Source organism: Gossypium hirsutum, chromosome A09 (assembly GCF_007990345.1).
Source record: "Gossypium hirsutum isolate 1008001.06 chromosome A09, Gossypium_hirsutum_v2.1, whole genome shotgun sequence".
Classification (NCBI taxonomy): Eukaryota; Viridiplantae; Streptophyta; class Magnoliopsida; order Malvales; family Malvaceae; genus Gossypium; species Gossypium hirsutum.
The window spans coordinates 81,661,750-81,733,538 of NC_053432.1; the positions used below are offsets into that span (position 1 = coordinate 81,661,750).

General features: G+C 31.8%; 8 protein-coding genes and 1 long non-coding RNA gene across 10 annotated transcripts; 1 reads left to right on the forward strand and 8 right to left on the reverse strand.

Annotated features, from left to right (window-relative positions):
- The first annotated feature begins 1,465 nt into the window (after positions 1-1,465).
- On the forward strand, positions 1,466-2,417 carry LOC107957189 (uncharacterized). The gene is made up of 3 exons (XM_016892638.2): positions 1,466-1,856; positions 1,948-2,019; positions 2,128-2,417. The coding sequence occupies exons 1-3, from the start codon at positions 1,689-1,691 to the stop codon at positions 2,182-2,184; spliced, it is 297 nt and encodes a 98-aa protein (XP_016748127.1). The 5' UTR covers positions 1,466-1,688; the 3' UTR covers positions 2,185-2,417.
- Positions 2,418-4,813: 2,396 nt separating this feature from the next.
- Positions 4,814-6,666, reverse strand: LOC107957190 (endochitinase EP3). The gene is made up of 2 exons (XM_016892639.2): positions 6,182-6,666; positions 4,814-5,326 (listed from the first exon to the last, which is right to left on the reverse strand). The coding sequence occupies exons 1-2, from the start codon at positions 6,579-6,581 to the stop codon at positions 4,920-4,922; spliced, it is 807 nt and encodes a 268-aa protein (XP_016748128.2). The 5' UTR covers positions 6,582-6,666; the 3' UTR covers positions 4,814-4,919.
- Positions 6,667-8,762: 2,096 nt separating this feature from the next.
- On the reverse strand, positions 8,763-10,185 carry LOC121206305 (endochitinase EP3). The gene is made up of 2 exons (XM_041077184.1): positions 9,786-10,185; positions 8,763-9,198 (listed from the first exon to the last, which is right to left on the reverse strand). The coding sequence occupies exons 1-2, from the start codon at positions 10,183-10,185 to the stop codon at positions 8,792-8,794; spliced, it is 807 nt and encodes a 268-aa protein (XP_040933118.1). The 3' UTR covers positions 8,763-8,791.
- Positions 10,186-18,810: 8,625 nt separating this feature from the next.
- Positions 18,811-19,484, reverse strand: LOC107957191 (probable protein arginine N-methyltransferase 1). The gene is made up of 2 exons (XM_016892641.2): positions 19,322-19,484; positions 18,811-19,204 (listed from the first exon to the last, which is right to left on the reverse strand). The coding sequence occupies exons 1-2, from the start codon at positions 19,467-19,469 to the stop codon at positions 18,999-19,001; spliced, it is 354 nt and encodes a 117-aa protein (XP_016748130.2). The 5' UTR covers positions 19,470-19,484; the 3' UTR covers positions 18,811-18,998.
- A 175-nt stretch (positions 19,485-19,659) lies between these two features.
- On the reverse strand, positions 19,660-20,185 carry LOC121206307 (uncharacterized). Its single transcript, XR_005901388.1, has 2 exons — positions 19,892-20,185; positions 19,660-19,730 (listed from the first exon to the last, which is right to left on the reverse strand). It is a non-coding gene; the product is annotated as an uncharacterized lncRNA (long non-coding RNA).
- A 1,928-nt stretch (positions 20,186-22,113) lies between these two features.
- LOC107957192 (dirigent protein 22) lies at positions 22,114-22,958 on the reverse strand. The gene has a single exon (XM_016892642.2). The coding sequence runs from the start codon at positions 22,869-22,871 to the stop codon at positions 22,293-22,295; it is 579 nt and encodes a 192-aa protein (XP_016748131.1). The 5' UTR covers positions 22,872-22,958; the 3' UTR covers positions 22,114-22,292.
- Positions 22,959-24,297: 1,339 nt separating this feature from the next.
- LOC107957193 (endochitinase EP3) lies at positions 24,298-25,336 on the reverse strand. The gene is made up of 2 exons (XM_016892644.2): positions 25,001-25,336; positions 24,298-24,821 (listed from the first exon to the last, which is right to left on the reverse strand). Exons 1-2 carry the CDS (start codon positions 25,212-25,214, stop codon positions 24,415-24,417), a joined length of 621 nt encoding a protein of 206 aa, XP_016748133.2. The 5' UTR covers positions 25,215-25,336; the 3' UTR covers positions 24,298-24,414.
- Positions 25,337-27,436: 2,100 nt separating this feature from the next.
- LOC107957194 (endochitinase EP3) lies at positions 27,437-28,943 on the reverse strand. The gene is made up of 2 exons (XM_016892645.2): positions 28,403-28,943; positions 27,437-28,026 (listed from the first exon to the last, which is right to left on the reverse strand). The coding sequence occupies exons 1-2, from the start codon at positions 28,797-28,799 to the stop codon at positions 27,620-27,622; spliced, it is 804 nt and encodes a 267-aa protein (XP_016748134.2). The 5' UTR covers positions 28,800-28,943; the 3' UTR covers positions 27,437-27,619.
- A 7,506-nt stretch (positions 28,944-36,449) lies between these two features.
- Positions 36,450-39,001, reverse strand: LOC107960508 (sugar transporter ERD6-like 5). 2 transcript variants are annotated; one of them, XM_041077185.1, is made up of 7 exons: positions 38,876-39,001; positions 38,075-38,203; positions 37,925-37,989; positions 37,569-37,684; positions 37,427-37,484; positions 37,212-37,341; positions 36,450-36,721 (listed from the first exon to the last, which is right to left on the reverse strand). In XM_041077185.1, exons 1-5 carry the CDS (start codon positions 38,971-38,973, stop codon positions 37,473-37,475), a joined length of 420 nt encoding a protein of 139 aa, XP_040933119.1. In that variant the 5' UTR covers positions 38,974-39,001; the 3' UTR covers positions 36,450-36,721; positions 37,212-37,341; positions 37,427-37,472. The 2 variants fall into 2 exon arrangements, with proteins under 2 accessions (XP_040933119.1, XP_040933120.1); XM_041077186.1 differs by lacking the exon at positions 36,450-36,721 and adding exons at positions 36,754-36,989; positions 37,075-37,118 and having other exon boundaries at positions 37,569-38,203; positions 38,876-38,999.
- Between the last annotated feature and the right edge of the window lie 32,788 nt (positions 39,002-71,789).

Here is a 71,789-nt window from a genome sequence, read left to right on the forward strand (position 1 = left end):
CAGAGGTGGAACTCCGATCTCAAAATCAGAAACTTGAAAAACTCAAAGCAAATACAACAGACTCGAATCGAACGCCTTTGAACTCTCTAGTATGGTAGTTTTTTTAAGATAAAATTTCACCATTAGTCACTAAAAGATGGGTAAGTTTTAGTTTTGGCCACTTAACTAAAATTAAATTACTATTTGATCACCAAACTATTCAAAAGTTTTCATTTTAGCCATTGAGTTGTTAAGTTTTTTTTTTAAGTTCTGATAGCGAGCTTCAAGCGATGATTCACGATCAATATAGTGGATCAATACCTATCAACAAGTAAAAGAACATACTTTAGATCCAAGTCGATCTGACAGTCAGTGTTCAAGATTAGAGAAAAAATAGTGTGAATTTTGGTTCGTAGATTCATAACGTCTAAAGCTATTTCATGAAAAAAATTGAACTGTAGAAGAGAAGGAGAAAAAAAAGCTTTCGAGTGAAACAAACTGTGTGAATAGAGAAAGTCATACAATATTGATTTTAAAAAATTTAATGACTTAAATGAATACTTTTGAATAGTTCAATTACCAAATTGTAACTTTTTTAGTTAAGTGACCAAAATGAAAACTTATCCATAATTTAATGACTAAGGGTGTAGTTTACCTTTTTTTAATTATAATTTTTTGGATAAATTATTAAATTATTAATAAATTTACATTTTAATCACTTACTTATTTTTAATAATAACTTTGATTTAAATAGTTAGAAATTTTAATCGATTTTCATTTTTAATTACTATTGAATCTATCTAACATCACCAGAGTTGAAATTTGTTTGGAGGGACTAAAATTAAATTAGAGACAAAATATAAACTTTTCAATCATCAACTTATAAATTTATAATCTCTAAAATAAATTTTTCATTTTAAATAGTTTAAATTAAATTTTAGTCTAACTTTTCAAAATTTAAAGTAGTTAAAATATAAAATTTTCATTTTAGGGGCAGGGGTTCTTAATTACCCTTGAACTTGAACTTAATTACTCCAATACATAAAACTTTAGTCTTTATTAGAGATGATAGTAGCTTGGGTTAGGCCTCAACAAATTTTAAGTTTACCTTTAACTTAAAAAATAAGTTTAAAATTTTATCTAAGTCTGAACTGAATAAAAATACTAAAACACGAGTCCAACCGTATTAAATTTTTTATAATATTATTTTTATATAAAAATAAATTTAAAAAATATAATAAATTAAATATATTAAAAATATATTATGTTTAAATAACATTAAAATAAATATAATTTAACAAATAAATACCTCTAAACTAATAATAAAATTAACAATAAAACAATAATTATACAATATAACAAAATAATAACAAAATCATAACCATAAAACACAGTAGTATTTTTCTTTTTTACAAATTTGAGCCCAACTTGAATCAGGTCGGATAATCCCATGATAAGTTATAACCTTTACCAACTCTACCGAGAGCTGGTTTTAAAATATCTATCACATGTGATTTTTATCCTAAACCTTAGGGTTTATACATATACATATGTATCTTATTTTAAGGAAGGCCACATCCTATACTTTTCAACTCATGACTCTTTATTACAGTATATATAAACTTTAAACCCATTCAACATATTTAAGAAAAAAAACCCAATTGAACAGAAAGAAGGAAACCAGAAACAATCTTCAAATTTGGACAAGCATGGGGAGGAGCAGTTGGAGCAGAGGAGTGGGAAATTTGAGATCATTCATAGGTAATTCAATGGGAGGTCTTAGAGGAGGTGCCAATTTAGCTTCTTGGGTTGTTGCTGGAACTCTCGCTTATTTCCTTTGGGTGAAACCTTCTCAAGATCTCAAAAAACAGCAACAGGTTTCTTCCCCCTATCTATTCACCCAAATCCAACTTAATTTTCCTTTTTTTTCCTCGTTTTAAACAAAGGATTTATTGTTGATTTTATTAGGAAAGGGCAGCTCTTGCAGCTTCGGATCCTTATCGCTATATAGAGAAACGAAAACCAATCCCTGATCCCCAGGTGTTTGATTAAATGCCTTTCTTTCTTTCTTTTTTTTTTTTGCTTTTATTTCAAATATTCATTAAAATTAAAGCTTATTTTTCGAATTTTTTCCTGAATGGATGGCAGGAAAATGGATTGATATACGGCAACAAGAAGAAAACTGATAGTAAAACAGAGGAATAATGTCTGATATTACTATTTTGTAAGTTTGGGTTTTCTCTTATAAGTTTCCTGAAGCTATGTGAATCGGGATGGAATGTTGATCGTGTAGTATTAATTATGATAATCTCATGATAGCTAATTCATTATCCACTGTACTTAGAGGCACTTTTAACATCCATTACCGTTCCTTGCTACAAATTGGAACAAGTACTGTGATTATCTGCAAAATAAGTCAATAAGAATTTCTTAATACATCCCATGGCTTCTTTCCAATAGCCCTTTCTTTAGGGTGTGGGAGATTTGTGTGGTGAAAGGGTGATTGCGGGTTGGGCCATTTTGAGCTCAGATCATATTGAATTCTGAGTGTTTTCTGTCCTGATTGAGTCGAATTCAGCTGTTTTCCGATCATGTTATTTTGAGTTTGCATCTGGTTTGGGTTATTATGTGTTTTGATGGGTAGATTTAGGGTTCGGGTTTTTTCAACTTCAGATGTTCGATTTGGTGAATTCGGATTTGGATAGTTCGAATGCTTTTTGTCACTTACAATTTATGGGAAGGGTTTTAACTTTTCAACCATCAATTGCATGTTTCCTGAGATTCTCAATCTTTCTCATTTAACACAATCAATTACTAAACTCTAATAATATGCATTACTGCATGCTTAATGATTCAATTATTAAGTACAACTTTATATAGAAATGTATGCATATATTTAGACAGTGATTTTACATTGGTGGTTTGTGGTTGTGCCACTAAGAATTGATGTCATCTGCAATCATTTGGGCACTATGCATATAGGTAAAAACAAAGATGTGATAGCTAAAATTGTTGTGGATATACATGCTGTTGTTCGGATTTTTTCATTTTTTCTTAAGTACTTGTGTTCAGTCTTCGTATCTGATACATATCTGGGGATGAGTTTAAGGGTATGATTATCGATATATATGAGAAAACTTTAAAAAAAAGTTGAGTATATTTGTGGGGGGCATATATTCATGTGACACTCAGTGGATAGAGGAATTTATTTGTTTTATTTTAGATGTATTAATAGATGCTAAGATTTGAATTAGCATCTCAGTTTTGCTGAGTAACCATGTAAATTTTGCCTAAAAATGGTTAAACTGAAAGTGAATGGTTTATGTAGTTGAACTCAAAACTCAAGTAAATCCATATATAGACGAACTGTGAAACATACAACTGTGTTTTTAATCTTTGGACAAAAAAGTCAGAATTTACTTTTACGTTTCAAATTGGTCAATTTTAGACTTTGTACATTTTGAATTTTGTAATTTAGTCCTGACGCTTGTTTCATTAACAGAATTTAATGAAATTATTAACTATCATATTAAAATTTTAAAAATATAGGGATTAAATTAAAGTTGAGGGGCTAACAGCAAAATTCAACCATTAAAAAACTAAATTGGATGTTTTTGAAACACTTACTCGTTTGATAGTGGGTGAAACTATGAAAGCTAAGCGTTGTAGGATTTTTCTATAATACTAATTTGGTTGATTTTATGATGTTCTTGGGACATGTACCTGTTGGGAATAGGAAACGATGAAAAGGCTAAATTCATAAAATGATTCTTCAACTTCATTATATTTACAACTCTTTAACTTTTAGTTTATACTTTATTAAATCTTTAATATTGTTGCACTGGGATCTGGCTATTTAAAGGTTAAGGAGATATATAATAAGAATTTATAATGTAATTGATATTTAAAATTTTTTAATTTATGTCAAAAACAAAGTTTTTACATAAAAAATTTCACTTGAAAATTAACGGTTTTTTAAGTGTGAAAATTCATAATAATGAACAAAAAAAATTCAAAGATATTTAAAACATTTTAATAACTATAATGGGTTCTAGCCCATCCACTATGTCCTTAAAAAACCATGGAAATGTTTTGAAGGATTATATAATTCCCTTTTTAACATCGTGTTATATGCATTATATGTATTAGGGTAAATTGCAATAGTAGTCACTTAATTTTTATTTTCTATTTATCTAATTATGAAAAGTTATAAAATAGTCATCTAATTATTTAATTTTATCTTTTTTGGCAACCATCTAGCTAAATGTGACAGTTTTTAAAATTGGCATATTAGTAACTTTAACCCTCAACATTTAATATTGTATAATTTGGTCTTTTTTGTAGTTTTTTTTGTAACCCTTTCACCTAAAAACTTAAAAAAATAAATTTATCCACTAAATTTGATTGAAAATATATCAAAAAAAATAGAAACACCAAAAAAATTCAAGACAATAATTTTATCTTTTGCTCTTTCTCTTTTTTTCTTTTAAAAAAAAAGAGATCAAATTACACAATGTGTAAACGTTGAGGGTTATTTTTTTAGAATAAGACTAAATTGACATAATTCATAAATGTTGAGGGTTAAAATTACTATTATGTCAATTTTAAAAGCTGTCACCTTCAATGCGGTGACCAAAAAAAGATTAAATTAAATAGTTTATAATTTTTAAGGTATTAAATTAAATTTTTATCATTTTTAAGGTATTAATTGTACCATTATTAATTTAAAGTTTTATGAATTACAAAATGGGGGAGCGGCCGGCCCAAAACTAAAAATTCACTCCACGATAAGTAACATCCACATCTTGACCTTGTATAAAACCTAGACCATGTATGATAAACCAAATTATTCTGTTTAATAAGATTACATTTTTTGTCATCCAACAGTAACCAAAGTTAAAACTAGTTTTTAAGTACTCAACACAGATTCAAAGTGAAATCTAGCATCTTAGATTAGGCCCTGGATCCACACCAAGCTGGTTACAATAATCGATATAGTACTCGACCCGTCGCTCAACGGTGGCTGGGTTTCCACCATCGCACTCCAGAGCTCCATTAATGGCACGAATGGTTGCCCCGAACCCTTGGCTTATCACTGGTTGAACAGAGTTCACCCAATACCAGACTGCGGTCTTGAAGGAGATAACTGGGTCGGTGGCGACGGTTTCAGGCGAGTTTAGTCCATCGAAACCGATGCTCTCGCCAGCTGGTCCGTAGTTGAAATTCCAGGATAGCTGGATTGGTCCTCGGCCATAGTAGCCTTTGTTAGGGTTGCATGGATATTGTGTGTTGGTTTCATCACAGTAGTCTCTTGAGGCCCCGTTTATCTCTTCTATGTAGCAGAAATCTGTATCCACAAAATGATTTTGCTGCTTAATTACTATGAAACAACCATGAAACAAGCTTATGCTCGTCAATTTTTAAACGTGAATGTATATAGGAAGTCCCTCATCAAATTAATTAATTTATTATTAAATAGATTAATTTAATTAATATATTGTTAAAAAAATTAAATACGGCTAAATTAAAACAAAATTAACATTTATTATTTAAAAATAAGATTAAAATTATTTTTCATTTACTATTCAACTTCAAACAAAATATTTGTTTGCAAAATCATAAGAAGCTTTCATAAATAACTTTGTTAAATAGTAAATGATGTTTTTTAAATCGTAATTATTAACTCTGTTTCAATTTGGTCTTATTTAATTCTTTATAATTGAGTAACTAATTTAATCCAACTTCAACATTTTAAAATTTTAAAATATTTTAATTAAAATCTACAAAAGTTTTAAAAATTTTAATTAAACTCTTTAAAATGTATGAAAATTCTCATTAATTTCCTCAATTTAAAAAATTAATTAGACCCTATATTTAAATGAAAATCCTAATTAAACTTTTAAATTTATAATAAAAAAATTAATTAAGCACAAACCTTCATACATGTTCCGCCACTAAAAAGCTTAAACAACTTAGTTTTCATCTTGAATCAGGATTAAATTTGAAAAATGAAATTCAATCCAACTCAAGTAGAGTTTAGAGCCTTGAATTTCCAGTGAAGCTGGAGCTTCTTACAAGTTAGCTTAACTAGTCTGGACTCTACGGCAACACAGCACTTCATACATACATGCATGCAAAGCATTAAATCCTCCAAAGTAAACTCAAACATAAGAAGAAAAAAACAAAGAGAGAAGGAGCTTACGTCCAGTTTCGTGCGTCACATGCGCAAAGAAAGCTGCAATTTCACGATTAGAATCATCAACGGTTCCAATCCTTCCGAACTGAGGATAAGGACCCAATGCTTCAAGAAACGCCGATCTCGTGTAAAAATTCTTCCCTTCACAACTGTCTTCCGCAACATCCAATATCCCATTAAAGAACTCCGGTGTAACAATATCCGCCACAGAAACATTGTTCAGAGCTGGCGGCGGATTACAAGGACCCTGTTGACACCCTGTGCCGCAATAATCATCGCCGGTTCCGCAATAACCCCAACGGCTACAACATAAACCTTCTGCACAACCACAGTTTTGAGCCCTTACCGCCGTTGCGCCGGCGGAAATAATCGCTGCCAGAAGAATGATAAGTAAACCTTTCCTCATATTGGGTTCTTTGGCGAAGTGAAGAATGGAAGGGGTGATACTGTGTGGATGGAGAATAATGGCGTGGGATGGACTGATATTTATAGCGTTTTAAAATGGGCAGCGTTTGAAAACTGAAAAGTCAAACATTTGAGATGCAGTGTTTCCAGAAAGGGCCGTGGCGTGGGCAAGTGGTCTGACTTTGACTTTGTGCGCGTATCAATGCTTTTCGCTAATATGAATGATACGACGAGGAATTGAGGATTAACACTACTAAAAAGTACTTTATTGAGTTATTCAACGCCAGTATCCATCTTTGACTCAGAAATCTTGTTTAAGTTCATTAAATTTGTTTACATAATAATTAAATTTATGTATAATGCGTGCACTCAATTAATTAATTTTTTTACAATCTATATGTAATAAAATAATATCAAAATTCATTTTATAGAAAGAATATAAGCACAATCATATTGATTGCTAAAAGGGATATGTGTAGGCATGATGGTTAGATTTTAATCAAATTTATAATTTTAAAATCTTTAAAAAAAGAGAATTTTTTTTTTGGTGGAAGAATTTTTTAATTTTTAATTATTTTACTAAGGCTATTTTAATATTTAAGCCAAATTAAAACAATAAAAATTAAAAAAAAACACATATTTGTAGAAAAGTCATTTCCATTAAATATTTGGAGAGATTGAGTTAAGTCGATTCACCGTCACAATTAATGACGAGGGCTTATATATATATATATATATATATATATTATATTTGGTGGTCAAAATTATTTGCTATCTAACCATGGAATTATTTGGTGCTGAAGGTTTGTTATTTAAAAAAGTCATATCTGTTTACCATTGTCAAACTCAACCCTCCAAAATTATTATGTCAAAATATTCTGTTCATTTATCTCATATATATTTAATTTATTTTTAAGACACCAATTATATATATCAAATTTAAAAACATTCTATAAAGATATTATAAAAAATCATATAGTGTTTAAGAAAGTCACCTAATAATTAAATTTAGGTGTAATTACTTGTAATTATACAAGGGAATTAATATTGTAATTAGTGAATCTAACTAAATTGAGTATTACACTTTTCAATTCTTAAAGGAAAGTGAGAATTAGAATAATTATATAAGTAATTACACTCAAATTTAATTTTTTATAAAAATTATATGTGTTTAAAATATAATTCTTCATATAAACAAAACATCATGTAATTTTAAAAATTATTTCAAACATTTAAAAAAAATAGTAGTGAAGCTTTGACTCAATGACAAGATTGAAAATTTTGACATTTTTTTTAAGAAGTTCAAAGTCTCACCTTATTGTAAATTGTGAATTTTCTCATAGATTTTTTCTATTTATAGTTAGTTTGAGTTTAATTAGTTGTTGAGTTATTTAATGCAATTTTTGTAGTTATTTAATGCAATTTTTGTAGTGATTTGTGATTGTTGTAACTTCAAAAAAAAATGATCATAATTATAATTGTTATATTTTGTAATTGTTGAGGGGAGACCGACTACTTTTATTGAAGTCTTTGAAGTATTATACATTGGGAATTAATAAACCTATAATGAGTCGGTATTATCTTTAATCGAGATTTTATCTCTTAACTCTATGAACAACCTTAGTACTTGTGGATGCTTGAAGATGTACTGGAATCAAAAGAGTGAAAGTCCATCGTCAAATTAGACCATATGCATACATGATGATTTGATAAAGTGGTAGCATTCTTGATCCATGTTGCCATTTAAGGGCATGATTTCAAATCCTACCAAGGATGGATGCTCACGTCTCGTTGGTAAGTAATCATGTATCACTCACAATTCGATCCAACGAGATATTTTGAACTTGTCATTTCTTTATTCAACTTCAAGCACTTGAGCCCTCCACCAAATCAAGAAAATATTTTGAAGAATTTTCCAAAAAATAAAATAAAATAAACCTCCTCCTTTCTTAATGACACAAAACTAAAAGAGAATCACGATCATAGCAGCCAAACACTTATTACATCCACCGATCGATATCAAATTTCTACCGAACATCCGCATCTCGACCTTGTATAAAACCTAGACCATGTATGATAAACCAAATTATCTGTATTATTAAATTAAACTGCAATCCATTCATATAAGATTAACATTTTTTTCTTTCATCCAAATTGTAAGCAAACTAAAAACTAGTTTCGCAAGTACTCAACACAGATTCGAAGTGAAATCTAGCATCTTAGATTAGGCCCTGGATCCACACCAAGCTGGTTACAATAATCGATATAGTACTCGACCCGTCGCTCAACGGTGGCTGGGTTTGCACCATCGCACTCCAGAGCTCCATTAATGGCACGAATGGTTGCCCCGAACCCTTGGCTTATAACTGGTTGAACAAAGTTGACCCAATACCAGATGGCAGTCTTGAAGGAAATAACTGGGTCGGTGGCGACGGTTTCAGGCGAGTTTAGTCCATCGAACCCGATGTTCTCGCCGGCTGGTCCGTAGTTGAAATTCCAGGATAGTTGGATCGGTCTTCGGCCGTAGTAGCCTTTGTTTGGGTTGCATGGATATCGATCGTTGTTTTGATCACAGTAGTCTCTAGAGGCGCCATTTATCTCTTTTATGTAGCAAAAATCTGCATCATTTTGCTCCTTAATTACTAGGAAATAATGATGAAACAAGCATACACTCATGTAGATAAAAATCCTTTGTAAATTATTCAAGATTTAGAAAGTTGAATTAGTTCTTGAATTCAATTGAGAATATATTCTGAAATTTTACCAGATAAATCATTCAAATCTAATAGAAAGCTTAAGGGCGGAATGTAAGAGCAATTACCCTTCAAGAATTTAGAAATTTGTAATTATGCTATTTAAAATCTTAAAATATTTTTATTTAAGTTTCACAAAAGTTTTAAAAATTTTAGTTAAATCCTTAAAATTTTTTAATTAGACTCTAATGTTTCTAAAAATTTTCATTCAACACTAAATTCTTTTTGAAAGATCTTAATTAACCCCAAAACTTAATGCAATAGTCGACTTGATTCTTATCTGGAATCCAGACCAAATTTTAAAAATGAAATTTGATTGAATTAGAGAGAAATTCAAATCAATCTCAATTGTCTTAAAATTTCAGTTCCTACATGCATGCAAAGTATTAAATCCTCCAATGTAAACTCAATTATAAGAAAAATATAAAATAAAGAGAGAAGGAGCTTATTACGTCCAGTTTCGTGCGTTACATGCGCAAAGAAAGCGGCAATTTCACGATTAGAATCATCAACAGTTCCAATTCTTCCGAACTGAGGATAAGGACCCAATGCTTCAAGAAACGCCGATCTCGTGTAAAAATTCTTCCCTTCACAAGTCTCTTCCGCAACATCCAATATCCCATTAAAGAACTCCGGTGTAACAATATCCGCCACCGAAACATTGTTCAAAGCTGGCGTGGCATTACAAGGACCCTGTTGACACCCTGTGCCGCAATAGTCATCGCCGGTTCCGCAATACCCCCAACGGCTACAACATAAACCTTCTGCACAACCACAGTTTTGAGCCTTTACCGCCGTTGCTCCGGCGGCAAAAATCGCTGTTAGAAGAATGGTTAGTAAACGTTTCCTCATATTGGAAAAATAAATGAATAATTTTTTTTCTTTTTCGAAGTGAAGAATGAAGGGAAAATAGTGTGTGGATGGAGAATAATGGCGTGAGATGAATTGATATTTATAGAGTTTTTAAACGTATGACGAATGAAAAAATTGCAATTTGTTGCGCGGAAGCGTGTGAAAGAGTAAAATTATTGTACTGAAAAATCACACTAAGTTCAATTCCCAGGAAAGAGAGGTGGATCACGAGGATCGCTTACATACCAGATCTTTCCTAGCCAGAATATCCCTCTATCGTAATTTAATAGCACAATAAATCACTACAATGACACTTGCAAAATATGCAGAACAAAAAATAAAGAACACTAGAATTTTAACGAGGTTCAGCAAATTTTGCCTACGTCCTCGGGCACTACCAAATATATTTCACTCCAAAAATACAAGTGAAAGTTTACAAATAGGGAGAGAGAACAATTGCCTTAAGTAGAGAATGGCAAGTGTGGGATGAAGAAAGTAAGAAATGGTTAGGCCTATTTATAGTTGAGGTTTAAGGATCAACTTGCAATGTCCCTATACAATTAGGGACCAAAATTGCAATTATCCCATGCCAACTTTTAACCCAACTTGCCAACCAATCTTACTTTCTACTTTCGGTGCCCACCCTTTTTAACTTTTCAAACAATGTGGGTGGGTTCCAATAATCTCCACCTTGAAGATTTGATTAGGATAATCTTATCTTCACACAATTCTTTCTGCCTTTGATAACAATACTTGATAGTGCCTTCTTCAACTGTTAAACTTGCAGGATATTAATCAAGTTCAAACAATGTTCGAACTTGGTTGCTGTTACCACCTTGGTCATCATATCTGCGGGATTATCTGCAGTCTTGATCTTCTGAAGACAAATTTTCCCCTCTTCAATAATTTCCCGCACAAAATGGAATCGTACGTCGATATGTTTTGTACGTGCATGATAGACTTGATTCTTTGCTAAATGAATAGCACTTTGACTATCACAATACACGTTAATATGCTCCTGAACCAACCCCAAGGTTTTAGCCATACCTTGTAACCAAATAGCCTCCTTTACAGCCTCTGTTACAGCCATGTACTCGGCTTCTGTGGTTGACAATGCAACTGTAGACTGTAGTGTAGACTTCCAACTTATTGGTCCTCCAGCAAGTGTAAACACATAACCGGTGGTTGATCTTCGCTTGTCCAAATCACCGGCATAGTCAGAATCAACGTACCCAATAACACCTTTACCAAGTGTATTATCCTGCTTGAACAGTAATCCAACATCCACGGTCTTCTGAATATACCGTAGAATCCATTTCACAGCTTGCCAATGTCCTTTTCCAGGATTATGCATATACCTGCTCACTATACTAACTGCCTGTGAAATGTCGGGTCTTGTACACACCATTGCATACATCAAGCTACCCACTGCATTAGAATACGGAACTTGCAACATGTATTCTCGTTCCGTATTCGTCGAAGGAGATAGTTGTGCAGAAAGCTTGAAATGAGAAGCCAACGGGGTACTTACAGGTTTTGTCTGCTCGTTCATGCCAAACTGCTGTAGTACCTTTTTCAAATACTGCTTCTGAGACAAGCTAACTCTATCATGAGCTCTATCTCTCCATATTTCCATGTCGAGAATCTTTTTAGCTTCTCCTAGATCTTTCATCTCAAACTCGAGATTGAGTTGAGTCTTCAATCTTTCAATCTTTCAATCTCAACTTTGCTCTTAGATGCTATTAGCATATCATCAACATATAAGAGCAAGTATATGAAAGTTCCTTCTTGTAGCTTCTGAAAATACATGCAATGATCAAATTTACTTCTTGTGTACCTTTGCCCTTTCATGAACTGATCAAATCGCTTGTACCACTGCCTCGGAGATTGCTTCAATCCATAAAGCGACTTTGTCAGTTTGCAAACCCAATTTTCTTTTCCAGCAACCTTGAATCCATCTGGCCGAGTCATATAGATTTCCTCTTCCAAATCACCGTGTAAAAACGCGGTCTTCACATCAAGCTGAACTAGTTCAAGATCATATTGCGCAACCAAGGCTAGCAAAATCCGAATAGACGAATGCTTCACAACTGGAGAAAACACTTCATTGTAGTCTATTCCTTCTTTCTGAGCGTAACCCTTTGCTACTAATCTAGCCTTGTATCGAATTTCATTTTTATCAGGAAATCCTTCCTTCTTTGCATATACTCATTTGCATCCAATTGCCTTCTTTCCCTTGGGTAGTGTCACCAACTCCCAGGTCTTATTTTTATGAAGAGACTGCATTTCTTCATTCATTGCTTGCTTCCACTTTACACCATCAGGGTTACTTATTACTTCTGTGTAAGTAGAAGGAACATCATCATCTGTAATTGGAAGTGCATAGGCCACTATATCATCAAAGTGAGCAGGCTTACGAATCTCTCTTCTTGGCCTTCTATATGCAATTGAATCTTGTTGCTGTAGAGGTTCTTGGGTAGGAACCTCTTCATCATTTGTCCCTTCAATATTAGCTGGATCATCGTTAACCTTTTCAAGCTCCACCTGCTGCAAAGTACTACTGGTTTTGTCATCCTTTTGTGAATCCTTGTACTTCAACATGGTTGATTCATCAAAAGTCACATCTCTATTGAAAACAATCTTCCTTGTATCAGGACACCAGAGACGATATCCTTTTACTCCATCAGTTATACCCAAGAATAATGCTTTCTTTGCTCTTGGGTCTAACTTAGATTCTTTTACATGATAATATGCAGTGGAACCAAATACATGCAAAGAATCATAATCAGTAGCAGATTTACCAGTCCACATCTCCATAGGAGTTTTTCCATTTATTGCAGCTGATGGCAAATGGTTAATTAGATGGCACGCATATGTAACTGCCTCAGCCCAAAATTCTTTGCCCAATCCAGCATTGGACAACATACATCGAACTTTCTCCAGTATAGTTCGATTCATTCGTTCTGCCACCCCATTTTGCTGTGGTGTATCCCGAACAGTGAAGTGTCGCACAATGCCCTCATCTTGGCATACTTGTAGAAATGGATCGTTTTTGTACTCAGTACCATTATCTGATTGAAGTCGTTTGACCTTTCGACCAGTCTGAGTCTCCACCATCTTCTTCTATTTCAGAAATGCATCCAAAACTTCACTTTTTCTTTTCATTAGATACACCCATACTTTTCTTGAATAATCATCAACAAAAGTAACAAAATAGTGCATACCTCCCAAAGAAGCTACTTTGGTAGGTCCCCACATATCACTGTGAACGTAGTCCAGAATTCCTTTCATATTGTGAATTGCTGGACCAAATTTTACCCTCTTCTGCTTGCCCAGAACACAATGTTCACAGAATTCCATTTTGCAAGAATTTGCACCTTTCAATAAGCCTTGCTTCACCAATGTCTGCAAAGCTTTTTCACCAGCATGTCCCAATCGCATATGCCATAATCTGGTAGCCTCTGAATCTACATCTTTTGTAGAAACTGTTGATGTTGATCCAATAACTGTACTTCCATTTAAAAAATACAAGTTATTTCTTCTTGTGCCTTTCATCACTGTCAGTTGCCCAGCTACTACTTTTAGTAATCCATCTCTCAAAGTGATTGTGAGCCCTTTAGATTCTAGGGCACCTAATGAGATGAGATTTTTCTTCAGGCTAGGTACGTAGCGAACATCTGTCAAGACTTGGATTGAGCCGTCGTGATTCTTCAATTGGACTGTACCCACTCCCATTGTCTTACAAGCACTATCATTGCCCATAAGAACAATTCCACCTTCTAGCTCTTTAAGACTAGAAAACCAGTCCTTATTAGGACACATATGGTAAGTACATCCTGAATCCAAAATCCACTCATCCGTTTGACATGCCATTGCCATGCCAACCAAGCTAAAGTCTGACTCCTCATCATGCTCCGCTACACATGCATTAGAAATAGCCTTGCCCTTTTGTAGCTTAGGACAATTCTTTTTCCAATGCCCTTTTTCACGGCAAAAGGCACATTCATCTTTGGCGGGTCTCCCTTTGGACTTTCCCCTTCTACCAGATTTGCTGCTGTGTGAACGACCTCTTACTGTTAAGACTTCTGCGGTTGTATCTCTGTGATCTCTTTTATCTTTCTTTCGAGTCTCAGATCTATACAACGCACTACAGACTGCATCAAATGTGATCGTGTCCTTCCCATGAAGCAATGTGGTGGTAAGATGATCATATTCATCAGGAAGGGAATTCAACAACAATAATGCCTTGTCTTCATCTTCAAATTTCTCATCCAAATTTAGCAAGTCTGCTAAAATTTTATTGAATGAGTTCACATGGTCATTCATCGACATACCGGGTGCATACGTGAATCGATAAAGTTTCTTTTTCATATAAAGCCTATTTTCAAGACTTTTCGTTAGAAACTTTTCTTCCAGTGTATCCCATAACTTCTTCGCTGATGTCTCCCTCATGACAGAGTACTTCTGCTCTTTGGCCAAACATAGGCGGATTGTACCACACGCCTGTCTATTGATCTTGGCCTACTCCTTGTCATCCATCTTGTCAGGTTTTTCTTCAAGGGCTATATCTAGCTCTTGCTGACATAAGACATCCAGGATCTCACATTGCCACATACCAAAATTATTGGTACCGTCAAATTTCTCTACTTCAAATTTTGCATTTGTCACAGTAGTCCTTGCTGATGACGATGCTGCTACCATTTTTCTCCTCAATCCCAACTACTGTATACGTGAACAGTACCGTATATGTGAATAGTACCGTATACGTGAATAGTACTATATACATGAATAGTGCCGTATACGTGAATAGTACTGTAAACGGTCGTATTCCCCAAGTACGAACCTGGCTCTGGTACCAATTGTTGCGCGGAAGCGTGTGAAAGAGTAAAATTATTGTACTGAAAAATCACACTAAGTTCAATTCCCAGGAAAGAGAGGTGGATCACGAGGATCGCTTACATACCAGATCTTTCCTAGCCAGAATATCCCTCTATCGTAATTTAATAGCACAATAAATCACTACAATGACACTTGCAAAATATGCAGAACAAAAAATAAAGAACACTAGAATTTTAACGAGGTTCAGCAAATTTTGCCTACGTCCTCGGGCACTACCAAATATATTTCACTCCAAAAATACAAGTGAAAGTTTACAAATAGGGAAAGAGAACAATTGCCTTAAGTAGAGAATGGCAAGTGTGGGATGAAGAAAGTAAGAAATGGTTAGGCCTATTTATAGTTGAGGTTTAAGGATCAACTTGCAATGTCCCTATACAATTAGGGACCAAAATTGCAATTATCCCATGCCAACTTTTAACCCAACTTGCCAACCAATCTTATTTTCTACTTTCGGTGCCCACCATTTTTGACTTTTCAAACAATGTGGGTGGGTTCCAATACAATTCTAGCTTGAGCTTTATTCAGAAAAGGTTAGTAAAAACTTTTACCATAGTACTTTGCCAGAGTTTCCAGAAAGGGACGTGGGATGGGTCTGACTTCGATATACATTTCATTTTTAGATGCAGCGATTGAATCAGTCAAATCATTAATTTATTAGTTTAAATAAATTAATGTTTTTTTAATTAGTCTGTAACTTATTTCTCAATACCATTCTCTAAATTAATGCCTTCACTTATTCTTAATCCAATGGATACATCTGGTCTTACTCACATATGGTCGATGCTTTTCGCTGATATGAATGATATTACAAATTGTGAATTAATGTTGCTAAATGTTGTTATGAATTATTCAAACTATTATCCATCTCGGAGTCAAAAAATTTGTTCAAGTTGATTAAATTTTTTTACCAAATAATTAATTTTACAATTTATATGCAATAAAAGTATGGTTTCGGACAATAAAACAATTAAAAATATATGTGATTATACAAAATAAAATAAAATAAAATGGATTAAATGATGTTTATTTAGTTGAAATGATAAAGTTGAATGTTTGATAATATAACTTATATCGTAAAAAATAGATTTTTGATAAATTTCTAATTGAGCTGAGACGATTGATGGGTGACATTAACTTACTTAAAGAGTTTATTACAGTAGAGACAACTTAATTAGTACGAAAATTCTTAGCTTAATAAATCCCGTTTATTGGCCTGATGGCTAATGTGTTTATCAACTCAGATGTGGCTTGAGTATGAATCACGTTGCTGTTAGGGTTTTATACTCCTCTTATAATTCCTTAAAAAAATTTCTTACCTTAATAATAAAAAGTTTGCAATTTGCATGGTGGAGGATTAACTAAAATCAATTAATAATTTGCCTAGTTAAGAGGATAAAGTTAAAACTAAGTTGATATTAGGGTTTGGCAAATTCAGTTTATGAAGTAATTACTAATCGTTCTTAATTGTTTTTGTCCATAATTTTTTTAGAGTGGTGCTTCAGAATTATAGGAAAATATAATTATTATGTTGGTAATTACACACTTATAATTATAAGGAATTTTATTTTCTAATCGTAAAGCTCGTCGCCCACGAAGATAATGATGTCAAATATAAATTTTTTGATGAAATTGCTTGATGGAACTGATCATTTCAACAAATAGGAAGGCGAGATGTTAAACACTTTGTTTCAACAAAATCTAGATAAAAAAAATCGAAAATATCAAAGAAAAAGAAGCAAATACTAACAATTACTTGACATATTAAGGTTGAGATCCTAATTTTTTTTTTAATTTGATAATCAAAACATAATTTAAATCATTAAAATAAAAATTATAAATTTATATAGGTTATTAAGTAACCCCATTTAATATTCAACTATCAAATTTTCAGAAAATAAATATAGTCAGCTATCTGCTGCAATTCTGAAAACATTTATGAAACTATGTTCCCCCTCCCGAAATAAAATGCCCATTGTACCACGGTGGACTAAATTATTTTTTGTGACCCTGAATAAATTAATTTGGGATTATAATATTTTACCCTAAATTTCTTTAATGTTTCAATACTCAAAATGTAACAAAACCAAAACCTATTAATTTAATGGCCTCAAATTATAAGTACGCAGGTGGAACTTTTTGAAAATTAGTTGGAAAACCTCAAAATTTCAATCCACTATTAAAAAGTTTAATGAGGAAATTAAAAAATTAATAGTTTAATGATTATTTTTGCACTTTACTTTTTTTTAGCATAATGATTTTTTTTCTTTCTAATTTTATAAAAAAAGTTATTTTAGTCTTTAATTTAATTTTTCGCTTCTTTTAATCATTAAATTTGTATTTTTTGTCAAATCACCTAAAAATAGATGAAAAAGTTAACATTTGTTAACTTTGTTGATGTGGCATATACGTGGATTGCCACATGTTATCATTTAATTAATTTCAAATTTTTTTTTACTAATTTTAACTATTTAAAATTTCTAAAAATAGTTTTTATATATTTTAAATTTTTTTAATTTAAAAACAATTAATTAAATATTGACATGTCATTCACATATATGTCACGTCAATAAAATTAAAAAATATTTAATTTTTTAATTATTTTAAAATAATTTGATAAAAAACATAAATTTAAGGGTGCGTTTGGTTCGCTGTATTGGATTAGAGGTGTATTGGATTAGAGGTGTATTGGGATTAGAGGTGTATTGGATTAGAGGTGTAATAGCTAATCCACTGTTTGGTTGAATGTAATGGAATAGAGGCGTAATAGTAATCTTGTGTTTGGTTGAATGGAATAGAGGTGTAATAGCATAATGGAAAAAACTAAAATGACTAGAATACCCTTAGCATAAAATTGTTTTGGTAAATGATTATTGTTATTGTTATTTAAATTTTAATAAGATTATTATTATCAGTAATAAATAATTTAATCATATTTTAACATAATTATTATTAAATATATTTTAATTAAAATATATAATTTATAATAAAATTCTTAATAATCAATATTCTTATATGAATTTACTCAAATCATAATATATGATACTATAAAATATAATTTGAAATAATTAATATTAAATATATTTTAATTAAAATATATGATTTAATAAAATTCTTAATATTAAATATTCTTATATGAATTTTCTAAAATCATAATATATAATACTATAAAATATAATTTAACATAATTATTATTAAATATAAGTTAATAAAAATATATAATTTATCATCATACTATAGATAAATATTGAAATTTGCCACTGTACTTTATTTTTATTTATATTTACCGTTATTTTTTTAAAAAATGAGTAAATTTGTAACTTAATTTTTATGTTATTGAATTTTACCACTAAAATTTAAATTTTATTAATTTTTGCCACTAACTCTTATTTTTTAGTTAAACTCTTATTTTAAATTTATATTGAATTTTTATTTTTTTAAATTACAAATATCTTCATTTAACTTAACGAGTAAATATAATTCTTGACTTTCCTTTCTCATCATCTAAACAAAAGCACAATAAACAAATTGTCAAAAAGAAACCCAAATCCAATAGTTGGGAGATTCAAAAGCTTTCTCCAATAATGTGTTTCTTCTATAAGAAACAATGCTTATAAGCAGCTTGTCAAAGCTCAAAATCTATTTAGTCCTATGTCATACATCCAATGTCATTTGTATATATGCTCCCTCACATCAGCACAAAACACAAGACTCAATATGAAGCATACATGAGAAGAAAACAGTTGGATTGAGTTAATGAAGTACATGCATCTTATGTGTTTTTCTTTCTCAGGGAAAACCTTTCGAGAAAAAAGAAAGTAGAAAAGGAATTAAAAAAATGTTGGTGAAACATTTGAGGAACATGCAAACAAGGTATCCTACAGCTAGTAGTGGTGATGAAATACTCTGCAACAAAATCAGCGCATCTTATAGAATTGAACTCTCGAAACCACACAACGTCGTCCGCTCAATGAATATTTAACCATTATATCAACGTCTCGGGGATTCTTCTTGTTTGGTGCAACAGTCATGCTCTTAATTATTGTCTCCCCTTCACAGATGGTTAACACATCCTCTAGATATAGGACTGTTTGCTTCCAATGGGTAGCTCGCGATCTTGGTCCTGCATTTTGTATTTGCCATTAGCCAAGGCAAAGTTCTTCTAGGCTAGCTTGCTGATTTCTATTCGTAGATAAAATGGAAAGGACAAAGGATGGAGAATTTTGATGTAGATACAAACCTGTAGAGAAACCCATCAATTTGTGGCATTTGGTAAACGAAACATCAAAATATGCAACGAAAGCATGGATGTAATCATCACGCTCTGCAATAAGCTTGAAAGGTGCAGTGAAAGAAGTATCCCCAAAAACCATCTTAGAAATATCCATTGTCTGAAACCAGAAAACCAAAATAAATAATTCAGTTGTACTCCAAACACATTATTTTGTAAAATAATTTCCAATAAGTGTTCATATATATAGATACCCAATGATATATACATACATACAGGAATATGCTTGTGTATTTTCTCACCTTGAGAAAGTGGCAATTTGTTACAATTTGTTTCTGGTCAACCGTGTCAACAAGAGGTTCCATCATAGCTTGCTTTTTTATACAACTCATGTCAAAGCCATAAACATTATTCCAAACTGTAGCAAGATGATGCCATGTAGAAAAGATGGGGTATATATAAGAATACAAAAAGTTGAATTGCAATGAAACACAATAGAAAAACTCGTTGAAAGTTATACAAATACATATGAACATGAATACCTAGATTTATATCAATTTAGCAGTCTGTTATACTCACATTCGATCTTGTCGTCTTTGTACTCGGCATCCTCAATTGCTGTCAAGTAAAGAGAAGCTTCATCTGGTAGCACAACTCCATCATCAACCTGACACGGGTGAAGGAATAAGAACTTTGATTGTAAAGAATGTAGCTTATAAGAACCCAACAAAAGTTTTGCTTTGATGAGCAAGAGTAAAAATAAATTTAAAAGGCCCAGCCCGTTCACCACACGAAATAATAAGGAAGTAAACTGCTCAAGAGAGCTTGACATGATGATGGAGTTAAAATCTCAATCAATTAACAGTTATAGCAGGAATCTAAACTACTTTCTGCAAATCATAGCATGCAACAGAGAATTTAACTAACAAAGTAGCTAGCTGCCCCCAACCACACGAAGCAATACAAGAAGACACAACAATTTTAAAAACTTCACCATCAGGCAAGCCATTTGTTTCAACAATTTGTTTAGCCATGTCAGCCATATGGGAGCATTCAACCTAGGAAAGGGAAAAATATGAACAGCATTTGACAAATAAGAGATAGACGCCAGGAGTGTAAGAATTTAGAACAAACAGAATCCGGCAAACATTTCACTCGGAACTGATTGATGATATAATTGAATTATTGAATCCAATCACAGAGAACTATTTACCTAATGAACTAATCCTACTACAGCTGCTAGCTTAACTACTCTTGAACAATAAACACCAAACAGGTCCAAACCCCAGCATTAACAAGCACAAAAAAATATTATAGAGGGAACAAATGCCCATGGAAAGGGTAAAGAAACCTCATAAAGCCATCAAGCAAACAACTCGCAACAAGAACCATTAATAAATGGTACAAATTAACTACCAAAATTGAACAACATTTTCCCAGATATTTACTCAAGCCCACATTTATTTAGACCAAACAATATAACTTTATATAGGACGCAATAGAGATGGAGAGAACCTGAAGGTTATGGGATTTGATATAGCTCCAGATATGCTTAACAGCATCGGAACGGGAAGCCTCTGGGGCTCCAAGGAATCGAGCCAAAGTAGGAGAAACAGGGGTAAGTTTAAAAATCCCAGAGGGTCGAGTGGTAGTTCGAGGAGTAGCTGGTTTTTCAGTCTTGGGTTTTGAAGCAATTTACATTGCTAATTAAAATAGAGAAAACGAGACAATTTACATTGTAATCGAGTTCCAATTTCCACCAGCAACAAAAACCTTTAAGAAATAGAAATCTACTCGGAACTTAAGCTAATTAAAATACAGGAATCCATATAAATTTGAGAGCAAAAGAGAGTTAGAAATATGAATTTACCTTTCCAGTTGCTGTAAACTCCGAAAATAAAAGGTTGAGAAGGCCAAGCGTCGATTCTATTGTAATCTTCAGCAAAAGAAAGACAGAAGGAAGAAACAGAAGACGGAAAGGGGAAGCAGGAGGGTAAAACAGGGTCTAAAACTCAAGCAGCACCTAATCTGAGAAAGAGGAACGTAATAGAAATCGGTGGATTTTGGGGATTAGGGGTGTAATGTAATAGACGGGTATTAGCCAATACCCTGAACCAAACAGAGGATTGAAGTGGGATTAAATGGGGCCCACCGATTAGGGGTGTATTGGCAATACACTCAACCAAACATGGTGTAAAAATTAAAAAAAAAAACTAAAATAACAAATAAATCTCATTTTGCCTTTTTCTAAAGTTGATTCGTAGCTATTCTTTAAAAAAGAAATTCTTTTCTTCTTGGAATAATAAAGAAAGAGCAGAATGAACTATCCTCCTTTATTCTTCCTTTAAAGCGGTGAGGGCTCAACCCATTGGTAAACGCAAAAGGTTGGGGATGGAAATGGAATATATAAAAAAGTATTTTTTTAATAGAAAATTATTTGATTATTTTTAGTGAATTTTTTAGATTTTATAATAAAAAAATCTAAGTTTTATGTTAATTTCTTTTAAATAAGGACTAAAATTACACATAACCCTTCTCCCAACCCTTAAATAAGAAAATAATGTGTTTTAACCCACTCGAATCAACGTCCTCTTAACAATAATATTAAATGCTTATGCTAATTGAATTAAAATTCAATATACATTTTATATTTAAAATTACATGAATTTGCTGATGAATTTCGTTAAATTAAATTTTATAATATTGTAAATTAGTTCGAGCTGTTTTGTTAAATCAAATTTATAATAAATATAAATTAATTCGAGCTATTTTAAGATCATTGAAGAAAAGACCAAGAATCCTTAACATAATGTTACGAGATGTTGAGATTTAAATGGAAAAACAGTAAACATAAGGTGGTCCAATCCAAAAGCACATACAAAGTTATTATAACCAGAAGAATACTAAAGAGAGAATCGAAGGAAATGAAAATAGTCCACAAAACAAATTCCAAGGCATTGCCAATTGCCAGTCAATCATATCAATAATGGAAGACATAGACATTGTACTCCACCACTGCATTCCCAGTTTTTAAATCCAATGTTTGAGTCTTGGCCTGAGCATATCCACGTGCAAATCGGAAAAGTCCACTACCGCCGACGATAGGCATCTCCCTTACCCTCGAGAACACGGTGTTCCGCCCCAATAGACTAAGGGAACTACCGTTATACTTGCCTTCCATGAAAGCCAAGTTCATTACCATTAATAAACCGACTTCGTCTTGCGCTGCTGATGCGTAAATCCCTTGCGCTTTTCCCACGAGCTTGGAGTTGGGGTCGGGTGCGGCCGTCAAAGGGTCATCGGCCATCATGACAACGCCAAAGCCAGTATGGGATTTGTTGGTCGAGGCGGAGCTGGCGACAGGGATAGCGGTTGGGTTTCGTGAGCTAACTATGTCATGGAAGTAGAAGTGAAGATGGGTGAGCTTCTCTCGCTTGAGACCGAACTTTTTGGGAGACAAAATGTTGGAGAAGGAACCACTAGAGGTTGCAGAGAAGAAGAGCAAAGTAAAGTGAAAGAAGAAAGTAGAGGAAGATAATTTTGAGAAGGTTTTAGGCATGTTGAAATATACAGAGATTTCGGGACTTTGATGAATGTAGGCGAACTAAGATAGGGGACACTTGCACTATATATTGAGTTAATGGGGCCTTTCAAGTTTTTGGCAGAAAGTGAACGCACTCAATTTTTTTTATATACAATTTTTACCACATATCTCAAGATTATATATAAATTTTTTATTTAATTTAATACATAAATTTTAATTTAGTATAATTATACATATAAAATTTTAGTTGTAGTTCACATGTATATATTAAATTTTAATTTTGATTCAATTATATACCTTTAAAGAAATAAATAAGTCAATTTTTTTCTTATATTAGATAATTATAATTATTTTGTATGAAATATATAAATATTTTGATTTTTATCCCTAATTTTTATATAATTTCTTTTATAATTTTTGTATAGGGAAAATCTGAAACTATACACGAACTTTGGAATAATTTGTAATTTTATACATAAATTTTGATTTGATTTGATTATCACAAATCACTACCATCATTATTGATATGAAATCATTTTACGTATTGCATAGAAAAATGATTATACTTATCTAATATAAAAATAAATTGATATATCTATAATAGTGAAAGGGAAAATATTATAAATTAACTAGTAACGAAACTTGAATAAACGTCCCATAATAGTATTTTTTTCTTTAAATGTATAAATTGAATCAAAATCAAAATTTTATATATACATTGAAATCGCAATCAAAGTTTTATTTATATATTTGAATTATGATCAAAGTTTCATGTGTATAATTGCACAAAATCAAAGTTTATGTATTAAAACACACATTAAATCAAACTTCATATATAATTATGATATTAATCTATTTTTGTATAATATTTGTAATTTTATAACATTTTGTAATTTTTCTATATATATTTAAAAATTATTTAAAATTTTTATAATATTTTAATAATTTCTAGGTCATAATTAAGGTATCCACCATCGGCAGCAACTAATCCCCTCACCACAGATGCTTTTCAGAGAGGTAAATGATTAGTCATAAAATGTGTTTCATTCCAATAAACATGAGTCGAGAAAGATGATTTTCAATAATTTTTAGATTTAAATAAAAAAACTCTCATCAATAATTTTAAAATCAATCAAGCCACCACATCGACATTTTTTCCATATCAAACACATGAACTGTCAGTCATCATTTTCTCCACCTCAGTTGCTACATCAATCACCATGCCATAACCTAATAATAGAGGTTTTGATGTAAAATTATATTTTAAGAGGGTTTGACGAAAAATTACATTTTAAAAATTCAATTGATTACAAACTTTTAATTAAGACTTAAGTGTAATTTTCACATAAAAACTGATGATTTTAAAAATACTTTTTATTAATAATATTCTTTTATAAAAAAAAAACCTAACACTGAGATATGCATATCCAACCAAATCAGATAATCCCCAAGTAAATAATTTATTGATGTTCTAATGTTGACTTCATGTCGTACACAAGTCTCTTTATTTTAGTTTCTGAGAATTAAGTAGCCGAAACAAGAAAGTATAAATAAAATTCTAGCATGAAAGATTAGGTCCAGGATCAACACCAAACCGGCTACAATATTCTGTATAGTAATTAATCCGAGCTTGAACCGCAGCTTGGTTCCCACCATCGCATTCAATAGCCCCATTAATGGCTCGAATCGTTGCCCCGAACCCTTGGCTTATAACCGGTTGAACAAAGTTCACCCAATACCACAAGGCCGTCTTGAAGGAGATAACAGGGTCCGTGGCTACGGTTTCAGGTGAGTTTAGTCCGTCGAACCCGATGCTCTCCCCAGCTGGTCCATAGTTAAAGTTCCAGGATAGTTGGATCGGACCCCGACCGTAGTAGCCTTTATCAGGGTTGCATGGATATTGGGTGTTGGTCTCATCACAGTAGTCCCTGGTTGCACCATTTATCTCTTCTATGTAGCAAAAATCTGTACAGGTAGCATGTTCAAACATTTGTTATATCCGTAATCATGATATATAAAACAGGATTTTTGGATCGTAATTTAAGTTTGTAATAGGAATAGAGTAGTCGAAATCTTATGTCCAGTTTCATGGGTGACATGAGCAAAGAAAGCAGCAACCTCACGACTAGTATCATCAGCTGTACCAAATTGAGTAAAAGAATTGAGAGCTTCAAGAAATGCAGCCCTTGAATAAAAATTCCTCCCTTCGCAACTGGCATCTGCTTGATTCAAATTTCCATTAAAGAACTGGTCTGTTACTATATCAGCCACCATTTGAGCCTTTACCGACACCAATCCGGCGATAATTCCGGCCATAAAAATGGCTACTAGACTCTTCCACATACTGGGAAATAACATATTTGTAATATTAATTGAACCAAATTTGATGTGAAAAAAGTGGGTGATAGTTAAGAGTTATTTATAGGGGCCACAAAGGGCATCAATGTTTTTGTTTTGAAAATTTCAAGTTTGACATGCAGGATTTCCAGTTTGCCTAAATTCAAGACTTTTAAACTTTGGGTCATGATAACAACTTATTGTTCTAGATAATTCAACCTTTCATAATAATGATCTCCTAAGCATTGCCCACCATTTTATATTCAAGTTGGGCATCTGTCCCTTTCTCAATTAATTTTAAGTTGAATGTTTAACATAATATTTATTTATCCCAATTAATCCATCGGACAAAGATGATTGGGTTATTTACAATTATGAATCTAACTTCATTCAATTTTTTTTAAAACCACATAAATTGTATTCTCCAACCCCAAGAGAGGGTGTTGAAGTTTAAAGCTAACATCAAAGGCTACAATGAAAAAAACTTAATATATATTTTTTGGTTGGTGCATATATATAATTATTTTTTTATGTTTATAGTATCCATTTATTTTAGATAAAATATAATTACATCATATAAATTTTTTTTTTAAATTTTAAATACGATTATGATTATGTTAGGATAATTACTATCATTAGCTCAAAATCCGAATGAGTTTGGGTCAGATTTTAATGAACTCGCTCTCCTGTGAAATTACATATGCATAAAATCGTATAAACACATGTTGAGTCTAGAGTAAAATACGTATCTATATACATGAAGCCTTCCTAACATATCATATCATTGAACAATACCCATATTATATAAATATATAAATACCACTACAAAAGGAGATAGAGAAAACAATCAAGAAATTATAAACAAACAAATTATGAAATCATATACTGAGTAAAAGGTTGACCTTACCTTCATAAAAAATAAAAGAAAAATGGGAATGGCTTACTGTTCCAGTGAAAAGGATTTCCATCTAACGGGCTTGACTGACTTCTGACTTTAGGAAAGTCAGCTTTTTTGTTTTTTTAAAGGAAAAAATGTTTTATATATATATATGCCAAATTCAAGTTAATAAAATTAATTATTAATCACATGAGTTGGTCAACATCCTGATCAATTATCACATTTGCTTGACACAAACTATAATTATTACAATGTCACTACTTCCATACGTATATAATGCAAATATGCCTGATGGTTTCTTCCAATTAATCAAAATTAATACGACTTACCAAAATTATATTCACTTCCTAATGTTATACAAGTAGGGTTTTTCAATACTAAAAGTTAATAAAAAGTGACTTAAAATTTGATAATTTACCATTCATAGCTATTATTGATCCATGCACACGACTTCATATTAGCACCCATAAACTGTGACGAGATTAGTCATCACCTACTGGGATGTCTTCTCTGCGAAATGAGGTGTTTTCAGATTTCGTTAACAGTCTACCAAGAAGTATGCATTGGAGATGGCTCCGTAAGATCTTCATCTTTCACGGTAGAGTACTCATGGACACTAATTTCATTCCAAAAAAGAGAACCTTGACAAGGAAGAGATTCGGGTTTATTCGATTTGCATGTAAAACAGGCGATGAAAGCTATCAGAAAGTTGAATGGAATGTGGATTGAGAACCAGATAGGTGTCAATATGGTTAGATTTCGTGGAAGATGATATATCTGGAGGAAGGTTGATGGGACGGAGGTAATGGATGGAGGCAAACTGACAACTGGGCACCAGAAAAATTCTTGAAGAGTAAAGATGTTGAAAAGCCGTCATGTAGAAACTTTCTTAACAACCGAACCACGAAGAAAGCTTCGAGGTTGTAATCAATGAATTTGCTAAATACAAATTGGAATGGAGGGTAGTAGTTACGATATGGAATGGCTAAAGGAGAACATAAAGACGATAAGCAATCTGGACATCAACATTAAGAAACTTTCAAGCAATCACTTCCTTGTTGAGTTTGTCGACAAGGAAACATTTAAAAGTCTGGAAGAAAATCGATGGTCTCGCTTTGACCATTGGTTCATTAACATTAAACCGTGGTTTGAGGATTTCAGAGATTTCCATGGGCTTGTCTTTTTGAAATATATGTATTAAAAATTAAAAAAATAATTGTTGTTTAATATTTATTTAATTTTTTAATTGAGTATGTGATTTGACTTGCAACTTCAAATGATATAGATCCAACGAGTGAAAATCATGTAACCAAATAATAATAATAATTGAGAACAACAACAAATGGAAATTAAAACCTGTCCAAGTATTTTATTGTTGACTTTTCTTTATCATTAAATTTTTTTTTTTTGGAAAAATTTATCCTTACCTGTCCAAGTATCTCATTTTCCCTAAAACGATATTTGTAAAACATTATTGTAAGGAAAATTAAAGCTGCAAATTTCAGTACATAAATAAATGGAATAAACTCTAGCAGCTGAGATTATCACCAGGAGCGACACCAAGTTGGCTACAATATTGAGTGTAGTAGTTAATCCGAGACTGAACTTTAGTCGGATCCACACCGTTGCATTCAAGGTCTCCATTAATGGCTCGAATAGTGGCCCCGAACCCTTGGTTCATCACGCCTGCAACATTGTTCATCCAAAACCAAATGGCAGCCTTGAAGGAGATAAGAGGGTCGTTGGCCACGGTTTCCGGTGCGTCTAAGCCGTTGAACCCGATATCGGAACCGGCTGGTCCGTAGTTGTAGTTCCATGTTAGTTGCAGTGGTCCACGACCGTAGTAACCTTTGCTTGGGTTGCATGGATAATCGGTTTTTGTCTCGTCACAGTAGTCCTTTGAGGCTCCACCGTCCTCTTCAATGTGACAGAAACCTGTAAGCAACAACAACATAAATATTGTTATTGAAAATATATAGCATTAAATAATGCAACAACACGATAAAGTATTGTTGAGGGATTTTTTTATTTCTCGGAAAGAAGTCTTCAAATTCGGAATTAGTCAAGTGGAGCTCTCAACACAGTTGGCATTTGACTCTGTTGAGAGCTCGAGAAGCTTACGAGCGCACAGAGAAGGCGTGTCTTCGCCCATTAAGAAAATGACCTTGTGAGCCAGTCACCTCCTCATGTTCTCAACAAAGTTGAAAGACAAAATTTGAAATAAAACCCAACATAGGCACTCCAAACCCTATAACGGACGTGTCTCGACAGGTTTTTATCAGAAAATTAAAGAGTAAAAAGAGATGCTTACTTCCAGTTTCATGGGTAGCATGAGCAAAGAAAGCAGCAATCTCACGCCTAGAATCCTCAACCGACCCAATCCTTGCGAACTGAGTGAAAGAATTGAGAGCATCAAGGAACACCCCTCTCGAGTAAAAGCTCCTTCCTACACAAGTTGAAGCCGCCTGGTTCAATATCCCATCGAAGAATTCCTGCGTAACAATGTCAGCTATGGAGATCCCATTGTTAACACAAGGACCCCCTCGGCAATTCACTCCACAGAAATCGTCTCCCGTCCCGCAAAACCCGAACCGACTGCAACACTCGGTCGCCGAGCAAGTGTTGCCGCATTGAGCTTTCACCATTCCAGCAACCATTTCCGCTAGGATAATGGCTATGAAGCTTGTTTTCATGGTGGAAGTCGCCATTTTTTTTTTCCCTGCTGGAATTGAAATTGTGTGTTTGGATATGGAGATTTGCTGGATATTTAGGAGTTATTTATAGATTTAAGAGAGGGCAAGGAAAGCAATAAGGAGTTTGTGTGGGTAAAAGGAGAAAAGAGCTTGCTTGTTTGAGCAAGGCATGAACGAAGACAACGGGTCTTACCGGCCAAACTTTGACGAGTCAACATGAGAACGACGGGTGTGCTTTGGAAGGCAACCAGAAATTTCTTTGGTCGTACATATTGAAACTTCTACTTTTATTATTTTATCGAATTAGTAAACTGTAATAAATTAACTAAAATTAACAACTTAAATTTATATTTTACTAGTAACATGACTAATTTTTAAAATTTATTATAAAAACAAAATCTTCATAAATAATATTTAGATTGGTTTAAAATGATTGATGAATAATATTTAGATTGGTTTAAAATGATTGATTAAGCTATTATCAAACATTTGTTATACATTGATTCAAACCTTGTGAATTTATCACTTATATGAAAAAAATTAAATAATTTAACCTTATAAAATTCATAAATTATGATATTCTAATTTAACATACAACTTTTTATCCCTAATTTGTTCCGTTAAGCAATAAATAATTAATTTTCTTAATTTTAAATTTACATATTCAAAGCTTGATATTAAGTTTTGATTTAATTGATGATTTACCTTTAAGTTTGAGTTTGGCTCGAAGTTCAATTAAATTTGTTTTAAAGTTTTCATACTTAAGCTTGAGCTCAAGTTTGATTAAGTTTATATGTATTTAAGTTTTAACTCAGCTTGATAGTTAAGCTTACTGTTAATATTTAATAATATGTATTAAGGGAAATAACATATTATAATAATAACAATAAAAATATTTAAAATCTATATTAAAAATGAAATGTTCGATAAGCCTCACGAGTTGTTCGAGCAGTGTAATACTAAAATTGAATTCGGCTCAATTGTTAGCTCGAACTTGACTAGATAAAAATTGAGTTGAGTTAGAGTTTTTTTTTTTTCAAATCAAACTCAAATAAATTATGGTGAACACCAATGGCTTGTTTAAACTATTCAAAAGTTAGGTCACTAGTATAATTTGTTTTGATAAGCTTATTCAAATTAAATTTAATAACTAAATTTTATTTTATTTAATTATAAAATTTTAAGTATTAATGTAAAAATATTTTCAAATTTTAATAGAAAAAAGGAGATTTAACAAGAAAAGAAAATCAATTCAGGAGCAGACCTAATTCATAACAACTTCATGTGTGTATATATATATATTAATGCTATGTTAGGTAATATTTAGTGACTCCTATAACTTAATTTTAGAAAATAGAAAGAAATTTTTTTTTACTTATTTTAAAAATGTCTTATTTTTATAAAAATTTTTACTCATCATTCTAAATTTAATTTTATACTAATTATTTTTAATTTTATGTCTCCTATTAATTATAATAATATAGGATAAATAATTTTTTTTGGTATTATTACATTAATAATTTAATTAAAAGACTTTTTTGGTAACAAGAAATAATTAGGAAGCAAATACAATAACAACAAATTAATTAGAAGTAATAACCATGGAATCAATATTAACCCCGAGAAGTTCCCGTAATAAAGTTTGGGGCTCTTCATATACTTGCATCTTATCATAATTCCTACTTACAAATTTAGCCATCCAATCAGCCACTCTTTTGTATTCCTTGGGGATGTGTTGAAAGCAAATTTTCTATTTTCGGCATAGTAGTTGATTAATCAAACGCAACTACGGTATCATACTATTACCCGCACTACTAACTAAGGTAATTTTCACAATTAAAACATTATCACACTTTAATTCTAATTATCTAAAATCGAACTCCCATACTAAATTGAACACTTCTAATAGATCTCTTACCCCAGTTTTAAATACGAGAAAAAACCCTCTCAACCATTCACTCGAAGTTGATTAAAGGTAGGGGGCTATTGGATATATAGTTTCTTCAAAGTCAGTCAAATTCATTCGTTGAAAAAAAGACTTAAGACTGATTCAATTTGATTTTTCTTTTCTTTTTATCAACGTTTCATATTTATTGTTAAAGTCAATCTTATGTCTGCTATTATTAGGCTGGCTTTCAGTTTTTTTATAAAATTATTTAAAAATACATATATAGAACTGACAGCTCATAATAAATAAATAAATTTAATTAAGACCTTTTCTTGGCACTGAGCAGCCTTAATCATTGATTAATTATTATGTATGCCTATTGGTGATTTTAAAGTTAGTAAAATGCATTAATGCAACATAATCGATGTTAAATTAAATTTTCTGTTATTAAATAAATAAATAAATTATTTACTATTAAAAAATTAAATAATTAAAAATGATAATAGAGTTAGTGTTTATTGAATAAAAAGTATCTTGATTTTTTTAAATTACAGTTGGGTTTTAAATAAAAGATTTTATTTATAAAATTATAAAAATATTAAATCTAATTTTATTTAATTTATTTTTATAGTACGGAAATGAAATTGATTTAAAAAATTAATAATCATATTTTTATAATAAAGAAACTTTTCAAATACATTCATAAAAAATGTGTAATTAAATCCGTTAGACTAAAAAATAGGCAAATACCAACAATGCAAGAAATTCATTATTCAAATATATATAATAGAACATTAATCATCAAATGCCATGTGGTCTCTGCTTTGTACCTCACTTGCAATCCTGCCCATAGGCGGCCATCGCTAAACCCTGCACCTCGTACATGCAATACCGAAACCAATTTTTATATATTTATATATTTATATATTGATAATTTAAATGTATAGAATGATTCATTTGGTGTTTTAATTTTATAAAAAAATTGTTTTTTTATTTAATTGTCATCTCTTTTAATAATTAAATTTGTGTTGTTTGTCAAAACAGATTAAAATAAATTGAAAAACTAATCTCTATTAATTTACTTGACATAACATTTATATGATAACCCATATATGTTATTTCAACAATTAATTATGTTTTTAAAAAATCCGAAAAATTCCAAAAAAATATAAAAAATATTATAAATTAAAAATTTTAATTATCTCTTCTTTGCCATAAATTATTTTATTCCAAATATTAAAATAAAAATAAAAAATATTACCCATTTTTGAAAATAAATTAGTGCAAGAAATGAGTTAATATAGATAGCAAGTGAGGAAAATAAAGTAAGCAAAAGAATATCCACTTGTGTGAAAATGGATTCATGATTTTAACTTTATGAGCCACTAAGTCACTCTAGAGGGATGGAATTACTATGGAATCCACTTCGAAAAGGTCAGAATATTCTGATTTTAAGTAGGATCTTTTATACTAAAATAAAATAAAACCAAGTAAGATATTTAATATAAAATTCATTCAAGTGTTGAGAACAAATGATATAGGGGCACACCATGGTCGACAAAACTCTATCCAAAACTAAATTGATATATTTTTCATCCTAGGGTTGCAGAAATCTATATACTCCTATGGGTTTCGAAAATGCCATACCAGCCAGCGCATCGACGACCTTATTGGCCTCCCTATACACATGATGTACTTCCACTGACCACTCTAACTTTAATCAGTCTTTTAATGGCTCTTACCAAAGTATTGTCACCATACATTCCTTGCTGCGAATTAAGCAGAGAAACCACCAGCAAACTGTCCGTCTCGAGCACCACCTTTCTCGTCCCAATATCCCATGCTTGTTGGAGACCCTCCAGTACGCGCCAACGTTCAGCTTCGATAATCGAGCATTTACCAGTACTCTTTGCAATTCCAAGAATCCATACTCCTTCATGATTTAGTACAACACACCCAGTTGTTGCTGCACCAGTCACATTGCTCCTAGCACCATCGGTGTTGATCTTAAACCACCTCTAGCTCGGCCTTTTCCAACAAATTAGCTTCTCCACTCTTATTACTTCTTCCATCAGCCGATCAGCCTGTTGTAATACATCCTCCCATTTAATAACATATCAAAATGAATTTTTAACTATATCTCAAGACCAAATTAACTATTAACCCTTTGAATTAAGGTGTGACGATACTTTTTTAATAAAAATTAACAGCCGAGGAATAAAAATATAACAATTTATTAACATTGAGGACTATTACTTAATTTTTAAAAATTAAGTGATCAAAATATAATCTTAAAAAATTTTAGAGACAGGTAATAAAGAATATAAGTAATATACGGTATAATTATATTATAATTACAAATATATATATATACAAGGAGGATTATCATGAAAAAATTTGGGAGGCAGCGGAATTGGCATCAAAATGGAATTTGTTAATTTTGATTTTCAAGGTATTTTGATATAAAATGCTATTAACCCAAATTTATGTAGAAGTGTTTGGAAGGGATTTTCTAGCAAATTTAAAGGTTATGTATCGATGCCTAGACTTGAAGTGTTGATATATAGGGAAGTCAATAGTCATAACATAAATTAGAAAGTTAAGGTATCAATACGTATGTTTAAGGTATTAATACACACCTTCAAGATATCTAAGCTGTTTAGGCCTGTCTATATTAAATTTATAATTTTTAGTGCATTATTTTTATTTAATATTTAGTAATGATATATATAATTTTTATTATCATTATATAAATTTTCTTTTATTTTAATTTTTAAATATAAATAATTTAATATATTTTTTAATATAGAATATTCAGTCTTAGCTTGACTGGCATTAATATTGTTATCAAGCAGGAGAATTTGGATTTGAGCGCATTAAAATATGTTTATCTTCCTCTTTAAGGGTTAGGAAGGGATTATGAATAGTTTTACGGATAGTATATATAATACAGTAAACAACATTATATATTATAAACTTAAAAAACGAATCAAACTTGTTGGTTTCGAGCTTTGGAATATTGAAACTCAAACCCAATTCATACTTTAAATGAACATAATATTTTTACTCAAACCGATTTTCGAGATCAATATTTTTATCCAAAACCTTTTAAATATTAAGCGAAATTTCGAGTTTAAACAAATAACCCAACTTTAAATTAATGTAATTAAATTTTGTAAAAAATGTAGTTTATAGGGCACGACGCCAATCCACAAGCTTAGAGGGATATAGTTAATTTGGAATCTACTTGGAAAGCAACAATATGAACAAATTTCAAACGACATCAATTATAATATAATAAAATATGATATAATTAATACAAAATTCACTTTTTTAAACAAGTTTGAAGCTACAAATCATACAAGGGAAGGGTGAAAAGTTTGGTCGAAAATTAAATACTCCCTCAAGTTGTTCACTTACCTTTCAAACCCACAAATAAAGAATGAACTAACAAATCATACAAGGGAAGAGTGAAAATTTTGGTCCATAAATAGGTTCACTTGCTTTCTAAACCAACAATCATAGAAAGGAAGAGTGAAAAACATTGGACAAAAATTAAATTAGTAAAGCTTTCAATTTTCCAAATTATTCAATTAAAATAAAAAAAATGATACGGAATAAAAAATTAATAAATTAATAAACTAAAACATACATTTAATTTAAATATTATTATATGATACATTATCAGTAAAAAAAATCTATAAACAGGATCAAGTCATTTGAATTATATTTAAACATCTAATAAATAAATGATGAAACTCTAAAAGATATTTCATCTCATCCACTAGTGGAACCAACAAGATTATTGCTTTGTTTCAACTTGAATACATAATAAAGTATATGCACTCAACACGAAAGATTGAAAAAGTAGGAGTTAGTAGCATTTCCCACTAGCCGTCGCTAAAGGGTTTGAATGATGAGATTAGGATTCCATACTTTGTGTAACAATTTTTTAAAAACTCGTGGTTTACGTTCTTAATGGACTTACAGAATACAAATGATTAGTTATTGGGTTCGTTCTGGTAGATTTATACCTTAAGACATAAAACAATGATTGATTTTGAATCCCATGTGATGGCTTGATGGTCAAGAGTATTTACTGCCCCATGTGTAACTTGAGTCTAAATCGCACTAATCATGTTTGTTGTTAAGACTTTGTCCTGTCATTGTAATTAAAAAAAAACAATGATTTATTTTCAAATATATAAAAGCTACTTTCTCATATGATATTAATTAGTTCACAAATGAGATCGGACACTTCACTAATTTCGACTTTAATATACTGCACTTAAAACTATCCATATATTATATTTTGCACTCATCTACTTTTTCAAGTTTTTATTAAGCTTGTTATGTACTTATGATCATCAACCCTAAAATTAGATAAGGTTCGAGTCACATATCTGTGACCAGACTAGGGCCCACCAGATGGATACATGCAAGCCTCACAGTATGAAGTCAGCAAGGGGAGTTTGCGGTCTCAGCTCACATATGCCCAAGAAGTGTCCAGCAGGCAGCTTAGAACAGTACACGTGTCCAGCGTATATAGAGTCTACTAAGAACGTCAATTCCATGACCAGTAGCTATGTATATAAATATTCGACTGTCCCCTTTAATGAAACGTAACGGAAAATTACTCAACAAATCTATTAATATATTGTATTGTTTTTTTTTAAATTGTTTTCCTGATTTAAATTTCATTGGAGTAGTTTGATAAGAGATGTTGAATTACTCAACAAATCTATTGGCTTAACGCAAAAGGTTGGGAATGGAATCTATACAAAAGTCTTTTAATATTATTAGAAAATTATTTGATTAGTTTTTAGTAGAGTGTTTAGATTTTATAAGTAAAATTTAAAAGGTATTATATGTATTATTAGGTATAATAAGATAAAATAAAAATTTAATAAATATAAAAAAAATTATGTTGTAGTGTTTGAGTATTACTTTTGGAATTAAAATGGGGATATATCAAATTCCAACATTCTTTTAATTCAACAAAAACCTTTATTAATATCTATTATAATTAACTAAGATTTACTTGAGGTAATGATTAAAGCTTTCATTTGGCACTAAGGTAATCCTGATTCAAATCCTCATCTCCTATCACTCTCTCACTATATTGTTATAAGGCCACTCTAAAGTATAATTTGATTTAAACATTAGATTAAGTTTCAATAAATAAAAACGTTGAACAAAATCGATAATAATAATTTAACCCCAGGAAAGTTCCTTTGTATGGATAGCTTTCTTATTCAAGGGAATGTAGGAAAAATTATCACTTGCTTCCATTCTATGAATTTAATGTTTATAAGATATTTGTTAATCTTTAATCTTATTTCTCACTACACGAGAATAGACTTTTAGCGGCCTTTTTTTGGCCTTTAGCGGCGCTTTCACAAGCGTCGCAAAAAACGCCACTAAAAACCATGACTTTTAGCGATGTTCTTTTTTCTAAACGCCACTAAAGACCATGACCTTTAGCGGCGCTTTTCCCACAAACGCCGCTAAAGACCATGATCTTTAGCGTCGCTTTTTCTAAAAACGCCGCTATATATCCGACCTTTAGCGGCGCTTTTTTCACAAACGCCGCTAAAGAATATAAAATTAAATAATATTTATTTTCTATGATAAATATTATACTATGTTTTATTTTTTAAATTTGAACTTTAAACTATATACTTTTAAGAATAAATAAAAAATATTAATTAAATTAAATTTTCTATTAAAATTTTAACTTTAAAACTAAATTAATGAATTTAAATATTATGTTTAAATAAATGGGCAATCTACCTCACAGCTCATTTGATCTATATTAACTCAGCCAATGATAAAAGAAACTACAAAACTTGTAATAATTAATAATCATGGTTAAAGAAGCTGGTACACAAGGTAACTACAAAACCCTATTTTCATAACACAAAATTCAAGTTCCAACTAAGATGAATGACCATGGAATGCAACATTAAATAACGTTCCACTTGAAGAAGTGCTAAGCCTTGGCTTTTCCAGCTTGAAGAGATTGAATCCTCTGCCGCACCTTCAATATCTAAAGGATGCAAAACCAAATGATAAGATTCATAGTCACTTTGGTAGATAAATCTAGTTACAATCTATTATCCACACCGAGGTGCCTGGATTCTAGACTCTAGAGTTGGATATTAAGAGGACACAAACATTTTCTGGTGGTTTTACAATATAATTCAACACAATTTGATTTCATATCTAGAGGACATTAATAGAAACTCATACTGATGGTTGTTATTCCAGTTTAAGAGTTTATCAATTAAGGTTGCACCCAAAATACCAATTACTGTCTGCAAAATAGAACATTTCTTTAGTTACCGAGACATCATCCCATCAATGGAGAATTTTGCTATCCAAAATGACAGTGAAGCAAACCTGAGTAGCAGCTAGTGTGATGAGCCCAACCATGCTAGATACACCTTTCAATTGTCATAAAATAGAATTTAATGTAGTTGAACTATTCATAAATTTTCTTGAAGTTCTATGGAGATTGTTAAGACCAGTAATATTACCAGCTGAGACAAAAATAGCACCAGAATAATATGTAAGTGCATTGATTCCTCCCAAATTCATTAGGACCAACACTCCAGTAAGTGCATTGATTCCTCCCAAATTCATCAGGACCAACACTCCAGCAACAGTCTATAAGGAAAACAAGAGATATATCAATGGATTATATAGCAAATATGGAGCAATTGATCAATTTCAACGAAGTTACGTGTCTTACAAGTAATGGCCGAACATACTTCTTTTGGAATATGTCTAAAATTCCTTCACTCATAATCCTGTAAAAAGATAAGCTCAGACAAGCAGAAATTGAACCATTATAAAAGTTTATACTTTTTTCTTAAGAAAAAAACAAAGGTTACTTTTATTTCAGTTGCTTCATGAGAAATATCAGCTTTATCTCCCCTGAGGCACAACAAAGTGGCTTCAAGCTCTTTCTCACTACCAAATTTTGCCCGCACAGAAATATTCTCAGTGGCTATATATCACAAAAGGAGATTTCAACCGAAAGAGAAAACTTATGATGATCTACTATGATATATTTGTAGAAACTCAAAGCCATTTGGTAGCTGTAGGACAAAACTAGAGATTTCCATATCAAAACGGACAATATCTTGCAGGTTAGTAATAAGATTTTCTGTTTTCATTTTACTTGAGCCTTTAAGATAGGCACCGAACCGTAGCTGTAAAATTTAAGAGAAACTCGAATTGTACTCACCAGCCATTGAGGAGATTCTGGTATGAAGAAGAGAAGTAGGAGTTGAAGCAGAGCGGGAATCGTGGCTGTTTGTAAAATCATTCAATAACTGTTACAAAACTATCTGATTGCCTAACCAATTTCCAATGCAATTCAGGAAGTTCTAGTTACCTAACAGAGCCAATGTGCGCCAATGGACAAAGGAACCAACAACAAACATGAACGACACACCCCAACAAGTTAAAACACTTTTCCTTCCTCATCCGTTTGTGGATTAACATGATTGAACTCTCGAAGCACCTATAAATAAAGCAACACATGGAATTGAGCTACATATGAACTTCAATGTACCACAGTAGAAAATTCAAATAAAATCTTTTTTTATAAAATTCTGAAAAAAGATATAGCTTTTCCTAACAAATGGAATGTGTGACTTGAAGTTAAAATTGAGTAACCTTGTTTTCAAATTTTTGAAAATCAAAGCAATTGAAATGATATGGCAGTGCTAGTAAATTGACATAACATTATAGATAATTTATTTATCATAAAAGATTTTTGAAATTATATAAATTAGTTTAAGGAATTTAATGTCAGAACTAAATTTCATTTTTTTAAAGAAAAAAACGATTAAAAATAGCCAAATTAGAGTATAAATACTAAATTAGTAACATACACATAGTGCAATGACAAACAGCAGAATTTGACATATATATAATACTTTAAAAAAGTTATAAACACAATTTTTAAAAAATCATTTATATGTAACTAAACAAAAATTATGTTCAAAGATTTGTTGTGTCACTAAACAAAGAAACATGATTTACAAAAATAAATAAAAGACAAGAGAAAATGAAGGTTCTAATGAACAAACTATTTTATAAGCAATCAGAAAGAATAGTACAGGAAATGATGTTTCTTAGTATCCTACTTGAAGAAAGCATCGGAAAATATAAAGAGGATGAGAATGAGTACAAGGAAGCATCTTTAAGTTGAACCATTCTTGAGCTTGAACTGCTTGTTCCCTTGTAATTTCCTTTTGCTGGCGAGAACGTTTGAGAAAGCCAATGCATAAGATTCCTTGACAAATTATTATCAGTACATTAAGGAGTAAACATAAACTCAACTCAAAATCATAGTTCTAAAGCCTTTGCTCAATTCCACCCCAAACTATATTTTATCAAGACATGAAAGTGAATATTAAACCTCAAACATCTCACTCTTTAATTGCGTACAAAAGATTGGCAAAAATGCTTTAAATAAAAATGGTATTTCCCTTCCTTTCATGGTCCAGGATGGCAATTTTTGTTGGTGTACTAAGATATATCTTATCCACTTTTTCATAACAAGAACGGTAAACATAAAACAATGTATACAAATTAGAATTGAAAAGACAGAAAACATAAGCCTGCTTTAAAAATTTTAGACTAACTTCTGATTCAAATGCAAAACTGTAGTTAGTCTTAATTAAAAAGAAAAAAAACGTATCCAAATCTGAATTCAAGTAGATGCATTTCACTTGAGAAAAAAAAATTAATTTTTTAAAATGTGAATAGTGTTCTATAGTGTAAAACAGGTGCTAAATGAAAACATTTCAACAAATCCACAAAAAAGGTTACAGAAAATAACTCAATTTTGAAAAGTATTATCAATTATCCTACAAACAATTAAATAGGAATAGAAGGCAGGATTGATTTAAATGAAAAAGGAATAACAATATAATTCCTAGGCAATCTCCTTACTGGCGCATCCACAATAGTAAATCTAGTGATCTCAGTCTCAAAGTGTGCTCTTCCAACCTCAACAGTTTTACCTTGCAATCAATAATTCAAATTTAATTAATGCTCAGATAAACAGTAGTTTAGATAATCAAGAATAAATGTTGACAGTATAATAAAAATTATATCCAGAAATATTAACTACAGCTACTACACATATTCTCAAAGTTGGTAAAATCATTTTCCCATTATATGGTACCTTAACTCTCTCTTCTTCATTAGTGTCTATAATATAAGCCATATACCTAAGACAATGTGTAATAGCCTAAATTCAAGGTTATTGGAACATTGGTTTCGTAACCACAAATCCGATTTAAAGAAAAATTTATTTCAATATTTTTTCATGAAAATTGATATGATAGGAAAATCGTATGAAAATATTGATAGAAAAATTTTACCGATTTAGTGGTTAGTTAGAAAAATAAATTATTGAAGAAATTGGGTAAAAACAAGATATCGGGACCTCTATCTTATAAAACCGAGTTGAAAATAATTTTATAAATATTTATGAAATGTTATTAGTGTGGTATTAAAATTTTGTTAGGAAATTTTAATGTTTGGGTAGTCAATTAAATGAAAAGGACTAAATTGTAATAGGTGTAAAAGTTGCTAGAATGATTAAATAGCTTAAAAGTCTAATGAGAAATGATTTAAAAGGAAATTAGACCCAAAAGTTATTTGGGCTGGACGGCAAGGGCATGAAATCAGCAGAAAAATTGATAAATTAGGGGTAAAATTGGAATATTGCAAAATTAACTAAATAAAACTAGGACTAAATAGGAAATATCTAGATTTCTCTTCATTTCTCTTCAATTCCAGCAGCTAAAAACGCCATAGGAGGGTTATCTAAGCTGGTATTTCATAATTTTTTCACCAAGTGAGTTAATCCTTGCCTTTTTCTTGTAATTTTTGTGTTTCTAAGACTTTTACAACTAGGTCCTACTATTAAATTCATTAGTTTTTGATTTCATGGATGAAATTGAAAGTCACCATGGTTTAGTTATGTAATTTTATGATGAAATAGAATGAAATTAAAGCTTTAATTTGTTTATGAGATGATTTTATTAGGTAATTTCAATAGAAATTGATTTTTAGGACCTAATTGTGAAAATGCTTGGAATTAAAGTCTATTGCTGAAATTATGATTCCTAAAGGTTGTAAACTAGTTTAAGGTGATAGAATAAAATGTTAATTGAGAAAAATCAGCTCAATTGAGAGGCTATTGAGTAGGGACTAAATTATCATTTATTAAAAGCTTAGGGGAAAAATGGTAATAAACAGCTTGCACAAAAACAGTTTGGACAGCAGCAGTAGACTAACTTTGAAAAATCACCATAAATTGTATAAATCGAATTAGAAGATGAAAAAAATATGGAATTAAATCTTATTGAGTCTAGTTTCTCATAGAATAAATAGTGTAAGAAATGGATTTGTAAATTTTGAGATATAATGAATTTTGTGAGACAAGGTCAGAATAAATTCGGGTTCCCCTGTTCTAACTTTGAAAAATCATAAAAAATTGAATAAAAACAATTAGGGGCTTAAATTTATATGTATAGAATATTTAATGAGTCTATTTTTAAGAGAAACAAACAAGAACATCATTTGAATTCTTTATGAAGAGATAATTAATTTTTAATGAAGAAGGGTCAGAACTGTCGACAGCATAACAGGGGTGACTTTAAAGAATAAACTGTACTTATTTCCTAAACAAAAAATTCTGAAAATTTTATGGTAAAAATATATATGAGTATAGTTTCAGGGAAAATTAACGGATCTAAATTTGGAGTTCTGTAGCTGAAGTTATAAATAATTTAGTGACTATGACTCAAGTAGACAGCTTTGAATGAACTATAAATAATAGTTGAATCATAGAGAATGTTGCATATGAACATGAAATGTATTAAATTGATAATTAAATTTATTTATTTAGATCCGGAAGATTCAAATACGAAACTAGATCGAGGAAAGGAAAAAGTTCGAGATTAGTAGATTTTTATTGTTTACAAACAAGTATCAAGGTAAGTTCATGTAACTTGAATTATATTCTTAAATGCTTGAGATTGTATGTTATTGATGTGAATATGATTTGAGTATTCATTATATGAAAATTAATGAAACATTGATATATTTGATAAAATGGGAAGAAATCCCGGTTGAATGAAAGGAAAATTCAATGGATCTCTGAAATGGAATTGACGGTAAAAAGGATCTAGCCCGGACGGGTGATCCTATCCTGATATAGCCCTCCCGAAGAATATGTTTAAAATGGATTTAGCCCGGACGGGTAATCCGAATTAGGGTCTGAATTTAGCCTGGACTGGTAATTCAGATCCAAGCTCATTAGAGTAATTGTCATTGCAGGGGATTTAGCCTGGACTGGTAATCCTGACAATACTCTATGAGTTTATATTGCAGGGGATTTAGCCTGGACTGGTAATCCCGCTGCAAGGTTGAGGTTCGCGGGAGTGTGCTCTCTGAAATGGATATGTGCGCACATGAATATGAATTGACGGACCCGGAAATGTACACTAAAAGTGTATCTCTGAAAATCCATCGAAAATCCATCGAAAATTCCAAGAAATTCAACGGGATAAATGTGGAAAAATAACAAGAAAATGGAAATCATGGTATTGACGAGCTCATCAATCATGGTATATATTATTGGTACATGGAAATTATTGTACTAACTTGAATGTTGAGTTTGTGCATATTAGGGTAATAATGCATTGAATGGATATATGGATGTTTATTGTATTGTATTGAAAATATTAGGTAAGTATAATTCTTGTTATATGAGCTTACTAAGCACGAAGTGCTTACCCCGTTTCCTTTTTCCCTGTTTTGTAGTGTTAAGAGCTCGGAGGTCGGATTTGGTCGGAGACACATCACACTGTCAACCTCAGGATTTCGGTATATAAAGAAACTTTATTTTGGAAATCAATGGCATGTATAAGCTAACAAAGTAAATGTTAACGTGAAATGAATGTAAAGTTAGCCATTAGTATGGTTAACAAACCTGGTTTTAGATATGTGATGACGTTATCTTATAAATATGTATGAATTTATCTTGAAAATATGTTGAATTGATTTGGTTGATGTGGATTGGTCTCGATTTAATATTGCAGGGAAGGTTAGATATTTATAAAGGGGCTATATTGAATATAAAAAAAAATTTAATTCGTAAACTCCGGTAATGCCTCGTACCCTATTCCGGCAATAAGTACGGGTAGGGGTATTACATTTATTGGTATCAGAGCTACGGTTTAGCCAGTTCTAGGACCGATGTAGCAAATACGGGATTAGCTATACATGCCATTTAAATTATTATTGATAGTATGATATCTCCTGACCATTTAAAATGTGTTTGTCTTATAGTAATGTCATCCGACCGAGCTCAATATGAGAAAGCTGGGAGTCATGCTCCGGCTTCAGTACAAAGAGAAGAAACTAGCAGTAGAAGGCCCGAGACAGAGGGTCGAGGGGAGGAGGCAAAAACAGCCTTCTTTCAAATGATGAATGAATGGTTTAATCAATACTTAAGAACTAACCCTGTAGTGCAGCAAGTTCAAGCTCCCCCTCCTGCTCCTTCACCGGTTCCCGAGATCCCACAGGGTGCAGGTACTGAATTTGTCAGAAAAGGAAAAGCTCCAGTAGATAAAATTTGAAAATATGGGGCCGAAGAATTTCGAGCAGCAGTTGATGATGATTCTGAACGGGCTGAATTCTGGTTAGAAAACACTACTCGGGTTCTGGAAGAATTATCTTGTACACCAGAAGAATGTCTGAAATGTGCCGTCTCACTGTTAAAAGACACAGCTTACCATTGGTGGAATACTAAAGCTTCAGTTGTTCTGAAAGAAGAAATTACATGGGAATTCTTTCAGACCGAGTTCAGAAAAAAATACATCAGCCAGAGGTTTCTCGATCAGAAAAGAAAAGAATTTCTTGAGTTGAAACAAGGTAACAGATCAGTATCTGAATATGAAAGAGAATTTGTTCGATTGAGTAAATATGCTCGAGAATGGGTACAGTCAGAAGCTGAAATGTGCAAACGATTCGAAGAAGGGTTAAATGAAGACATTAAACTACTGATCGTAATTCTTGAAATTCGAGAGTTTGCTACATTGGCAGAGAGAGCTTATAAAGCAGAAGAATTGAACAAAGAAAAGAAACAAGTTGAGAGGGAAGCTCGAATTTTTAGTAAAAGACCGATGGGAAAATCCCAGTTTTCTGCTTCAAAGAAATTGAAGAAGTATCAGGATCGTTCTACTTCAGCCATTGGGTATTCGGGCTGAGAGCGAGGTTCTCAAGGCACTAATCCAAGACCTTCTACTCCATTAGTGACCAGTGTTGGTAGTGTTGGCACTCCTAAGCCGAGATGCCAATACTGTAATAAAGCTCATTTTGGTGAATGTCGATTAAAGAGCAGGGCTTGTTACCGATGTGGTTCTTTTGACCATTTCCTCAGAGATTGTCCAGAAAGAGGTGAAAAAGAAGCTGAACAGATATCGAAGCCGAGTAATCCAGTTTCAAGAGGTAGACCACCTCGACCATCTGGTAATGTCAGTGGTAGCCGAGGACCTACGAAAGATATTGCAGGCAGGTTTGAAGCACGAGCACCTGCTAGGACATATGCCATTCGTGCCAGAGAAGATGCCTCAGCATCTGATATTATTACTGGTACATTTTCTTTACTTGATACTGATATTACTGCATTAATTGATCCTGGTTCTACACATCCATATATATGTGTTAAACTTGCAATTGTTAAAAATTTACCTGTTGAACCTACTGAATTTGTGGTTAAAGTCTCGAACCCTCTAGGCCAGTCTGTGTTGGTGGATAAAATTTGTACAAATTGTCCACTGATGGTGAGAGGTTATTGTTTCCCGACTGATTTGATGTTACTGCCATTTGATGAATTTGACGTGATATTGGGCATGGATTGGTTAACCCAGCATGATGCGATAGTAAATTGTAGAAAAAAATATATTGTGCTAAAATGTCAGAATGGTGAGCTGCTCCGGGTTAAATCTGATCAGACAAAGGGGTTATCTGATGTGATTTCAGTAATGGCAACACAAAGGTATGTCCAAAAAAGGTATGATGCTTACTTGGCTTATGTACTCGACACCAAGGTATCTGAGTCAAAGATACAGGCAGTTCCAGTGGTATGTGAATTTTTCGATGTGTTTCCAGAGGAATTACCAGGATTGCCACCAGAAAGAGAAGTGGAATTTTCTATAGATTTGATTCTGGGAACTACTCCGATCTCAATAGCTCCATATCGTATGGCTCCTACAGAATTAAAGGAGTTAAAGACACAGTTGTAAGAACTTGTTGACAGGGGTTTTGTTCGACCGAGTCATTCACCTTGGGGTGCTCCAGTTTTGTTTGTGAAAAAGAAAGATAGGTCTTTGAGATTGTGTATCGACTACTGGCAGCTTAATAAAGTAACCATAAAGAATAAGTACCCGTTACCCCGAATTGATGATTTATTTGATCAGCTGAAAGGTGCTACTGTGTTTTCAAAGATTGATCTTCGATCGGATTATTATCAGTTACGGGTAAAGGAGTCAGATGTGCCAAAAACAACCTTTAGAACCAGGTAAGGGCATTATAAGTTTCTAGTTATGCCGTTTAGGCTAACTAATGCACCTGCAGTATTCATGGATTTGATGAACCGGATATTCAGACCGTACTTAGATAGATTTGTAGTAGTATTCATTGATGATATTTTGGTTTATTCTCGGGATGAAGAAGAACATGCAGAATATTTGAGAATTGTGTTGCAAATTCTGCGAGAGAAGCAGTTATATGCTAAATTCAGTAAATGTGAATTTTGGCTTTGAGAAGTGGGTTTTCTAGGACATATTGTATTTGCCGAAGGCATCAGGGTAGATCCAAGTAAAATCTCAGCTATTGTCAATTGGAGTCCACCGAAAAATGTATCTGAAGTTAGAAGTTTCTTGGGTTTAGCTGGTTATTATCGGAGATTTGTACAGGGATTCTCTATGATAGCTTCTCCAATGACTCGATTATTGCAGAAAGATGTAAAGTTCAAGTGGACTGATGAATTTCAACAAAGTTTCAACCGATTGAAAGACCTATTAACGAAAGCACCTGTATTAATGCAGCCTGAACCGGGTAAGGAATTTGTTATTTACAGTGATGCCTCATTAAATGGTTTAGGTTGTGTTTTGATGCAAGAAGGTAAAGTAATAGCCTATGCTTCAAGACAACTTAAACCACATGAAAGAAATTACCCAGTACATGATCTTGAATTAGCTGCTATTGCATTTACGCTGAAGATATGGCGGCATTACTTGTACGGTGAGAAATGTCATATTTATACTGATCATAAAAGCTTGAAATATTTGATAACACGGAAAGATTTGAATTTGAGACAGCGCAGGTGGCTTGAACTGATAAAGGACTATGATTTGATTATTGATTACCATCCGGGTAAGGTTAATGTTGTAGCTGATGCTTTGAGCTAGAAATCTCTGTTTGCTTTACGAGCTATGAATACCCGGTTATCATTGACTGATGATGGTTCAATCCTAGCAGAATTAAAAGCTAAACCGACATTTTTACAGCAAATATGTGAAGCTCAGAAGAATGATGAGAAGTTACAAGTTAAACGGGCACAGTGTGAGTCAGGTAATAATTCTGAATTTCAGATTGGTTCTGATGGTTGTTTATTATTCAGAGGTAGGGTATGTGTACCTCAGAATTCAGAGCTCATACAGAAGATTTTACGCGAGGCTCACAGCAGTACTATGTCTGTACATCTGGGGACTAATAAAATGTATAATGATCTGAAAAAGATGTACTGGTGGTCGGGAATGAAACGTGATATCTCTGAGTTTGTATCAAGGTGTTTAATATGTCAGCAAGTTAAAGCTGAACATCAGGTACCTTCGGGGTTACTTCAGCCAATTACTATACCAGAATGGAAATGGGAAAGAATCACTATAGATTTTGTATCGGGGTTACCTTTGTCTCCGAGGAAAAAATATGCTATTTGGGTGATTGTAGACCGATTGACAAAGTTAGCTCACTTTATTCCGGTACGTATGGATTATTCTTTAGATAAACTAGCTGAACTGTACATATCTGAGAATGTCAGGCTACATAGAGTGCCTGTCTCCATTATATCAGATAGAGATCCCCGATTTACGTCTCGTTTCTGGGACAAATTGCAAGAAGCCTTGGGTACTCAGTTGTATTTCAGCACTGCATTTCATCCTCAGACAGATGGTCAATCTGAGCGTGTAATTCAAGTATTGGAAGATATGCTCCGATGTTGTATACTAGAGTTTGAAGGTAATTGGGAGAGGTATCTACCTTTGATTGAATTTGCTTACAATAACAGTTATCAGTCCAGTATTAAAATGGCTCCTTATGAAGCTTTGTATGATAGAAAATGTAGAACACCGTTATATTGGACAGAGCTTAGTGAAAGGAAGATACATGGGATTGATTTGATCCGGGAAACAGAAGAAAAAGTAAAGGTTATTTGAGATAGTCTAAAAGCAGCTTCCGATCGTCAAAAATCATATGCCGACCTTAAACGAAAAGAGATTGAATTTCAAGTCGGTGACAAGGTATTCCTGAAAGTGTCTCCTTGGAAGAAAGTCTCCGATTTGGTCGAAAGGGTAAACTGAGTCCAAGATTTATCGGGCTATATGAAATCATAGAAAGAATTGGACCGGTCGCTTATCGATTGGCATTATCACCGGAACTTGATAGAATCCATAATGTTTTTCATGTATCTATGTTACGACGATATTGATCAGATCCTTCACATGTTATTTCTCCGACAGAAGTGGAGATTCAACCAGATATGACTTACAGTGAAGAACCGGTCAAGATATTGGCACGAGAGACAAAAGAGCTTAGAAATAAAAAGATAGATTTGGTGAAAGTATTGTGGCAATGAGGAAACAATACCCAAATCTCTTTACTGGTAAGATTTTCGAGGACGAAAATCCTTAAAGGGGGGAGAGTTGTAATAGCCTAAATTCAAGGTTATTGAAACAGTGGTTTCGTAACCACAAATCTGATTTAAAGAGAAATTTATTTCAATATTTTTGCATGAAAATTGATATTATAGGAAAATCGTATGAAAATATTGATAGAAAAATTTTACCGATTTAGTGGTTAGTTAGAAAAAGAAATTATTGAAGAAATTGGGTAAAAACAAGATATCGGGACCTCTTTCTTGTAAAACCGAGTCGAAAATAATTTTATAAATATTTATGAAATGTTATTAGTGTTGTATTAAAATTTCGTTAGGAAATTTTAATGTTTGGGTAGTCAATTAAATGAAAAAGACTAACTTGTAATAGGTGAAAAAGACTAACTTGCCTTTTTCTTGTAATTTTTGTGTTTCTAAGACTTTTACAACTAGGTCCTACTATTAAATTCATTAGTTTTTGATTTCATGGATGAAATTGAAAGTCACCATGGTTGAGTGCTGTAAGTTTATGATGAAATAGAATGAAATTAAAGCTTTAATTTGTTTATGAGATGATTTTATTAGGTAATTTCAATAGAAATTGATTTTTAGGACCTAATTGTAAAAATGCTTGGAATTAAAGTCTATTGCTGAAATTCTGATTCCTAAAGGTTGTAAACTAGTTTAAGGTGATAGAATAAAATGTTAATTGAGAAAAATCAGCTCAATTGAGAGGCTAATTGAGTAGGGACTAAATTATCATTTATTAAAAGCTTAGGGGAAAAATGGTAATAAACAGCTTGCACAAAAACAGTTTGGACAGCAGCAGTAGACTAACTTTGAAAAATCACCATAAATTGTAGAAATCGAATTAAAGATGAAAAAGATATGGAATTAAATCTTATTGAGTCTAGTTTCTCAGAGAAGAAATAATGTAAGAAATGGATTTGTAAATTTTGAGATATAATGAATTTTGTGAGACAAGTTCAGAATGAATTTGGGTTCCCCTGTTCTGAATTTGAAAAATCATAAAAAATTGAATAAAAACAATTAGGGGCTTAAATTTATATGTATAGAATCCTTAATGAGTCTATTTTTAAGAGAAACAAACGAGAACATCATCTGAATTCTTTATGAAGAGATAATTAATTTTTAGTGAAGAAGGGTCAGAACTGTCGACAGCAGAACAGGGGTGACTTTAAAGAATAAACTGTACTTATTTCCCAAACAAAAAATTCTGAAAATTTTATGGTAAAAAGATATATGAGTCTAGTTTCATGAAACATTAACGGATCTAAATTTTCGTAGCTCAAGTTATAAATAATTTAGTGATTATGACTCAAGTAGACAACTTTGAATGAACTATAAATAATAGTTGAATTATAGAGAATGTTGCATATGAACATGAAATGTATTAAATTGATAATTAAATTTATTTATTTAGATCCGGAAGATTCAAATACGAAGCTAGATTGAGGAAAGGAAAAAGTTCGGAATTAGTAGATTTTTTTTGTTTACAAACAAGTATCAAGGTAAGTTCATGTAACTTGAATTATATTCTTAAATGCTTGAGATTGTATGTTATTGATGTGAATATGATTTGAGTGTTCATTGTATGAAAATTAATGAAACATTGATATATTTGATAAAATGGGAAGAAATCTCGGTTGAATGAAAGGAAAATTCGATGAATCTCTGATAAGGAATTGACAGTAAAAAGGATCTAGCCCGGATGGGTGATCCTATCCTGATATAGCCCTCCCGAAGAATATGTGTAAAATGGATTTAGCCCGGACGGTAATCCGAATTAGGGTCTGAATTTAGCCTGGAATGGTAATTCAGATCCAAGCTCATTAGAGTAATTGTCGTTGCAGGGGATTTAGCCTGGACTGGTAATCCCGCTGCAAGGTTGAGGTTCGCGGGAGTGTGCTCTCTGAAATGGATATGTGTGCACATGAATATGAATTGACGGACCCGGAAATGTACACTAAAAGTGTATCTCTGAAAATCCATCGAAAATCCATCGAAAATTCCAAGAAATTCAACGGGATAAATATGGAAAAATAACAAGAAAATGGAAATCATGGTATTGATGAGCTCATCAATCATGGTATATATTATTGGTACATGGAAATTGTAACGCCCCGTACCCGAGACCATCGCCGGAGTCGAATACAAGGTGTTAACAGACTTAATTAATTACTTAAACAGCTCATTCAATTTATTTTTAAAATTTTTAGTCAAGCTAGCAATCTGCGTCACAGTCGCTTAAAAATTCATATCTCGAGTTCCAAAACTCGAAATCAAATTCAGTAAATTTTACCTAAAACTAGACTCATATATATATTTACTAATTTTTTTCTAGAATCTTTGGTCAAGCAAATTAGTACAGTTTATTAGTTAAAGTCTCCCCTGTTTCAGGGTTCGACTACTCTGACCTCTGTGTATTACAAATCAGATATCTCCTTGTACAGAGTTTCAATGACTATGCCGTTTGTTTCTAATAAAACTAGACTCAATAAGGAATCTGTAAATATAAATAATGACTTATAATTATCTTTGAAAAATTTATGGTGAATTTCCAAATTCAAAATAGGGGATCCAGAAATTGCTCTGGACCTGTTTCACAAAAATTTAAACATCTCATAAAATATAACTCATATACCTGTTTTGTTCCATCCATAAGAAAATAGACTCATAATTCTTCAATTCCATATTTTATTCATCATCTAATTGTATCTCTACTATTTTGAATTATTTTTCAAACTCACATCACTGTTGCTGTCTGAATCTATTTTATGGTAAATTTTACCTATTTCATGGTTTCCATGGATTAGCTAGCAATTTAGCATACATAACACCAAATATGATCATGATTAGCCATTCCAATGGCTAATCATTACCAAGCATTTCTATACCACTCAATAACCATATCATAAGACCATATATACAAAATGATTATAATGCTATACATGCCATACTTAAAATATACAAGCCATTATGCCAAGATGGTATACGGATAGTGTGAGTATGCCTCCGACCGTTCCCGATTTCCGAGCTGGCTTGTCAACACTACAAGGAATGAAAGGAAGGAGTAAGCATAAATACTTAGTAAGCTCACATGCAAATAGCAAGTAACACAACTATATATGCAAACATAAAACATCATTTGCATAATCATCACCGAGACATTCATATTACATTTTCATTTATCATCTTACCATATTGTTATTATATCGAGTTTTCAACCCGAGGGTTAAGTACATACCTGTTCAAAGTATTCATTTCACAACACTTACCAATACATCCCTTTCATCTCGAGTATTCCTCCATTTGAGTAGAATTTTACCCGTTGAACATATCGGAATATAATTCGGATACATGGAAAGTTTGCACATAAGTGCCACATATGTAGCCAAGCTACCATGTAACCCGCCCATAAGTGAACTCAGACTCAACTCAATGAGCTCGGGCGTTCGCATCCATAAGTGAACTCGGACTCAACTCAACAAGCTCGGATGCCTAGTTATATCTCTCGAATTCGGACTCAACTCAACGAGTTCAGACATTCGCATCCATAAGTGAACTCGGACTCAACTCAACGAGTTGGATGCTCAACCATCCTAGTGACATGTCACTTGTATCCTGATCTATTCCTAAGGTTCAAACGATTTTTTTTCCCTCGATCTCATATTTGCCGTCTTCCATGGAATATCGGAACCGATACTCGGTAGCAATTCATATTTATCAAGTAGTAAACATAATTTGCATATTACTCAACATTAACCACAAAGCATAATATTTCACGATTAAAAATCAACATATCATATAATTAACATCAATAACTTAAAAATAACAATTATGCTACATTATTTACACATGAACTTACCTCGTATGCGAAAATGGCTACTTTTACCATTTCGTCCACAACTTGGTATTTTCCCCATTTTAGCCCGAATTTTAGTTTTCCTTGCTCTATCATTTAAAATATAGTCTAATTAGGACTCACATTATACAAATTGACCCAAAATCATATTTTTGCAAAATTACAATTTTGCCCCTAAACTTTTGCATATTTACACTTTTGCCCCAAAGCTCGTAAATTAAACTTCAGCCTATTTTCTTATGTCTTATGACATACTGATCATTTTTCCCTTCTATGGTAACATCAAATTCTCATTCTAACATGTACTTATGACTATTAGGTATTTTTACCGATTAAGCCCTTTTGCTCGTTTTCACTTAAAACCGAGTAGTACAAGTTGTCTAACATAATTTAAAACCACATATTCTATCATAAAACACCAAAATACACAAATTTCACCTATGGGTATTTTTCCAAATATGAACCCTAGGTTAAATTATTGCTAGCATAAGCTTAATCGAGCTACCGGGATTCTAAAAACGTAAAAATTATTAAAAACGAGGCTAGAACGGACTTACAATCGAGATTGGAGGCTTGAAAAACCCTATCCATGGTTTCTCCTTGCTATATTCGGCCATGGGGTTGAAGATGAGCAAAATTGGCTTTTAATTTTGTATTTTAATTCATTTTACCCCTAAATGACCAAAATGCCCTTACTACTAAACTTTCCAAAAATTCCATCCATGTCCAATTTTTGTCCATAGACTTATAAATTGGTAAAATTGCTATTAATACCTCCTAATTAATATTTCAAAACAATTTCATACTAGAAACTTCTAGAATGCAAGTTTTACAAATTATTCGATTTAGTTCCTAATTTCAATTTAAGCACTTTATGCATAAAATTTCTTCACGAAATTTTCACACAATCATGCAATCATATCATAGACCTCAAAATAATCATAAAATAATTATTTCTATCTCGGATTTTGTGGTCACGAAACTGCTATTCCGACTAGGCCCAAAATCAGGATATTACAACTCTCCCCTCCTTTAGGGATTTTCGTCCCCGAAAATCTTACCAGAAAAGTGGTCTTCACTTTTAATCTCATATTCGGTGCCGAAGAACTTTCACTTAGGCTGTACCTCCAATACATCTCTTTAATTTCTCATATGATCTGAAAGCTTACAGTCTCAACTCTCAACTGTTCTTAAATTTTCAACCCTTCTTAGTTTCCCATGATATCATGACATAAAACTCGGATCTTAACTTGATTAATGGAGACCGAAATTCCAAGAAATCCAACAATCAAAGAGACCTAAAAATCCATGAATCTGATGAGCAGGAATTCATTCAATACAGATATGATTTATAGATCTCGCTAAATATTTAACAATAGGATACATCACATTTTCCTCTTTCTGCTATGGAATTAATTCTGATATGGCCTCAAGAATAATCCTTCTCATTTCCATCCTAATATCAACACTGACAAGGATAATTTTGATAGATTCCAATGCTCGGCTTTAACCCTTTTAACAACTCTGATTTTATGTAACATCGGAAACTCTAAACTATCACATTACCTCACTGTCTTGAAACACATCACAATTCATACAACGGTACATTACTGAAAGCCAGGAAGTCTTTACTCAATGTAGACTAGTCTAGTTCAGACGCTTCGGTTACCAATATTCTCATCTATCCAAACTTTGTCAACATGTAATAAACTTTTCAGCTTTCACAAGACGAAAACTTTATCATTCGTAGTGACTTTAACTAATATCCAACTCTTTCTAATAAATATACACTTCTCGTTCAGACTATTTACTCTTTTATCAGTGCAAAAATGAAATTATATTATCAGACTTGAGAAAAATAACCCTGACATAATTGTCACATGAAATCTTTCAAATAAATAATTCACCATACCGATTGAAACTCGCGCTTTTATCAAATCCTTACACAGAAATTAGAAAAAAAATCCCAATACTAAAATCACCACATTACCAAGATTAAATTAGAAGTATAGTCATATTTGACATGATTATTACGAGCTGAAGAACGTACTTCGAACATGAGTCATAATTGACAAATTATAGAACAAAGATAACAAGAAAACCGAATAAAGAAATCCAAGATACGATACTATGCCGGAGAATCGAAAACCAAATTCATAGAGAAAATACAGAATACCCCGATAATTCTTCAAAGAAAGAAAGTCCAAAAGAAAACATCATTTAATCCCACTGGAATCAAATATAACAAGAACAATATATCTTCCCATACATATATATCAGATGAAGCATCAAGTAGAAGAAACAGAATCATAATATCATATGTATTCTCTCATAAATTCTTATCAGACGAAATGGAATAGAATACCCGATGAAATAGAGCAATATAAATTATAAACCAGTCAGACTACCAATGCTTTCATCCAACACTAAAATTAGAAGACATTCCCATATGACACAACTTCCATCATCATAGCAACATCATCAAATTCATGTCATTCATTCAGGCAATGCAACATTCATGTTGACTTACACAAATTTTCCTATTGTCCCATTTAGACAATATACTTATGCATACATTCTATGTTTTCTAGATAGCTTTACTTATCCATTTATTTAATTAAATTAATTCATGCTCATGACATCATATAAGGCCAAACAAACATAGATATTTGCATCACAATCATAACATTCATTTCGTGCATCATCATGTACATATCATTACAATCATATAATTCAGTCTAACAATTTAACATAGATAAGTTCATTCCATTATAATCCTTTATCTTATAAAAATTATATATCATTAGCATTCATCAACATTCGACGTCCAAATCAAGACAAGGACATTTTCATTCGTATCATAATATTATGACTTTTATTCATACCTCTACTACTTTCTATTTATTCCGTTCATCTTATTAAGTAAGTCATATACACTACATGATATAAGCATTAAGCAAATATGGATATTTATCACATATGTATCATAAACTTTTATTCATACTTTTCTGAACCGAGACTTATCATAATCATAATTTTACTCAAATACCTTCACATAACATTGAACATGGTCGGCGCAGCTCGGTTGGAGAGTACCCTGTCTAAATAAGACGGTACTCATACGCGTCGGAAGACATCACACTATCACAGATCAGTGGCATGTATAGCTAAACTTTTACACATGCTAAGTTAGTCCGAGAACCGACTAAACCTGCTCTGATACCACCAAATGTAACGCCCCGTACCCGAGACCATCGCTGGAGTCGAACACAAGGTGTTAACAGACTTAATTCATTACTTAAACAGCTCAAACAATTTATTTTTAAAATTTTCAGTCAAGCTAGCAATCTGCGTCACAGTCGCTTAAAAATTCATATCTCGAGTTCCAAAACTCAAAATCCAATTCCGTAAATTTTTCCTAAAACTAGACTCATATATATATTTACTACTATTTTTCTAGAATTTTTGGTCTAGCAAATTAGTACATTTTATTAGTTAAAGTCTCCCCTATTTCAGGGTTTGACTGCTCTGACCTCTGTGTATTACGAATCAGATATCTCCTTGTACAAAGTTTTAATGACTATGCCGTTTGTTTCTAATAAAACTAGACTCAATAAGGAATCTGTACATATAAATCATGACTTATAATTATCTTTGAACAATTTATGGTGAATTTCCAAAGTCAAAACAGGGGATCCAGAAATCGCTCTGGACCTGTTTCACAAAAATTTAAACATCTCATGAAATATAACTCATATACCTGTTTGTTCCATCCATAAGAAAATAGACTCATAATTCTTCAATTCCATATTTTATTCATCATCTAATTGTATCTCTACTATTTTTAATTATTTTTCAAACTCACATCACTGTTGCTGTCTGAATCTATTTTATGGTAAATTTTACCTATTTCATGGTTTCCATGGATTAGCTAGCAATTTAGCATACATAACACCAAATATGATCATGATTAGCCATTCCAATGGCTAATCATTACCAAGCATTTCTATACCACTCAATAACCATATCATAAGACCATATATACAAAATGATTATAATGCTATACATGCCATACTTAAAATATACAAGCCATTATGCCAAGATGGTATACGGATAGTGTGAGTGTGCCTCCGACCGTTCCCGATTTCCGAGCTGGCTTGTCAACACTACAAGGAATGAAAAGGAGGGAGAAAGCATAAATACTTAGTAAGCTCACATGCAAATAGCAAATAACACAACTATATACGCAAACATAAAACATCATTTGCATAATCATCACCGAGACATTCATATCACATTTTCATTTATCATCTTACCATATTGTTATTATATCGAGTTTTCAACCCGAGGGTTAAGTACATACCTATTCAAAGTATTCATTTCACAACACTTACCAATACATCCCTTTCATCTCGAGTATTCCTCCATTTGAGTAGAATTTTATCCGTTGAACACATCGAATATAATTCGGATTCATGGAAAGTTTGCACATAAGTGCCACATATGTAGCCAAGCTACCATGTAACCCGCCCATAAGTGAACTCGGACTCAACTCAATGAGCTCGGGCGTTCGCATCCATAAGTGAACTCGGACTAAACTCAACAAGCTCGGATGCCTAGTTACACTCTCGAACTCGGACTCAACTCAACGAGTTCGGACATTCGCATCCATAAGTGAACTCGGACTCAACTCAACGAGTTGGATGCTCAACCATCCTAGTGACATGTCACTTGTATCCTGATCTATTCTTAAGGTTCAAACGGTTTTTTTTCCCTCGATCTCATATTTGCCGTCTTCCATGGAATATCGGAACCGATACTCGGTAGCAATTCATATTTATCAAGTAGTAAACATAATTTGCATATTACTCAACATTAACCACAAAGCATAATATTTCACGATTAAAAATCAACATATCATATAATTAACATCAATAACTTAAAAATAACAATTATGCTACATTATTTACACATGAACTTACCTCGTATGCGAAAATGGCTACTTTTACCATTTCGTCCACAACTTGGTATTTTCCCCATTTTAGCCCGAATTTTAGTTTTCCTTGCTCTATCATTTAAAATATAGTCTAATTAGGACTCACATTATACAAATTGACCCAAAATCATATTTTTGCAAAATTACAAATTTGCCCCTAAACTTTCGCATATTTACACTTTTACCCCAAAGCTCGTAAATTAAACTTCAGCCTATTTTCTTATGTTTTATGACATGCTGATCATTTTTCCCTTCTATGGTAACATCAAATTCTCACTCTAACATGTACTTATGACTATTAGGTATTTTTACCAATTAAGCCATTTTGCTCGTTTTCACTTAAAACCGAGTAGTACAAGTTGTCTAACATAATTTAAAACCTCATATTCTATCATAAAACACCAAAATACATAAATTTCACCTATGGGTATTTTTCCAAATATGAACCCTAGGTTAAATTATTGCTAGCATAAGCTTAATCGAGCTACTGGGATTCCAAAAACGTAAAAATCATTAAAAACGAGGCTAGAACGGACTTACAATCGAGATTGGAGGCTTGAAAAACCCTATCCATGGTTTCTCCTTGATATATTCGACCATGGGGTTGAAGATGAGCAAAATTGGCTTTTAATTTTGTATTTTAATTCATTTTACCCCTAAATGACCAAAATGCCCTTACTACTAAACTTTCCAAAAATTCCATCCATGTCCAATTTTTGTCCATAGACTTATAAATTGGTAAAATTGCTATTTAAGACCTCCTAATTAATATTTCAAAACAATTTCATACTAGAAACTTCTAGAATGCAAGTTTTACAAATTATTCGATTTAGTCCCTAATTTCAATTTAAGCACTTTATGCATAAAATTTCTTCACGAAATTTTCACACAATCATGAAATCATATCATATACCTCAAAATAATCATAAAATAATTATTTCTATCTCGTATTTTGTGGTCACGAAACTGCTATTCCGACTATGCCCAAAATCAGGATATTACAGAAATTATTGTACTAACTTGAAAGTTGAGTTTGTGCATATTAGGGTAATAATGCATTGAATGGATATATGGATGTTTATTGTATTGTATTGAAAATATTAGGTAAGTATAATTCTTGTTACATGAGCTTACTAAGCACGAAGTGCTTACCCCGTTTCCTTTTTCCCTGTTTTGTAGTGTTAAGAGCTCGGAGGTCGGATTTGGTCGGAAACACATCACACTGTCAAGCTCAGGATTTCGGTATATAAAGAAACTTTATTTTGGAAATCAATGGCATGTATAAGCTAACAAAGTAAATGTTAACGTGAAATGAATGTAAAGTTAGCCATTAGTATGGTTAACAAACTTGGTTTTAGATATGTGATGACGTTATCTTATAAATATGCATGAATTTATGTTGAAAATATGTTGAATTGATTTGGTTGATGTGGATTGGACTCGATTTAAGATTGCAGGGAAGGTTAGATATTTATAAATGGGCTATATTAAATATAAAAAAAATTTAATTCGTAAACTCCGGTAATGCCTCGTACCCTATTCCGGCAATGAGTACGGGTAGGGGTATTACACAAGGAATATAGTCAAGTCAGATAATGAAATAGCTGAAAATCCTCTGCATGCAAGGCATTATTGTTTGTCATTATTTTCAAGTAGTAAACTAAGAAAATATTGGATATAGGTGTGTGTATTAGCATGCATGTGTGTGCATCTCAGACAGAGTCAATAATTATAACATCAATAGAACGAAATTACTAATTTGAATTGTACTAGTATACTAATACCTTCAAAACAAGTTCTATAAAAGAACAAATCCCAGTATTGGCATGCTCTTTTGGAAAACAAATGTAGATGGAACAACATTGACTTCCACTATCTAAGTTATGAAGCAAACCTATGGCTCACCAGCTTTCTCTACTTTTATCCTTCGCTTTTTTCTCATACTTCTAGATTGTAAGGTCGTCGATCTGACCACTGAGGAAGAGTATCTGGCCTCTAGTTGTAGACTTACCAGCATCTAAAAATCAAATAAACTAGATTCAAAACATACAATGGAGCTTATTTAGTTATTTTATACTGAACAAGATTCTTCTGTAAAGGGATTCTAAATTACATTGATAACCAGCAGTATTTGATAATTTCTTTTGGGAAAAAAAGCAAAAATGAATTACAAATTAACATTTTTCTTTTTAATTTGTGAAGTTTTAAAAGCCATACTGCAACTCATCAGTAGAGACTGGGCATTGGTTCCTCATCATTTGTGGGTGTGTTTTTAAATCATAAGGTCTAAGCTTAAGACAATCCAATCTAACATCAATGGCAGTTATGATAGCTTAACACACGATGGAAATGATAGCTCATTTAAGCTATGATATGCTTTCTTTCAAGTAAAAACAGCAGTATCGCTTAAAAATAACAGACATCTTGGACTCTATTTTCCATGAAAATTGAATCTAATGGAAATTTTGGTTTACCAAAATTACGACCAACAATGCAATGCCAAGTAGGTCCATGTTTCTTGTCGAATTTTTTCTTAATGTACTCTGCTACATCTTTCTCTACATTGTTCTTCTCGAAAGCCTAGTCAAAACCCCCCGAAGGAAAAACCACTCCAAGTCAGCAAATTTACAGTATTTACTAACAAATCAAGATCAAACGAAGAAAACCCATAAAATAATTCCAATAAAAAAGCCATAAAAATTAGGAATCTTGTAAGGTAGAGAAAAAGAGCTAATGGAAATGGCTATATTGACGGCCTCTTTTTGCATGTCGTCTTTCATGTCGGCGCTTTTGATAATAACTTTCTTAGGTTCTGCAGTAAGCGCCGAAGAAGGCTTCAATTCATCGGTTTTCCATTGTTTCATCATTAGAGCTCCAGTGGTGCTTCTCTTAGTTGCTTCAGTACTCATCCTGTTTTTTACTTTTTCATTTTTCACATTCCAGAGCCAAAAGAAGATAAAAAGAAAAGGGAGAGACTCAGTTTCCACAAAATTCCAGTTTCCACAAAATTCCAGTTTGCAACAAAGGGGTTTTTGTTTTGGAAGAAAATGAAAAATGGAAAACTGGAAATGATTCTGTCAGGTGATACTTTGGTGAATGAATTGAAGTGTACTGTTGAGAAGAAGAGGGAGCAAACGAGTGGTAACCAAAAGTTATTTTTCGGGAGTGAGCGGGATTTTGATTTATAAAGTAATGGCTTTTTTGCGGCGTTTTCAATTAAAACACTAGTATAGTTTAAATTTTTGTGGCGCCTTTAATAAAAACGCCACTATTTGCTTAATTTTAATTTTTTCCTATTTTTAATTTATTTTTTTATTTTTTTTCAAAATTTTTGTACTGAGATTATAATTTTTCAGAATTTTTCTAAATTTTGAATATTTAACTTTTTAACTGAAATATGGACTAAAATATTAAATATTAAATATTTAAGTTTTAAATTTTTAATTTTTAATTTTTAAAATTTTTTGAAGATTTTTATAATTTTTAAATTATCATATAAAATACAAAAAGAAACCTTAATAGAAATAAAATGAAATTGATGAATTAAAAAAATACAAAATGACACAGTAATACAAACATTATTATTTTAAGTATGGTCCGCATTAGTTGTTTAGATTTTTATAGAAATGACATTTAATTATATATATACACCTAAATTTTGATAGAGATACATCTCAGAATTATATATAAATTTCAATTTAATGTGTAATTGTAGACGTAAAATTCTAATTGTGGTTTAAATGTATATATAGTTGAAACTTTAATTTTGATTTAATCATGCACATTTTAAAAAAAATAAATACATCAATAATATATTTTTATATTGGATAAATATAAATATTTATGTATGTAATAAATAAATATAAAATGATGTTATATCAATAATTGTGTTAGTAATTTACAAGAACTGGATCAAATTAAAGTTCATGTATCCAATTGCACACTAAATCATTGTTAGAAAAAGAAACATTTATCGAGGATTTTGGATTTCGAAAAAATATTTTTAATATATAACACCATTGTATAACACCTTATTAATATATAAAAAAATATTTTTTTATCAAAATCAAGATATCTATTATCGATAACAATAATTAATTATAGGGTTTAGGATTTAATTATTGAATATGATTCACTTGAGATTAACAGACTATATACCCATGTCCATTAAACTTAAACCATAAAACCCTAAACCATAGACCTTAAATCTTAAATATTAAACCCTAAACCCAAAAATAAATTTAATCAATATTAAGTATTGCTTCCATAATTTATTATGAACATAAGCTTTTACATTAATATCTATGTATATACACATCAACATCCATTGATGTTTTTAGGGTTTAGGGTTTTAGGGGTTATAATTTAGTGTTTAGGGTTTTTAGGGTTATGGGTTTAGTATTTTAGAGGTTATAGATGTAATACCCTAAAATTTTTTACAGTAAGATATTATCCTTGATATAGTAAAATAAGGAAATAAAGTGACAAAAAGGGAAATTTTGAGTTATGTCAATATTGAGAAGTATATTATGATATATTAATTCAAGAAAGGACTAAATTGTAAAAGTGAGAAAAGTTTTGTTGCACATGAGTAAATATTCATAATTTGAGGGGTTAAAGTGTAAATATGAAAAATTTGAAGGACCAATAGTGTAAATAATTTAAGAGTGGAATGATCTAGAAACTAAGGAAAATGGATGAATTAAGACCAAATTGAATAGATGAAGAAATATGAGGGACTAAATTGTAATTTTACCAAATTAAATGATGACTCGAGGATGGAATTTTAAAAGATAATGAAGGGTAAAATGGTCAATTGGAAGAGAGAGAAATCTAGAATGTAATAATGATGCTAGAGATATTTTGATATTTTATAATTATTTAATTAGATAAATATTTTTTATTAATACTTTAATAAGATATTTTATTATTATATTATTAGCATATAAAGAAAGAAAGATGAGAAATTCTCATCCATATTTTCCCATGCACTAACGTAAGAGAAAGAGAGGAAGAAAGAAAGTTTTGTTTTCTTTACAATTTGGTCCTTTTACCAAAAATTCACCATTTTCACCCAAAAATCAAATGAATTTCCATAGCTACCAAGAGACAAAAATGTTAAAGAGAGCATGGGGAGTTAGAATATCAAGTTGGATTCAAGAAATAGAAGCTGGAGGAGAGAGAAAATCAAGTTAAAGATTAGTATCAATAGAACAAGGTAAGTATATCAAGATTTCAATATGTTTTTAAGTTTGTTATTATTGACAAAGCATGGAAATAATGTTATAGTAGAGTTTTCTTACATAAGGTCCTATGTTTTTGATATGTTAGTGAAGAGAAAATAAGAGAAAGTGATGAGAAATGGTGTAGAAAAAGAAAATAAGGGTGTTATAACATGGTAATTAATAGCTTGCACAAAAACAGTTTGGAAAGCAGTAGTAGACTAACTTTGAAAAATCACCATAAATTTTAGAAATCGAATTAGAATATGAAAAAAATATGAAATTAAAGCTTATTGAGTATAGTTTCTCACAGAAGAAATAGTGTAAGCAATGGATTTTTAAATTTTGAGATATAATGAATTTTGTGAGACAAGGTCAGAATGAATTCGGGTTCCCCTGTTCTGACTTTGAAAAATCATAAAAAATTGAATAAAAATAATTAGGGGCTTAAATTTATATTTCTAAAATCCTAAATGAGTATATTTTTAATAGAAATAAAAAATAACATCATTTGAATCCTGTATGAGGAGATAATTAATTTTTGGTGAAGAGGGGTCAGAACTGTCAGACAGCAGAACAGGGGTAAATTTAAAGAATAAACTGTACTTATTGGCTAAACCAAAAATTCTGAAATTTTTATGGTGAGAATATATATGAGTCTAGATTTAGGGAAAAATATTGGATATTAATTTGGAGTTCTATAGATCCAGATATAAATAATTTAGTGACTATGATGCAGATAGACAACTTGAATATTCATAAAAGTAAATAATAAAAATTATGGATAATGTTACTTACAAGTGTGTTATCTACATTAAGGATGTGGAAAGGAGAGGAAGAGGAGGAAAAATATGTATGAATATTCATCTAGCATGGCTAATTTGCATATTTTAGGCTCAGGGACTAAATTGAATAAAAGTAAAACTTTATGGGCAATTTTGTAAACATGTCAGAAATAACCAAATTGCATGAAATGTATTATTTTATTATTTAAATTATAAAATTGAATGAAATTATTAATTTAGTTCAAGATTGGGGGAAAACATGTTTTAGGGATTAAATTGAAAACTGGTGAAATTATGAAAAATTCTGATATTTTATAGAATTCATGGATTGTTATCAATATATATGAGAATAATAGCTGAAAATAAGGATTAAATTGCAAGAATTTTATTTTCCTGACCCTAAGGATGAAATCGTCATTAATTAAAAGTTTAGGGGAAAAATGGTAATTTTGCCTAGAGCATTAATTAAATGCATTAGAATATGAAATGAATGAAAATGATGATCAAATTTATTTATAAAGATCCGGACGACTCAAATATGAGACTTGATCGTGGAAAAGAAAAGATATCAGATTAATGAAATTATAAACACAAACAAGCAATGAGGTAAGTTCGTGTAACTTGAATTATATTCTTAAATGTTTGAGATTGTATGTTATTTATGTGAATATGATTTGAATGTTCATTGTATGAAAAATCTATGAAACATTGATAAATTTGATAAAAGGAGAAGAAATCCCGGTTGAATGAAAGGAAAATTTGATGGATCTCTGAAAAAGAATTGACGGTAAAAGGGATCTAGCCCGGACGGGTGATCCTATCCTGATATAGCCCTCCCGAAGAATATGTGTAAAACGGATTTAGCCCGGACGGGTAATCTGAATTAGGGTTTGAATTTAGCCTGGACTAGTAATTCAGATCCAAGCTCATTAGAGTAATTGTCGTTGCAGGGGATTTAGCTTGGACTGGTAATCCCGACAATACTCTATGAGTTTATATTACAGGGGATTTAGCCTGGACTGGTAATCCCACTGTAAGGATGAGGTTCGCGGGAGTGTGCTCTCTGATATGAAATGTGTAAGACCATGGTTGAAAGATACCATGGCAACCTGTGTGTAAGACCATGGTTGAAAGATACCACGACAACCTGATATGAAATGTGTAAGACCATGGTTGAAAGATACCATGGCAACCTGATATGAAATGTGTAAGACCATGGTTGAAAGATACCATGGCAACCTGATATGAGATGTGTAAGACCATGGTTGAAAGATACCATGGCAACGTGACATGAAAAGAATAAGACCATGGTTGAAAGATACCATGGCAACATGACAGAAAATGAGTAAGACCATAGTTGAAAGACACTATGGCATCACGTCAAAGATAAATAAGACCGTGGATGGGAGACGCTATAACATCTGTTGAACAATTGATATTCAGGTAAAATGTATCAGATGACGAATGGTTATATGAAATGGTTGTGTGAAATGTTTACAAGAACTGGTCATATGGAAATATATGTACAAAAGCGTTGTATGAAATAATTATGAAAATGGATAAACGAAATAAGTATAAGTACATGGAATATAATTTATGTTAAGTTTGATATAAGCTATTACCAGAATAAATATACATAAAATATATGGAAATGATGAAGTATAAAATATTGATATAATGAAATGAATGATATATGCTTGTGAAGAAACGGTAAGAGCATGATATGTTTCATGACATGTACATATATGATTATCTTTGATATGTTGATACAGGAAATTATGTAATTGAGACTATTATTAAACTCAAGTGCAACATGTCGAGAAAATAGATATATCAATGTTGAATTTGTATGAGATATGTGCAAATATACTAACAATGTTGTTGTTTGATGATTATACAAGTGCCAAACTGTTGATTGAATGGTAATATATTTATTTTATATGATGCATTGAATCGGTAAGTATTTTAATTTTTTTTAAGTGATCTGCAAATGGTAGTAATGCTCCGAAACCCTGTTCTGGCAGCGGCTATGGGTTAGGGGTGTTACAATAGATTAGTGTTTATGATTTTTTTTGGGGTTTAAGGTTTTATGGGTTATATGACTTTTAGCGGCGTTTTATCGAAAGTGCAGCTAATGCTCTGGTTTTTAGCGGCGTTTTACTGAAAGCGCTGCTAATGCTCTGGTTTTTAGTAGTGTTTTACTGAAAGCGCCGCTAATGCTCTGGTTTTTAGTTGGTAAAACGCCGCTATTGCTCTATGTTTTAAAATTTTTGCGGCGTTTTTAAACGCCGCTAAAGCCCTATTTTCCTGTAGCGTCTGCAATCTAAAAACTCTATTGGTAGTGTATGAAATGATTTTCCTAAAAAATTGTTGTACATTTCTTTTATTTTATTTTTTATATTTAAAATATTAATTAAACTCATTTGTAAAATTAAAAAAATTTATTACTAATGTATCAAATAATTACCCATTTTATATTAAACTCGTTATGATTACTAGTGGATTTGATTGCACAATCAACTGGTGAAATCCTACATTGGATGGTCCATTATCCATTAATATTTCAATTATTATTTTTGTAGACAATTTTTTTTCTTTTTTAAAAAAAAAAGAAAATTTGTAATCAAGATATTATCATATGTTTATAAGTGTTATATATATATATATTAAGAAATAATGAAATATGTGATATTTTAAATTTCGTTTATAAAATTTTTAAAAAAATTATATTAATGCATGCGATAATATCTTTAAAATGTAAGGGCAAAAAAGAAAGGGATTAATATAGAAGATTAATAAGGAGATTAAAATTAGCAAAACAAGCAACTTGTGTAGAAAACGGGAATTCACTATTTGAACTTTATAAGCCACTAAAACTTGGAAAGATGTATGGAATTAAACGTGGAATCACTTCGAAAGCCCCAATATGAAATAATTTCAAGCTACACATCAATTACACTAAAATAAAATAAGATTTTATGTATAAAATTTACTTCAAATCTTGATTTACATTTTAAAACCCATGTCAAAAATCAAATCAAAAGTTAAATTGATAAAAGTTCTGGATCTATTGATTCAAGTTGGATTAATTAACCATAAAAATTAAGTGAGATGGTAAATATTTTTTTTACCTTAATCAGTAGTCGAGGATTCAATTCTCGTTCTGGGTATAGAACGGCTTTAAAACTCGTTACCAGTATTTACTCCCTTAATTAGTTTATAAAATGTGAAGATTTATTTATTACACTAGCTCTGACATATCATTTAAAAAAAAAGTTGAATTAATTTATTCAACTAAACTTAACAAATTTAATATTAAATAAGTAATAAAAAAGAATGTACAAATAATTTAATTTGTTTGGGATATTTAGAATTTTAAAATGTATAAACGCAGGCCCCAACATTGCCATACCCAAAAGAATTGTCTAAACCAATATTATTAATTTCTGTCCTACGGAACCAAACACTCCCATTTGTTAATAATGCCACCCTATACGAAACCATTTTTCTCATTCTCAAACTAAATTATTATGATTTGAGTGGGTATAGGATGAATATCTTTAATTAATCAGCCATTGAGATTTAATTTGTTGATGTGTATGAAATTAATTTTTTTTTTAAAATAAGATATATTCATGTTTGTCGTTTATGAAAACTAATCTTTCTAAGATTTATTATTGTTCCTCTCAATAATATTATCATTAAAGATGGCAATTGGGTGGGATGTTTTTTTGCCCACCTCAACCACAAATCTTAAGAAAAAAAAATCACCCCAAACCTAAACCCAAAATTTAATAGGAGATCTAATTCTGAGCTGACCCAACTCGACTATTTTTCTAATTTCACTCGATATGACCGCATCGAACTTAATTTTTAAAAATAAAATTCGACAGATCAAGTCAGGTTAAAACCCGTTAAATTCAAGGTTCTTTTGCCATCCATAACCATCATCAAGGCAAAGACAAAGGGAAAGTAGTGCCTCAAAAAAGAATAATAAATTTATCATTTAAACCCTTTAATATTTAAAAAATTTTAAGTTAATATAATTATAAAAATACATTTTGATCTAAAAAATTTATGACTCAACTCTATACTTTAAAATAATTTTTTGGGTTCACCCTCAAGTCCAACCATTCGTACTGCTTAGTAACATATATTATAGAAGCGTAACAAATTATTTATCTCTCCCATCACTACATGCACATAAGTGCATTCACTATTCCATGCAATATCTCATATGTCACATGCACAATACTTACGAACCAGGACCATCATCTTTTCTATATAAAGGATCCTCCACCTACAAACATTCCACACACAAAACATAATCATGGAATCCTTAAAGAAGATCGTTTTTCTCATCGTTGCTATATCTCTAGTTCTTCAAGCCACGGTGCCTCCAACTGCGTTAGCCGCTCGTAACGAGGTTATGTCCTCGGCCGCTGTATCGAAAGTGGCTAATGATTCCAACGGTTTGGCTAAGGTTTTCGAGAAGGTAGGCCCTGGCTGCAAACCTAAAGGTTCGTTTTGCTTGTTTGACCTACAGAGTTGCTGTAGGCCTTGCGGATGCCTTGCAGGGTGGTGCTATAACATTGATCATGATTGCAATGAGTACACATAATGGTCGCTACTGAGTTAAAAAAAGAAAACAGCTCTGAGTCTAAAACATGGGATTCGATTATAAATGTTCTATATATAACATATGTATTTGAATAAAGAATCTCGTGTTATGTCCCTGTTTGGTTGAGCTCTGCCTTTGTTGTAAGAGTTGATGTTTTTCGTCTTCTCATTGGTGTGTTGGTATTGTGTGTACCCTTGTTATTGGCATATGTAATGATAACTAAGTTCATGAGTATTTACCTATTTTCTTTTATGTATAATAATTTGATACTAATTTTGATTTTTAGAAAACAAACTTTTTTTTATGCACTTTTAACATGATTGGGTAAATTTTAAAACTTTTTTCATAAATAAATTTAATAAATAAATTTTCTAGTATATAAAAAATAATGAATAACCTTTATAAAAATGGATTGCATGAAACTGTAATCATTATACATTTCTAATAGGAGGATGACAAATCAGATGTTACTCTTCATTTTTAGTTTTTTCCTCCTAACAAATTTAAATCCAACTAAAAAACTAAAAATCAAGTGAAAAAATTTGATTTATTATTTTCTTATTCGAAAAGCATAAAAATATTATGAAATCACAGTTTTATACATTCATTTTATAACATTTTTCTGAAAAACAATTTGAGCGTCTTACACAATTTTAAATATAAAATATGTATTTTATAAATTAAAATTAATTATTCGATTCGATCCAGGGTTTAGTAGCCTACTAGAGTAGATCCGATTAGCAAATCAACACTAGTTTATACGTGCTTCCTTTTGAACCGCTTCGAAATCAGCTCCAAAAAAGTGCTAGAAGCTCGAGCAACTTAAAAACCTCAAAAAAAAAATTATAGAGCTGAAAAGCACAAAAAATGCACCGTTGCAGAGGCAGGTGAGCTGAAAAACCAGCAGCTGAAAGGGACAAACCCGTCACGTGCAGCTCTCCAATAGCAGGTCATGGAGTTCAGTGAAGAAAAACCACAGCAAGCATAAGCAGCACAAAACCAGACACAAACAGCTCAAAAAACAGAGTTGAAACAGTTGATTAGACGCAAACCAGCTCGAATCAGTAGCATCGTTTTCTATATAAAGGGCCGCCTCGACCTACAAACCATTCCACACACAAAACATAATCATGGAGTGGTGCAAGAAGCTCGCTTTTCTGATGGTTGCAATGGCTCTGCTTCTTCAGGCCATGGTGCCCCCGACAGCATTAGCTGCTCGTAACAATGTCATGGAATACAATCCATTGGCAAGCGTATTCTCGAGGGAAGGCCCTGGCTGCATCGCAAAAGGCGGGTTTTGCTTGTTTGACCTAACCAGTTGCTGTAGGCCTTGCGGATGCCTTGCAGGGTGGTGCTATAACATTGATCATGATTGCAATGAGTACACATAATGGTCGCTACTAAGTTAAAAAAAAAAAAACAGCTCTGAGTCAAAAAATGACACGGGATTCGATTATAAATGTTCTATATATAACATATGTATTTGAATAAAGAATATCGTGTTATGTCCCTGTTTAGTTGAGCTGTGCCATTGCTGTAAGAGTTGGTGTTTTCCGTCTTCTCGTTGGTGTGTTGGTACTGTGTGTACCCTTGTTAGTGGCATGTCTAAGAATAAATATATATGTCAATGAACTAAGTTTTATCTGCCTTTTTTATCTAATTCATGGACGGATCACATTTTATAAATTGAGCGAGGAGATGTTATTGTCGAGACTTGAATCCTGGACTTTAAATATTAACACATAGCTCTTAACTACTTGCTCAATTACGGTAAATATCATTAATAAATACTAATATCAACAAGGATTTTGCCAACCACCACAGTTGGGTTGGGTGAAAATCAATATGGATGGAACGGTTGGGCGAATGACTGATATAGCGGCAGCAGCAGAAGTCATCAGAGATCATAATGTGAAGTGGCTGTGAGGCTGTTATAGCAATTTTGGTTCGTGTTCTGTGCTTCATGCTGAGTTATGGAGTGCTTGGAAGGGTTTCTTTCTGGCATTGAATTGCGGGTTTCGCAGGGTGGTTTTAGAAATGGATAATGTAAAAATATTATGTTCTCAGGAGAATAAGGAATACACCGGTTAGCCATGGGAAGTGAAGATACAGCATGCTGTTGGTGAGGGTAATTTTATTCCAGAGGGTCTTGTAAACCTGCGGCTGAATTCGAATCCAGAAACATATGAACTTATCAGTCCACTAGACGAGATCTTGAGAGAATTACATGATGAAGCATGCCAAATTGGGTAGGGCAGGGTGTCTTAGTTGTAACTTTGTATAGCTTTTTATTTTACTCAGAAATTAAAAAATAATATAAATTCAAGTAACTAAATAATATTCCTTAAAGTGGTATGAACAATGGAATATTGGGGAATTATTATACTTCTTTTTTTTTTTGAATTATATTTTAAATTCATATATGTTTGTGGCGTCAATTGTTTATATAAAAAGGACTGATGTAATTATGCTGTCACTTTCATTATTGAGATTATCAATTTAGTTCGTTAGTTGACATATATGATTATTAGTAACGTTAGCTTTTGAAAAATAATATAAAGTTAGCAAGCTTTATGTTATCTTACCAACTATAATATATATATCATCTTGGTTTAGGGATGCCAACATGATAGGGTGAGATGGATTTTTGCTTGTCCGACTCGAATCTTGATGAATCCGTCTCGACCCCGATTATTAAATAATAATAAAAAAGCCCCAAACTCAAAATTTAATAGGAGATTCACTTTCGGTCCAACTTAAATTTTATTTAATTGTTTTATTTTTTTTAAAGATTAATTATTTTAAGTTTAGACTTAAAATTTAGTATATACATAATTACATATGAGTGACATTTTTGTAAATATTTAAGAACGGATTGAGCGGATTTACCTCAAACCCAATCCCAACCCTACTATTTTTCTAAATTCATCCAATTTATTTTAAACTCGTTTTTTCAAAAAAGATTCCTACCTTAATAAATCAAGTCGGATCAAAACTGTAGGATACGGAAATTTTTTACATCCCTAATAAACCCAGTGACTTGTTTTAGTGCGGGGATTTGTTTTGTGTACACACCTCATCCATCCCGAGTCTGCAATCCGCAGGGGGAATTTTAGATCCTGTTACTAATTAGGGCTTTATCAGAAAAATAAGGTCATTGAATCCTTATTCTTAAACACTTGTTCATTTCGTGCCAACCAAATCGACGACACAACAGGTCAGCCACCAATGCCTTGAGGTACCAAACACGTTTCACCAAGTTACACGAAAATAATACATGATTGGTCTCCTTGCCACACCAATTACACATACTTTGATTAAGATCAAAATGTATACCTCTCTTCATTAAGAATTCCTTAGTGGGGATCCTATTAAGCCGCACTAACCATAAGAAACCTTTTTTAGGTGAACTTTCAGCTTAGCATAGATTTGAATTTATTGAAATGCTTGGAGCAGAAGTCCATTTATTATTGTTACAGTATGCTTTTTTTTGTGCAAAGCTTGCTTTCGGATTGCAAAGAAAATCAATTGGATTTTGATAGGAAGCTTTACCTTTATTTTTGCAATTCCACGTTTATGGATTTGAATTTAATGGTAAAAGTACTAGGAATGTCCTTATATTTATGGGTAGACTGCATTTTAGCTCTTTTATTGAAAAAATAAGTAAATTAGTCTTTATACATTTTGAAACATGCAGATTCATTTATCCATTAAATTTTATCTATTAAATTATTACGTGGAACGTTAATTTAAATGGTTGATTTAAATGGTTGAATTTTATCTATTAAATTATGACGTGGAATGTTAATTTAAATGGTTGATTACTAATTTAATCTCTGAACTATAGCTAAAATATCAATTTTTTAAAAAATTCTTAACAATAATTCTAAAAAATTAAAAATTCTTAAAAATAATATAACTTATTAAAAATTATGTTAAAATATTTTAAAAAATAAAAATATAAATAAAAAATTCTAGAAAAAAAACCTATATGTAAATTTAAAAAAAAATTATCAAACTTTCGAGTCGAAACCTAGAAACCATCATATTTTTTTACAAGACTTTCTTCCCCATTGTAAAAAACCCAAAAAATCAAAAAGATTTCTCATGCTTGATTGAAGTCATAAATAAATAAATAAAAGGGTAAACTACACCCATGGTCACTTTTGTTTACCTTAAGTTATATTTTAGTCACTTATGTTTGAAATGTTACATTTTAGTCACTTATGTTATCGTGTTGTAACATTTTAGTCACTGAGCTATTAATTGTCGCTAACAGTGTAACAGTAAGTTGACGTGACACGTTAAATCATAATTTTAAACAAAAATTTAGGGTAAATTATACAATCGATCATCACATTTTTTTTCGTTTTGAGCAATTTAATTTTTTTTATGTTCTTTAAATTTTTCATTCTTTATTTTCCATTATCTTATGTTTCTCCCTCTATTTTCTTTCCTTCTCCATTTCTTTTAACATATCAAGAAGTCGAATTGATAGTGAAGAAATAAATAGGAAGTCGAAAACCATCATTGCCTATAACCAAAACCAATAAACCCATACCATGCTTTTTTCTTTATTGCCAATTATTCGACTTCCTAATATGTTGAAAGAAATGGAGAAGGTAGGAAAATAGA

What these genes read in the sequence shown, in the direction of transcription:
- LOC107957189 (XM_016892638.2), top strand. Translation starts at nt 1,689, where the DNA reads ATGGGGAGGAGCAGTTGGAGCAGAGGAGTGGGAAATTTGAGATCATTC. An exon ending in ATCTCAAAAAACAGCAACAG is followed by an intron (nt 1,857 to 1,947) that starts GTTTCTTCCCCC and finishes TGATTTTATTAG; the next exon opens with GAAAGGGCAGCTCTTGCAGC. An exon ending in AACCAATCCCTGATCCCCAG is followed by an intron (nt 2,020 to 2,127) that starts GTGTTTGATTAA and finishes AATGGATGGCAG; the next exon opens with GAAAATGGATTGATATACGG.
- LOC107957191 (XM_016892641.2), bottom strand. Translation starts at nt 19,469, where the DNA reads ATGGATATTTCTAAGATGGTTTTTGGGGATACTTCTTTCACTGCACCT. An exon ending in ATTGATGGGTTTCTCTACAG is followed by an intron (nt 19,205 to 19,321) that starts GTTTGTATCTAC and finishes TACAAAATGCAG; the next exon opens with GACCAAGATCGCGAGCTACC.
- LOC107957192 (XM_016892642.2), bottom strand. Translation starts at nt 22,871, where the DNA reads ATGCCTAAAACCTTCTCAAAATTATCTTCCTCTACTTTCTTCTTTCAC.
- LOC107957193 (XM_016892644.2), bottom strand. Translation starts at nt 25,214, where the DNA reads ATGTTATTTCCCAGTATGTGGAAGAGTCTAGTAGCCATTTTTATGGCC. An exon ending in CAATTCTTTTACTCAATTTG is followed by an intron (nt 24,822 to 25,000) that starts GTACAGCTGATG and finishes CTACCTGTACAG; the next exon opens with ATTTTTGCTACATAGAAGAG.
- LOC107957190 (XM_016892639.2), bottom strand. Translation starts at nt 6,581, where the DNA reads ATGAGGAAAGGTTTACTTATCATTCTTCTGGCAGCGATTATTTCCGCC. An exon ending in TGTGACGCACGAAACTGGAC is followed by an intron (nt 5,327 to 6,181) that starts GTAAGCTCCTTC and finishes TTGTGGATACAG; the next exon opens with ATTTCTGCTACATAGAAGAG.
- LOC107957194 (XM_016892645.2), bottom strand. Translation starts at nt 28,799, where the DNA reads ATGGCGACTTCCACCATGAAAACAAGCTTCATAGCCATTATCCTAGCG. An exon ending in TGCTACCCATGAAACTGGAA is followed by an intron (nt 28,027 to 28,402) that starts GTAAGCATCTCT and finishes TGTTGCTTACAG; the next exon opens with GTTTCTGTCACATTGAAGAG.
- LOC121206305 (XM_041077184.1), bottom strand. Translation starts at nt 10,185, where the DNA reads ATGAGGAAACGTTTACTAACCATTCTTCTAACAGCGATTTTTGCCGCC. An exon ending in TGTAACGCACGAAACTGGAC is followed by an intron (nt 9,199 to 9,785) that starts GTAATAAGCTCC and finishes AAAATGATGCAG; the next exon opens with ATTTTTGCTACATAAAAGAG.
- LOC107960508 (XM_041077185.1), bottom strand. Translation starts at nt 38,973, where the DNA reads ATGCATTGGCTTTCTCAAACGTTCTCGCCAGCAAAAGGAAATTACAAG. An exon ending in CAACTTAAAGATGCTTCCTT is followed by an intron (nt 38,204 to 38,875) that starts GTACTCATTCTC and finishes CTTTATTTATAG; the next exon opens with GTGCTTCGAGAGTTCAATCA. An exon ending in CAGAATCTCCTCAATGGCTG is followed by an intron (nt 37,685 to 37,924) that starts GTGAGTACAATT and finishes TGTGATATATAG; the next exon opens with CCACTGAGAATATTTCTGTG.